Genomic DNA, 69,707 nt, shown 5'->3' on the forward strand with positions numbered 1-69,707 from the left:
AAACCATAGATCGATTTCCTTTCTCTCCTTTTCCAGCCGTGAATTGCGGAAAGCGGAGCGAAACCAACGTTAGCTTATTTTTTTGTTTTGCTGTTGTTACTCCTATCCCCCCTTCTCTTTCTGATTTCGTGTGTGCGGTCGCCGGATTAACCACCCGCCTCTCTTCTCCCCCTCCCCCTGCCTGCCTGCCATCCCATATTAGGGATGGGCCGGCCGACGGTCCGGTGCAACGATTGTGCGGGTCTTTTTTTAATTGCTAAACACCATTTCGCACCGACGGCAAGTTCTCCCACGCACGCACACAAAACTGGCACCCGATCGACGATTAAACTGGCCACCAGCCTGCCTGCCTGCCTGCCTGGGGGGTTGTGGACGTGATTTCGTTACGATTTTACGAGACGTTGAAACGCAACCCGCGAAGGTCCATAAGTCAACTGGTGCACGATCGCCTATCATCTCTGAATCTCGCAGGGGGGAGGTTTGTCGTCTAATGACACCCCAAATCTCCCGTGCAAAAAGGCATAAAACCATTCGAACAGGATACCATTTACGGGTGGGGATGAAGAAAGAAAGTGACCAACGAAACCCGGTGTGCCGCCCGTTCGAAAAAGGCTCTTGGGCGCGTGGGTGTTTCGAAGGTGTTTCGATTATTGACGAGTTCGACAGCGCCTGGTACCAGTTCCAAAACGAGCCAAACTGTCCCCAATTGAGCTGGTGGGATTCAAACCAGGTGTTGATCCTGCACGAAGAGCTGGACACGCTTCTTTTGGGTGGGAAATGCTGACCCACCGATCGATCGGTTTCACCGAGGTGGCACCTTTTATGGCGACGAGATCGAGTCCATTTGTATCCTTCCGCTTCGAGAAAACAAGCTCCAATGACCCATCCATCTAACGGGAATTAATCACACACACACACTTTGGGGGTTTTTTCGTTAGGAGGGGGGGTGAACGATCGTACATTTGATAGCGAAATTTGCCTATCGATCGGCTCCCGTATACGGTGAGCAACATTTAAGATAAAAAGCACCATCCCCCGATCGTTGATCGATGCGCCAGTTTTTTTTTTGTGAAAACCTCGCAATTATGCCACCCGGCAGCTCCTTCATTTTGTCTCATAAAGGCCCGCAACGTCCGTTTGATGGATCAATCTCGACTGGCGAGTGGCCTTTTCCTATTTTAGATCGAGGGTTTGTTTTTTTTTTAATTCCTCCCTCGGCATTTTATGATTTGCTGGCCACTTGGATCGCGCAACCCATTAGCATAAATACCACCGACCTGAGTCCTTGAAACGATGCCAGCCTCCGGTTGATGAACAGCACACACACACACACACACACACACACACACACACACACACATCGTAAGGCACAACAATAAAAATGCACTTGACACTCGTGACTAATAAAACACCCAACCCCAACCCCAGGCCGGTGATCCGATCCAAATATGGACATTTCTTTATCAGCTCAAAGCCTGACAAAAGCAACAACAACAAAAACACACACACACACACACAAATGCCACACAACTGGCACTGGTGGCGCATTAGAGAACCGGCAAGCTTCGCGCGTAAAAAGGCGATCTCCAGCCATCCAGCCAGCAGGGTGGCTACGCGGCTTTATTCTAATGAGGCTTCTCGTCTTTCTCGGTGGTCTCGACTTCCTCCTGTCGACGAGAACCATAAACGAGATGGTGTGCCCACAAATTGCCCGACCCGCTCGAGAGATCGCGGAAATCACCTTCCCTTAAGGGTGGCGCGCTTGGCACCACCTCATCGTGGGCGGATGGTTTGGTTTTGAGACGTGACCATGGCAATGACCGGGTCTCGCGAGAACTCCCAAAAAGCGGGGGTGTCCCTTTTTGGGGGGAGGTCGCCAACGCAATACAGCACCCGCCTACAAAAGGGCTCCCGCCAAAGGCCGGGTTGGGGGGGGCCAAACAAAATCGTCTATCAGCGGTGGTGGCGTCATCGGATTCGGAGGGTTCTTCCCTGCCCTTGACCGTTAACGTCGTTAACACCGGGCGCACGATGGCGCCACACTCGATCGAGGGGAAGGGGGGAGTTGGTGAGGGGGGGGGGGGAGGGTTAAACGACTTTTTATGCCCAAATACGCGCACGAGGCAGTCACACTGCGAGGGAGTCGCGCTGACTGATCGTTATGAGTTTTGTTTTGTGCTGTGCAGGGGGGATGATCATGTTTCTCCACGCGGCGATCGAGGAAGGGAGGGCAAGAGGGGTGAGATAAATTACCCGATCACGAACTGGCGGATATTGGAGAAGCATAAACACCCCTTTTCCTGCCGGTGTTTGGCGCCATTTTGTCGCCATTTTGTGCGGACCTTCCGAGTCCTCTCATGCTGGTGTCACCGTTCAAGTGGGCGTTCAGAAAGGTCCCCTTTCGTGATCGAGTGATCTTCGACGCGGGTTCAAGGTCACACCAATGTGACTCCTCCTCTGTAGGCCACACCATCAACCTTTTGTGGCTCCTGTTCTCTGGGATATCCTGGCAGGTAAGGTTCAGCAGGTAGTGCTGCTCGATCGAATCAATTACCGTCAAATTAGCGTCTCCTTTTCCGATTCGACACCTGCGTTAGGTGAGCGCGGAAAAGCGATCAAAATCACGCGCAAATTATCGCCCAATCGACGCCACACACCGTAATACCGTCAAATCAGGAAAAAAAACCAACCCCCTGAACACCTGATAATTGAATAATTATCTACCCCCCCCGTTGTGGTTTGAGCCCATTAACCCCCGAGAGGACGGTGGATTTTGGTTCCGCAGGCTCGTAAAACCGCAACATGCTGCCTTCCAAATTAGGTAATCGCGGATCTGGTACCACCGCGTGCTCCTGGTAGGAGAAGTGTGTCTTTTTTTTTGTTTGTTTGTCTTTTTCGTGCTACACACGATGCCGGTTTGCGGTGTCCGGTGCTGTGTCGGACAGAAACCCCGCTTCCCCCTTAAAGAGACCTTCACAGAGCTGAGAAGGACCCCAACCGATCGGTCGATGAATCATGTGCCGCCTTTTGGATCCCGAAAGCGACACCACCGCCGTGTCAGTGTCACGGTGTTGTGACAACCACAGCCACAGCCACCAGGCGCCAAGCTAAAGGAGCTTTGGAGAGCACACCTTTTGGAGGTCGTCATCACACGCAAGCAGCGAGGTTCACGTTATGGTGCTGCGCCTGGTAAGACGCGCCGTTCACCTTGCCGGTGGTTTGTGTCACGGACGGTCACAAGCCGTGCGCGTTTGTGGTGGCGATGATTTCGACGAGCGGATGTGAATGAACTCCGATCCGGATCGATTAGCTTTTGCGGGGGGTTTCTACCGTGCCGATGGAGCATTACCAAGCGCGATCCTGGTTACATGATCCTCCTGAGAGTCCACAACACCCAGCAGTCCTTGGTGGACGGCTTCAAAACCTTTACCACGCCGAAGTTCCAACAGAAGGTTCAAGATTCGTCCACGCAGGATGCTGCGATAATTGTAACACGAAAAGGCGTGCCTGAATTCACTCACCAAAATGCACTTAACACAATTTTGGAATGGTGTCCGATCGTGCGATCTAATTACTCGCATGGCCATGATCGAGCGCACGCGCCCTTATGAAGGTCACCTGCAAGGACACTCGTACGCCATGTGGTGGAATGTGTAGCAAAAAAGGGACAGTGTCCTTCACCAACGATCGTCTTTGTTACGGGGCGTGATCGTGCGCGGCCAAGGCTCGCGGGGCCTTTTTAATTCATTCAACATTCCCTTGGGGCCAAGGAAGAAAGAAACGAAAAAAAAAATGCACCATACACGAGATGGCGAAAATGAAGTTAAATGAAAAAAAAAACGGCTCGTGTGCGGCTGCGTTCGATAAATCAATTTGCAGGCCAAATGTGCCAAATGCAGCTCCGAGTAAGCGAGGTCCCCCCCCTCCGGTTACATTGTGAGTTTCCGGTTTGCCTTGTCACCTTGCTGGTTATCGTAAGAGAGAGAGAGAGAGAGATTGAGAGAGAGCAGCATAAACGATTGCATTCGAGTGGCGCTTAGTCGGCTTTGAGGAGGTTTTGGAGTGCATTCTACAAGGAGGTGATGGCGAAATACAGCCTCATTGACCTCTGAGTGTTGACTAGGACGAGTACAACGCCCATACGATTCAAAGTTAATATCATTCACCTATGAGAACATTATTTTAATGCCCTCATGCTCTTGCTAACACCTTTACGAGGCTTGTTATGCTATCTAACGTATGTAACTTCGTCCTATTCACCTTTGGTTATCGGAATGTTTTCGAAGCGGGCCCTGTCCCCTGTCCTTTTTGCGCTGTTATTGTATCGATCCGTTACTCAGAGACAATGTGTTTGTCACTTTTTCCAGTAAAAAAAAACCCCCCAAAAACCTTATCTACTACCAGGGCTACTTTACAACCGATCGTGCTCCTCACAATGTTCAACTTCCTTGTCCATTTTTTTTCGTTGTTATTTTTACGCTACCTTTTCTCCCTCAACCTGGAACCGAATCGCGCAACCCATCAACGCAAAATTCCGTCTGTCATCGTCCTGCGCAATGCGATCGATTAAATCGTCCTCCACACATTGCGTGCAGTTGGGCTTTTTTTTTTGCCCACTCCCCAGGGTTTCTTGTTGATCTCATTTCTTTAAGCCCCCTTTTTTTGCTTTTGCTGCTACCCCTATATTGTTGCGTCTAGACAGGACCACGCGTTCGCACCCAAAGGCGCCAACGAATGACATTGCCGCACGCAACGTTGGTGTGGGTTCGAATTGCAACGAGACTTCCCCTCTACCCCCAAAAGGACGACGCACTTGTTGCCTCGTCGATCGATTGATCACCGCGGGGTGCGATGCGTGTGGGAGAGGATGAGAAATGGTGTTATAAATCCGAGCCTTTCCTCTTCCCGCTCGGTGTGAAGTGAAAATCACCATCCTTGAGCACAAACCCCGTCCACGGTTCCATTGCCCTTTTAGCCATCGAGAGGCCATCCCGATGGGGCCGTGAACTGCCACGAGCGTCCGGTTCCTTTCAAGCCAACCCAACGAAGAAGATGACGAGGCGAGACGTTGAGGGTGGGGGGGAAAAAAACGACCAATCGACAAGAAGAAAACCTTCTCCTCTGTCGGCACCCTAGACTCGCCAGATCCCTGGAATGCCAATTTCTTCGAACCATGCGCACGTGGCCTTCGATGGCGAAGGAATGGCGCCTTAAATCGCTTCCAATTAAGCAAATCAAACGAACTTTAATGTCTCTCCTCCCCCCATCTTTAGATAGATTTATTGACAGTGCTCCATGAGGTGCACCTGATGAGATGATGATGGAATTTTAACAATGCATTACCGCAATTGCACAAATCAAACACCGATAACCGAGCGGAAGTGTGGCCTTCTGCTTTGTTGAACGTTCTTTTTTAATATCATGTCAAACAAACATCGGTTAGCTTCGGCTGATAAGGCGTCTTGCTCTCTCTCTCTCTCTCTTTCTCTTCCCACAGCTTGCAAAGACACCCCAACGTTCGAGCTTATCTTACTTTGATTTATTCGCGAACTGAGCGACGAATATTTGCATACCGTGTGGGTGCTCCAAAACAGGTTAGTGCATCGGACACCGCATTTGTTGAGGCATTCCAACGGCATGCTTCACTTTACCCTGTGTAAAGCGAAAAAAAACCGTCCCTTTGGTGACATAATTCCCTACCCAGTTACTCTCTCTCTTCTGGGTGATAAGTGCTATCGGGAGCGTGTATTCCTAGAAAGCATGCGTTGTTTCATAGTGCTGGCGATAAAACACAACCGGTGACACAAAATTTATCAAACACGCTCAATTGACCACCCCATCTAGGTGGGCCTTATGCCTAAGTGGCAGTTGATTAAATCTGATCACTACGCACCGTCACACACGCAACCGTTCTTGCGACGCAGATAAGATAAAACGTGCTAAATGTGTGCCCCTTTTTATCGGGCAAAAACTTTTTCAAACAGAACCAAAAATCGCATCCCATCGATTGGAACCGAGTAGGCTGCGAATGTTGCTGCAAATGTCGCGCACAGCACTGTCTGAAACCGTCGCTTATGGCTTTTGTTTGTTTGCACAACGCACTATTCCGCGCACACACACACACACGTACGCACGCACATAAATCGCTTTCATCAGCGAATCGAAACCAATATCACAAACCCCTCCATACTTTATGCACTAGCGCTGAGTCAGCATGACAAAAAAAAACTCAAAGAAACGCACCAAACACGCTGCACCTCGACGGCAGACCACAAACGGGCACAAATAGCACCAACCAACGAACCGTCCAATTCCGCGCTCAAACTCAGACTGAACGGCTCGCGATCGTAGCGTACATACGCGATCGCTGTTTTGTGCCGGAAGCAGAAAACTCGTCAAACACGCGGCGAGAACCACTCCTAGGAGTAAAGCGAGATTCTCTTCTCCATGATTCATCCGCAGGCAGGCAAGTGTGTTTAGTGGTTGTACGTCGTGTGTACGCCGCGAAGATACGCTCCCGATGCGCGGATGCGTCATTCGGTAAGGTAAGGGAACCTTTTGGTGGCCCCGGGTGTGACCATCCTTCAGTCGATCACAGCCCCCACGAAGGGGACATTTCTAACCAGCGACTTAGGCTTTAGATAACCGAGCCCCGATAGCTGGCGGGCAAAAAAAAGCCGTTTCCAGAGGCGCCATAGCTTCGGACTGCGGGCGGTTGATCCGACCGAAGAAAATAGGTGAAAAGCGATGAGAACAGGTTTTCCCTCCGTGGAGCCGGTGATTGAAATTGGTCGGCACGTGGGTCATGTGCTGTCGCAAAAGCACCGCCTGTTTGATGGGGGAATCGAAAAGTTACCGTGGTGGAGTGCACGAGCCTTTCTTATCGTGCAATTGAGTCTCTCTTTTCCACGGCAGAAATCGTGCCATGACTCATCAGGGAAGCAGCTTTACCTCCCAAACCCTGGCGACGTTGGATCGCATTCAAATTATCACCCAAACTAATGATGGACGCCCTTCTTTTTAAATTATTTATGGTGTCCTTCGTAATGACAACATTACTCACTGCATTCCTGCATGACTCCGGCCATTAGTCCTGTTCCACATTGTCCTCATCCTTCCGTGTAGAAGTTGTTAATGACCTGACCCTACAGACTAATGGAAGGTTTTTCATTGAACATTATTTGTAACGCTAAACAACTTGACTTTCGTATTAAGCAGCTCACGTGAAAAAATAAGCTTAACTGATAAATAACTAACGAGACTAGCGAGCAAAAGAGACTATGAAAAACTGATAACAGACTAAGCGATATAAAATGAACGCATCTAGTCGCAGCTAATTTAATTCAAGGGGATTCATTTATTTCTCTATGTGCATGAGACAGTTATTCGTTTCTTCATTGTATTTTTTTTTTTACCAAATTATGTTTCATTGACGCTTGCAGCTGCCATCACATCTTCTTGCAAAATTTTACACTTTTACTGAAATGGTATCCATTATTTTATGTCCTTGCTACAAATCGTATTTGACCGTATTTCTTGTTACTGGTTCCGATTAGAATATGTGTTCCACTAACATTCTTGTTTTAGTTTTTATAAGAAAGAACATTGTTTCCACCGTATTATTTGCTTATATTGGCTGAGACTCGAAAGGACTTCTGCCGAGTTTTTTTTTCTTCAAATTTCATCTTTTTTTTTTGCTCGTAAAGACCGCGATAAAAGGTTGCCCACCTTCTTGCCATACTGATACGGATAAGCATCGCCCGTCTAGGATTGCTTTCCGGTACGTTATACGATTTAGTCTAAATTTACTGCCCTTCGAGATTCAAATATGCCCCTTCACTCAACACGTGACGGTACATCGGTACATCACTACCATGTACTCAACTCAAGCTTTCTTGTGCCAGCAACTTCACATACACTTTAGTGGGCTATTCTTTTATGTTGTTTTGTTTGGCACGCAGGATTCGCGTTTGATGTATGTTTTAAATTACCATTTCCAATTACTCACCCGATACAAACGGCTGCTCCGGATACAAATCAGATTCTGCGGAATCTAATCTACCGGCGACGATACGTTAACATCCTTCTCAGCAGCAGCGCCTGGTAAGTTGATTTGATTTGTCAAACGTCTACAAAAAATTTAAGAAATAATAACTCGTCAAGCGTAAAACGTTGACTTTAAGCTTAAACAACCAATCGTTAGCTTTTAGGGATTTTTCGTATTGCTCTGAGTTTTTCACGCCTATAGAGAGGTGAAAATTTCGACCTGTGTCTTTTACGCTTTCAAGGATTACCGCACAGTGGCGAGCGTCATCGTCTTGGCATATAAAAAAGGGACATTCGCTTTCCTTTCCCTTTGTACGTTCGAACTTAACTAAATCTTACTGGTGTACTAATAGACAAAAAGAAAAGCTCTCTCGGTTGAACACACAATTAGTAAACATTGTAATAAATAAATACACATCTATCTATCTGCTGTCCTGCGGCTGCTGTTGCTATTGTAGCTTGCACTTCTCCCTCGAAATGGTAGGTAAACTTAGCGTTAAATCACGGTACACGTTCCACACCTAAACCTAAACTAAACCCAACCGCAGGTGGGACGAACCTAACCGAACCACAGGACACTCGTCCCCAATGAGGCGCCTGCGAACGAAACTCGGCCACGCTGGGCACACTAAATAAGTACTAACGTATGCTACTCTAAAAAAACACAGCACCAAACGGTGGTGAACGAAGCGAACACATTGGTCTACCAACGCCTTCCACCTACGCTGCCGCCGCTCCACTAGCTTAAAGTACGTACTCCTCCAGCAGGACATCAATATTATCAGAAAGTGACACCACAGCACATTCACGATACACACGTTCGCTTCCTTCGCGGGAAGCTTGCTTCGTCCTGGACATTCCCTCGTGTCAGTGGACTCTGTAGAACGGCTCGTTGGCCCTTGCAGCGTATCCGGTGATCGAGCGGTAGCGTAAGGAACCGACACCGTGGCGTGGTGTCGACATCGATCAAAAATTCTACCATCGACAGCAATTATGCTGGCTAGATTACGATTACGTGTAGTGTAGATTATTGTGGTACGAATAAGAGTAGTTAGGAGACTGTCTGTGAAAATCTGCGTACGGTTCCAGTGCATTAAATGTTATATTAGTATCATCGGCCTCATGGCGCGGTTATTATCCATCTGCCGCTGCTGCTGTGACTGCTGCTCCTGCTGCTGCTGCTGCTGCTGGTGATGGCGCCGCTTTGGCAAATGATTATGTTGATAATGGGTGGCGCAGATGTACGCCGGGTGTTGCGATGACAACACACCATCATACAGGACCAATAGTGGCCGGTATGATTCCTCCAACGCTTCCCGCTGAAGCGTATTGCACTGAACGTGTTCCGGGGGCAACAATTGTCACCTGGCATCCGATGCGCAGGGACTCGATAAATTTTTGGCCGCACCACCGGCACCGCTCGACGTGCCCGCACCAGCACCCCCATTCGATCCACGTCCCTGCGCGTGCTGATGGTGATGATGATGATGATGATGATGGTGATGATGATGCCGCTGATGCCGTCCGTGATGGTGATTATTGTGCCGCCGGTTACGATGTCCTCCACCACCACGGTGATCATCACGTCCGGAGCAACACGGATCGGAACAGGCGTCCGGATCCTCGCTAGCATCCGTGCCATTCGTTAGCGTGTTAGCATTGGCAGTTTGCGTGTTACGATGGCGCCCGTTCTGGGTCGAACCCTTCGAGCTTGACGAGCCTTTGGCCGCCTGCTGCTGTTGTGCGTTCGAGCCATGCTTCTTGCTCCCAACCGGGGCGTGATTATGTGGCTTCCCGTCCGGAATCACCGCCCCACCAGGACCATTCGCAATGTCGTTTGTGCTTTTGGAGATCTATCGATGGAATAAAAAAAAACCCTTTAGTGCTACACATCGCCATGAACACGTGCAATCATCATGCTCACCTCGCCGTTAGCGGGTTCCGTCTCAATAGCTATCACGTTGCCCTCGTCGGCGTCCAGATCGATGATGCCACCGCGGCTCTTCTGGTGCATAAACAGTCGGGTCATTTGTGCCTGCAGCGACTTGAGCGCATCCGTCACCCGGAACTTGGGGGCATTCTCGCGTTCCGTCGGTGGACGGCAGCGCATCAGCGGTTCCACCTCGACGTCGATCGGTTCCCGGCAGACGGGACATTGCGCCTGGAACGCTTTCGTCTCCTTGCGCTTCCAGATGGGCAGCTTGTCGAGCTCCTCCTCGTAGTTGCGCTTCGACGCATTGATGTGACACGCCAAGCAGTGGCTGTGCAGGTAGTGGAAGCACACGGTTTTCGTGAATTCGTCCCCCTCGAGGAACCCGTACAGGCAGATGACGCACTGGCCCGACGGCAGGTTGCTCTCCGTCAGCTGCTCCCGGATGATGTCGATCAAATCGAACACGACCGGTTGGCCGATGGATTCGGCCAACTTTGCCTGCACGGCCCGGTCAATTTGCCCGATGATGTTGTCATCCAGACCACGAGGATTCCTCAGCTTCACATTCGGTCGCACATCCGGATAGCCAACCGATGGCATCACCTGCAGCGTGATGCAAACGTACTGCGAATCGACCTCCTCACCGACGGTCGGGAAGACGGTCGTTTCAATCATCTCCGGAAAACCACTTCACGGGTGGGTGGGCATGGACCAAAACCGGATGTCGAGAGAATGGAAAAGAAGAAGAAGAAAAAACAAAACAATCCGTCATATTGTGCAACATCAACCAATCACCCACATACCCGCGCACACACACACACACTGCTTGGTCGAGGACACACACACGCACTCCGCGGATTACGGGGACACAAATCAATAATTCTAGGCTATCAACATCGCGTTTTATCTCGCGACCTACCTGGCAGTTTTCGTGATGTGAACGTCCTCCATCAGAATTGCCTCCAGGGACTCGATCTCGTCAAGCAAGCTGAAAATACACAGCAGCACAGTCGATTAGAAATCCTTTTTGCCAGGCCCCTTTACCTCAGCTGGGTGAAATATATTAGCGGATGAGGTTTAGCGAACCCACCACAACCGATAGCCCGGTTTATTATCGGGCTTTTCAGCGACCGATCCGATATACTTACGCATCCATCCTTGAGCCAACAATTTTGTGTCCGCTTTTCGGGCTGAAACAGGGGGGCCAGGCCACCACAACGAGCCCGTCGATAAGATTTGCAACTCACAGCAGGCAACAAGGCTCTCGAAAACTGCACTCCGCGATGCGCGCCCCCAACACATACACTCGCAGGTCACGAAAGTGCAAGGATCGCGCGGCCGAGCTTCGGCTAGCAAAAAGGGCAATCCTTCGCGAAGGGTAATTCACACTACACTCACACACGGGTGGGAGGCACAATAAACCCTGCTCTCTTGGCAAGCCGAAACTCGAAGGTGTCCTGTTGCAGCCCCAGCCCGTCACCGGGAGTCCTGCAGCCTTTAGGCGCACACGAGAGAGAGAGAAAGAGAGAGACAGAGAAGCCCGAGAGCGAAAAAATCAATTTCGAATACCTCCGCAACACACCCGCGCGCGAACGTGTAGCACTTCAGCGCATAAAACCGGGCGAGCGCGGATCCTTGCGAAAATGTTAAAACAGAAAAAAAAATCTCTCCGGTCGCATTAAATAAAGGACCGTTCCTTCTTTTCTCTTTCGCTAAGCCGAACGTATGTCGTACACGAAAAGAGATTCTTTATCTTTATGGAGGTTTTCCGATGTGAATACGCAAACGTGTGCCACGTGTATGAGAGCCTTTTGATTATTTGTGGCTTAAAAAAGGGTTCATTACACTGCTTTTTCCGAAAAACTGTTCAATTCCTTGCTCACAACACAATACCGACCAAAACAATCGTACACAAACACTGCTCACACGATTTCGCCTTGACGTAACAAACGTCAGCAAAGAAACGTTCAGGTTTTGAGGTTTAAATTCGCCTGCTTCGAATTGCTGGCGCCCGTTAATAGAAAAACGTAATATAATAAAGTACTTTGGATCATTTTCCGCATGATCTATGATGGTTTATACCGGAGATTTAACATACCTGAAGAGAAAGCGACAGTTTTGTTCCTATGTCCTTACACAAGTCCGTTACCAATATGCAATGAAAGCGGTAAGTTTCGCGTGGGGGGCTGCCTTCAATTTAAAACGGAGTAACTGCACGTGGTCTCGCTGTACGGTGAAAAAGAAGCCTGGCATTACGGTTCAACATGTAATCGCAGATAAACGAGAAACGGTTATTCGACATTCTTTATTTTTTACGTTGTCTTTTCTTTCGTACATCCACAGAGCCTTTTAGTAGCTGACGAAGTAACAAAATCATAGAACCTTTCACGACGAACCTCATACGCGCATTATATGAAGGTACATGGTACCACCGCACACGTGTGTTAGCATCTTCTTTCTACTTATTTCCTTGAGCTACAAGAAAGTGAAAGGGAAAACGAACAGGCCGCAGATCGCAAACACTCCGTCCGATAGATAATTTTAAGCTACCAATATATCATTCGTGGGCTACCGTTAAGTTACGGGCCCTTTTAGCCTGTAAAATGCCACGGAGAGTTTGCTGTGCACGGAGTTCGTTTCGTTTTCTGTTTTGCACTTTCGTTTCTGCCATTCGTTATACAGCTATATTGATCCTTACTTCAACAATTTTTAGTTACGGGGCGTTTGTAGGATGGTTCATGATTTTTGCTACGCTTAATTTCGCATCGATACAAACTGTGGTTCAAAAACTTTTGTCCTAGTTTATTACGGAGGAAAACCAGAGGCTAGGTCGCATTTCTCTGCCACACCTTTGGACCAGTTATATATCGTCGGTTTGTAATTCCTACCGTATCTAGTAGTGCGTGTAGGCGGAGTGTGAATTTGTCTAATTGTCCGCCAAATTGTCTACGGGGGTGAATAAAACAACATAAACGGGACACATAACGTTTGTGGAGGACAGTGTAACAAAGAATTTCGAGACATACAATTTAGATGAGCATCAAACCACGTCGATCGCATTATACCGAGGAACAAACCACTCTAGTAACAAACAAATGAACATAGGACACAACATAAAACGAGCAAAGAAACGAACCAAGGATACTAATGATGATTGCACCAAACACGACAAGACAAAACAACATCACATACTATTACTTTCTTTCGATGACCGCGGACCCAACCTGCATCCACCCGCCACCCATCCAAACCAATCACAAATCCATTCCAACCACCTCGCAGATGTCTAACTGTTTAGCCTATCGATCAATTTCAGTGTTCATATGCGTCATAAACAGGAAAGGAATCGCGTTATTACATAGCTAAGAACCTTCATGATTCACATTCATGGCAAGATAGAAAAATCAGCAAAATTGTCGAAACAATTGATGTTCGTTCGCCCACGTGACTCTTTGAAAATCAGTATCAACATGTAACCCAGCTCTGAAGATAGTAAAAAAATGCACTTGAGCAACAAATAACACACGTTCAATCCTATCCCAGCTTATTCTCATCCCTTCCAACCTATGGAGAGGATACACATCCCAGAACATTTCCTAGAAAGATGTGATTAGAGCTACCATAATAGTTAACCGTCCGTCTTCGAAGCACACGCATTTTTCCAACTCCAGTTCCCAAGCACGTTTAACACGTTTCAAATTAGGAGATCTCTAAGCCACTAAATTTAAATGCATTTCCACTAGTAACGTAACAATACAAACTCCTTGGAAATGAGCGTATCTTCTGTTTGTTTTTTTTTTTTTCTTAATTCCTTGCTAATAAAGAATTATTTAATGTTTTATTGGACTTTTTAACTCTGTTGTTCAAATTTATCAAAAACTAAACGGTTAGCACATGCGCTCGCACCGTCATTGAGGCATGTGCACACGCTGCTTTCCATGGCATACTGGGGGGATTTAAGATTGAGTTGCATTGAATCAATCAAAGATGGCTAAGAACTAGACTGCGTCCTGCGTTGCTGCTGCAGACTGCACTGGCCTCAGGGTCACTAATCATCGCTCGGGGAACGACGGAGTGAGATTTCTTACGCTCTCTCTTTCTCTCTCGCACTCTTCACACGAAAAAAGCTACATAAAATGAGTTATATCCGTTTTCAGATGCTACGCGAGCCTCTCGCAGTTCCACAGGACGTTCTAGTGGACCTATACGCGACCTGTTGCACGAGACGACCTCGAACTACCGCACACAGTTGGCTAGCTGCTAGCTCGTAATCCCTAACTAGATTCTCCCCTCCCTTCTTATTTCAGAAAAATATGTCCTTCCCTAGCGAATTAATGGGCGATAGAAAATGATAAACTGATTTTAATACATTCCTGACGTGTGTCAATGTGTGAAGGTGTGTATGAAAATGTGTATGCATTAGATCAGTAAGTTTGCTTTAGTCCATTGTTCGGGAAATTCACCCCATAAATGATGCTACCTTACAAGAAAAAGTAAAATAGAATGCAAACTTTTCCATTCGTGTTGAGCTAAATACCGAGCAGCAAACTTACAGAACTAACATGTTTTGTGTGGGTGTGTGTAGATTATTCGAGATACTAAAAAAAAGTTGTACGTAAAAACAGTGTATCGCTTCATTTGGTTACACTTCCTTGCTGATGTATAAAGGTGTATATCAATTATGATTCCCCTTCCTTAAACTGTGTTCCCTAGATTCCTACCACTAAGAATAAATTTATCTCTTTCGTAAAAGTGTTGCATTTTGTCTCATTTTTATATTATTTTGTCACTCTCACTTAATCGATTGAAAATTAAAACAAATATATAAATTTAGCAGTTATGCTTTTGTCAGATTCGAAAAAAAAGTGCACACTGCAGACCACCATGCGCATCACTACTATTCATTCTCCTTCCTTTTCAGCTTCCTCCTGTCCACTTTCCTTTCCTCTTTTGCATATTCTCCTTCGTATGCTTCCACACTCATTCCTCCTCCTGCATATATTCATTTCTCTTTCTCCTTTCTATTTCCTCTCTTATTCATCTCTTTTTACGCTCAGTGATCATTATCTAATCACGGCCTTCCTTGAAAAAGAAACAAAAAAACACGAAAATTAAGGAGATCAATTGGCAATCAAATTTAGTATGGTAAAAATGCTTTTAAGGATTCGTTGTGTGTGCCACAAATCTAAAGAGTAAACAAAATGAGGAAATCGTCAGGAGAGATGCCTGGGGCTGGTAGGTGAGAGGCGTTTTTTGTTCGTTTTCAAAAATAATATTGGCAAAAAGGTTCTAGAGGCTCGTAAAATAAAACAAACATAATAATATAGATTACTGTCGGTTAGTGGCTGCTTTTCTCTACTTTGCGTTGGATGTATATTAACTGATTTCCAAAAAAACGTATGCTTATTGTTTCGTTCTTCGTCGAAATGCATCGTGCCGTGTTTTTACGCGGGTAGAATACTAAACTAGCAACGAAAAACGAAGGACATTTGCTTCCACGAACTGGAGAACTAATCTGAAAACTATATTACCGGCTCGAGGGTGCATTATTCATTAAACGTGTCGGTCGGTGCTAATAAAAATACGACGATCATCATTCACCTAACAGCATTAGAAGAACGGAGTTAGGCGAATCGTCACCTCGTTCGCAATATAATTCCTCTAATGTGGAACAACACCATTTCGTATGATAAAAATTTTCCCCTTTTTCTTCAGCTAGAGCTTTTTCTTGACGAACAATTTTTCGCGTCGAAACGCACGCTTTTCTGATGCTATATCATTCAAAATAACTATGTGGCGGTTTTGTGATGGAATAAATCGGTTTAAAATGCATGATGAAGCAGGTGGATGCTAATGAATTGAGAAGCTAATCCAGAGAAAAGCAAGCCGCAGAAGCGATGCATCCTGCACTTGATTTCATTCGTCGATGGCGGATTAGCATTGATGTGCATTAAGGCAGAACAGGAAACGTGTACAATGAACACAAACGAGAAATTGTTATCCAAAATCTATTAAGACTATGTGTGCACGTGTACGCGAACATTTCAATACAGAATGGGCTCGTGGACAAAAAGATAACACCACGCCTCATATACACAATTCGGTAGGTAGTTATTTTCTTCTCTCTTCCCATTCTCTATTTTTTTTCTCTAGCACACTTTTGGTCAACATTTAGCAACACACAAAATTCATGTGGATAGTTTTTAGAGGAAAGACGTACACAAACACACATATATGCACCGCAATAGTGCGTTCTCTCGGTCGATCGACTAAGATTGATGCGCACCTCCTGCTGTGCAGTAATATGCTGTAGATTGGAAAGGTTTCATAAAAAATATTCCCCAAAATAGCGAATCACCAACCAAAACAACATCAATACCTCTCTGGCTCCTGCTTTTCCCAAACAGAGCATTTTCGATACTACCGAAAAGATGTTTCTGGCTATTTTCCACAAGCAGGGCACTCCCTCGACTACACAAAACGTCTTTTTACTTGTCGGAAGAACCGCTGGCTGGATGTTTGGAACCCGTCAGAATAAAACTGTTATTCGATTTCCCATAAAATGCGTTGGCCTGGTTTTTCTAGGTTTTTCAATAGGTAAAACTCTATTTTCCAATTGTCATTTTACGTTTAGTTTGTTTTTTTTTGTTTTCAATTTTGTGTAAAGTTGTGTGTGACGCGGTGGCAATGGCGAAAGAAACAGTATCAGTAGTAGTAGTGGTGTTAGTAGTAGCAGAGAGAGTTGGGGGAAAAAATTAAAAGGTTAATCAACTATCGAAAGCCTTTTTCGGGTTACTTTACTTATACTGGAAACGCAAATCTGGGTGGGAATACTGGGACAGACGTAGAAGAGACAAGACAATATAGGGTAGAGAAAAGAGGGAAAACTAAGGAATGGTCACTTCAGGAGAGATCTGAAGCAGTAGCGGCGTTTTGTTGGGTTTTTGTTTGTGTAAGAGGACAGAGATGCTGTGATTTGTTGTTGAAGTAAGGCCCCGAACATTTACACAATAAATTAAAAATAATTATTTTAAGGTTAGTGATTAGTTCAGTCGCTCTCATCCCCCGACTCGTCATCTTCATCCTCCGAATCCTTCTTTTTGCTCTTTTTGGCAACTTTCTTTGCACCTTTCTTTTTCTTGCCGCCGACATCCTTGCTGCCGCCGTTTCGCTCGAAATCTTGCATCTGTTTGTTGTACTCATCCTTCATCTTGGCTGCTTTGTACTCCCATTCCTGTTGGGAAGATGGGTAAAACCGAATAAAATCGGCGGTTAGTGCGTTAGTAACCAGCAATCCCTAGAACATTCATAATATGTAACGCTCGGCAAACAATAAAACGATACTTACGCTCTTGTCCTTCATTCCACGCCACAGCTCTCCGCCCTTCTTGGCGATTTCTGTCACTTTGATTCCAGGGTTTTCCTTCTTGATCTGTTCTCTGGCAGAGTTCAGCCACAGCATGTAGGCGGACAGAGGACGCTTTGGTTTCTCAGCCATTTTTAACGCGGTGTTCTTGGTTGTTGTTAGGTTTTCGTCACAAACAATTTAAAATATTCCTGTACAAACGAGTACAAATCGAACAAAAAAATTTGTTAAATTAATATATTTGACATTGGCATACAATGTAAGGAATTTAAAATATGCAACAGCATGAAACGAGTGAACTGCATGAAAATATAACGCTGTGGCGCTTATTCGGAGGGCGAAAAGCCTACATTCCTTTCACCTTCCCTCCATTACTGAAACAAACAAGCCCATCATGATATATATGCTTTGCGCATTAAACAATTCAAGTACCGCGCGGGTAATCTATCTCTCACAATGACGACAGTGGTCAATGCTACGGGGGACACTGTTTAAAAGCATGAAAATGCTCTCTCCCGATCAATGACCGCATTATTCAAACCGTCCCTAAAAACGCATCGTAACTCCCCTATAGCGCTCGTTGCCACGTGAGAGAGAGCGCACGAGTAGCAAAAGGAAAGCATTTTGACAATAATTCCCACGCAGAAGTTCAAAATCTGTGTAATATCGAAACACACCAAATCAATTCGAAATAGAACGGCCCTTGGGCGAACAAAAAAAAGGCACACCGAGGGCGCCACGCTCTCTCATACGCACGCACTCTCCACACACCAAAATGAGTGCCAACCTCGAGAAGAAAATATTATAAGATGATGACGTTGATGGCATTTATTGCTGATGTGTCCTGTTTGCGCTGCTCCCGCAACCGATTGGCTGTTGCTACTGCTGCTTCTGCTTCTGCTCCTGCACATGCTTTCCATCGTCCCGCGCGCGTCAAACACGCGTGGTGTGTGCGTGTAACGGACGGCTAAAGAGCTGAAACCGTGAAACGGCACTGAAAACCCTCTGACCGAAACCCACCCCCCATCCATATCATCATCATCCCATGCTGCCACTGGCAAAACGAGACACACAACACAAACAGGGACCCCAGCAAGGAACTCGACACAAATGTGGTATGCTCGCTCTCTCGTAGTTCCTCTTTTTCGGGTGCTTGTTTCCCTCTCGTTCGCTCTTGCGTGTCGTTCCCATTCTGCTCATCCATCGATATGTCGTGCACGCTGCCACCCCGCCTGTTCCACCGTTCAACATATTTGGTGGTGATGGGGGGCCTATTTTGCTCATGCTGATAAATGCTACTTTATGCGCTCTTTCTCTTCCCTGCTTCTCTTATTCCTCCAATCTCCCCTTATTCAACATTCCCACGACGAGTGGCTTCTCTCACAGAATGGAACCGACGCAGGTTTTCAAAAAGATGATGCGACGCGCACACGCAGCTGCTGCCGCTGGGTTGCTTACCTTCTTCTTTAACACTGAAGTCCACTGAAGAAAAGGTTCTTACATAGGAGAAACGTGTCCGATTCTTCCGTCCCCTCCCTCGGCCACGACCAAATCAATCCCAAAGCTTCCCTGCACTTCATTTAACTCATACAGAAGAGTCGCGCCATTGGCTCGAGAGTCCAACAAGAGAAGCAAACAGCCCCGCGATCCTGACGTGGGGTGTTTTGTGCTGAGCGCAACCGTACCTTCTTATGAAATATCTGATGAAATCGGAGAACGTCGAGAAATCGTCGGTAAAGCAACGTGCGCGACAGGAAGATAGTAAGGTAAAGTAACACGCCATAGCTCTTGCTGTCTGCTGAGAGCAAACCAACTCCCCCCCCATCCCTACGCTTCCGTTTCATGCGATTTTCTTTCGAGTATCTTATCCGTCCGGTAGCGTCGTCGTGAGCACTTGGCAATCGGTTCTGAATAAGCGTGGAAGGAATATATTCATCTCTTCTTCACCAAAAACACACGCCAATTTGCAAAGACGATAAGTTAATGAACCACATCTCCCCGAATTAGGACAGATATTTTTGAGAACCATTTCGTAACCTTATTCCGGTTATTGTTTGGGGAGAGTCTAATTTTTGTCGTCTTTGTAAAATGTGCTCTAATAATTTATTAGGAAATTATATTCCTCTGTACATGTTTTTAAAAAATCCTACAATGTGTAACAAATTCTTCACAAGCTGAATTCGACCTCTAGTCAACGTTGCGTTTCAAACGAATGCTTACACAAGGCCTACTTTTCACCATCACACCAAGCTAGCAAAGGGTGTAACGCTTCGGAAAAATGCGCGCGCTTTTTAACTGAAGTGACGACAGACGAATACATGGGTAAAGATGCCCAACCGTTGTGGTAAACGGATGTTGTCTCCTTTTTCCAAAGGCTTGCATATCTTCAGACACATAACGGAAAATTTAAAAGAAATGATGCAAAACGCATTTTGAATGGGCTTATTTCATAAGAAAAGAAGGCAAAACAATCTTCCACCATTGCACGCTCGTTTTAAGTGTTGTCTTTTTGGATGGTGTCCTTTTTCGAACAACACGCACAAAATGGAGGACCCGAAAGAGAAGCCTATTTACATCACCCGAATGTTGTGTAACACACAGAAAAGACTACAATTCTTCCACCATTCCACGCACGAGAAAGATTTGGTTTTTTGCAAGCGCACGAGAAAAGATTTAATTTTTAAAAGAAATAACTTGAAACCATCCTCATTCTTCCCTGTGGAGAAGTAACGCGTTACGCACGTTTCGAAGAGGCGTTACTTTCTCGTCGTTCATCAGAAACCCGTGAGTTCGCGGGCTTGCTTGTGTCGATGATGATAGCAGACTCGCGCGTTCAACGTAGGAGCTAGCTTGCTTGTTGGTATTGGAGAAACCGCGCCACAGGTCTCATTCGTCACTCTTGTGCACGCTTGGATTGGGCCGTTAGAAAAATCAAATCGACCTCGTTGATCCGGGCACGAAAAGAAAAAAAACGTGTGAAACGAAGCGCGTTTCTTAGAGCGTCACTTACTAAAAAAACGTCTCTAATTGGTTATCCCTTTCCGGCAAAGATCCTCTCTTGCACAAGCTAAAATAACGAACTTATACATGAAAAGCCGTTAGAAGTTAACCCGCACTTGAAAATGCCGCGCAGATGACGCTTGCTTCAACACAACACTAATTTTAGGAAAAACCGACGCCGATGATTTCCGGCACCACGCGCGCATCCGAGGACCCCGGGGAAATCGGGCTCAGCTTTTTCCTCGAAAAATGTCATTGGAAGGACATCAGTTTGTACCGATTGTTCCATCCCAGTGGTGCCAGAGTTTGCTGAATTCCAACGGCGGCATAAAGCCACTCAAAATCAAGCCAACACAGCGTGCGTGCGCGTCATACAATTTCACCCACAGGGATCCGGCCCCGGTGGAACCGTAGCGGAGCGCGCGTGCACGCACACAGAAATAATCCAAGAACAACGCACACCAAAAGTCGGCGAAATCACACAACAAGGCCCCGATGCCGGTCGATGGACGCACAATTCAAATTTCAACATTAATTTACAGCGTATTTACGTGCCGGCCGTGTTTGGAAGCAACCGTTAAAGGTAGCATAAAGCCTGGTAGAAGGTTAGCACTTACTTTATGTTCACACTTCAGCACTCGAAAGCCACCAGATACTTTCGAGAAAACACAACCAATTCGAACAACTCACTCACTGCAACTGAACGGCGTTGATCGCAGTAAGCGCGTACGAGAGCGCGTTCCAACGCCACCAACGGTCACGAGAACTCACCCTTGGCTGCCAGCCTGGCTTGAGAGCATGCTGAGTGCCAGCCAGCACGTACGCACACAAGCGCACCCCGGGGGTTCAGGTACTGCTGCGCGTTGCCGTTGCTCGCACAAAATCGCTCGCTTACCGGAACACGGGACCCTCTGCGAGGCACGCATACATACGCGTTTGCATCGAAACCGCATGAATCGACGGCGGAGTTGGCCTGTGTCCTGCTCGCAACGCGGCGTCGGTAGCCATTTGCTTTAGCCCCGACAGAAAGAGAGCCTCCACTGTTAGCACAGAGTGGGCAAGCTCAAGCGCTGCTCTGGCAAAAGGGCCCATTAAAGAGCGGGAAAACAACCGACCGGAATTCGCTCGGTGGCCGTTACGCGGGCGCTTCTGATGGCCCCCGTGTGTTGTGTGCCTACGGAGTTACATTTCAATCCGAAAAAAATGGCACAATTTCTGCCACCCAGCCGGGATTGGGAGGCTTTTCGGAGAATTGATTACATGATATATTCCCGGTGCAGCCTCGATCAATGTCGCACGAAAGCCTCCGAAACGCCTGCGTTATTAAAATTGTGGTTCCATGCGCCGCCAAAGCCGTTGCATCGCAGGAAAGAAAAATAAAATGGATTTTTCTCGTGTCCCTCGCTGTTGTATTTATGTGAAAGTAAACGATATAGAACGAATCAATGGTACAGCATAAAATGCCCACCCAACACGATGCTGTTGGACCACAAATTACAGTGAAAAAAATCCAACAGCACAGCATACACACGGGCAAAGCACGCCGCCATTGATAACCGATTTCGAAGGCAAAATTCAAAAAGTCTACCGACGCCTACGGGCGAGCTATACACAGCCAGGTCCTTCTTCAACGCCTGCTTCCTATAGCGATTGGAAGTCGCGCATACAAGCGTGAGAGCCAACAGCGAGCCAGCACCAGCGCCTCTTATCGTATTAGCGGTGAGTTCCGTTCCTTCAATGAAAAAATTCCTCACACAGGCGCGCGCGCGAGGTGAGAACCACGGCCGCCTTTGCTTGGTAGCCGTGTGCTGGGCCCACGGTAAAAGATGGACGAACGTTCGCTTCTAGTACGGCAATATATGGGAAAAATATTTTGGCGCGAAACGAGCCAATTTCGTGAATTTTCCACCGTACACCACGGGGTACCGATGCCAATCGATCGGGGGTGCGAAAATAGGACGATTGTGGAAGAAAGTTCACCCCTCCGGTGCGATCGGTAGAGGAAAATTATTTTTCAAAAATCCACCCATATTTAATGCGACCGACGGTGGAAGCCATAGTCCGGACCGCCTCAGCCATGTTGGCTTTCGATGATTTTTTCTGTTCCGCCAAAGATAGCGGACAGCCGTGAAATGCGTCGCAGCGGGTGCAAAAATACTTCAACTAAACTATCTCATCCACCACCGACCGCGGCCGGACGTAATTTACACGAATTCGGCCCGTTTTGTGAGCCGCCGCGCCGCCATACATTTCCAATATGTCGCCATAGTAGATTTTCTAAGCGAACCCACGCCAGCGAGGCGTTCGGAAATCGGCGATTTTTTACCCGTAAACCACCACAGATTTTTGCGGTCAGCGCGAAAAATACTCTTTGAACATCACCACCATAAGTCGTAGAAGGGGATTTTCGACTCACCGGAAGAAGATCTTGGAGAAATCAGCCGCACAAAATGCCTAATTTATGACCACTTTTTTTCCTATGGACAGGAAGAGCACTTACTTCACCGAACTGTACTGCTAGAAGCACTTCGAAGAATCGAAGACAAAAGGGAAAGCAGCTTTGTCTGCTTCGCCGTGCACCCAAACCTGGCGCGAACGAACTCACTGACACTCGCGCAGCCTACTGCCAAGGTTCACTGGTGTACGTGAGCACTCGTGGCCGAGTGGTCTGGTAAACGTCAGTTTTTTCAAAAACACAGCCGGCATTATTATTATTTACGGCATAATATTATACATGAAACAAATAACAAAACTATCTCGCGGGCTCAAAATTTACCAGCTACGGTAAAGAAATTAATTATGAAAGCAAACGATCGTTGACAGTATTGCATGGTCATTTCCCTGATTTTTAGGCTACTTACTGTGGGTTGTTTCGAAGGAAAGCCTCGTATTTTTCTGCAACCCAAGCCTACGCCGTCAGGGCATCCCCAATTAATTTATGATAAAGCATGCAGCGAGATAGCCGATGTTATTTACGCAAACAATGTTTCAAATGGGTTTTAAACTCATTTCTTATTTACATTTTCTTGCTATGCAGTTTATTTACACAGCATTATTGAGAAGATAATTGAGACATTTAATGCTTTGATATAATCGTTGTAGCACTCATATATTTGGCTGTAAAGTTAAAAAGCTTTATTATGAAAGATTTTATGAAGGGCAATTTAAAAAAAATTTAGAATCTATTCTTGTAGAAAATGAATACATCAATAGGTAGGAATGTATAGTCCATGGTTTGACTAAAGGACGCACAATCAGTTCGTAAAGCAGTATATTTTATCACTATTAATATAATATTAGCTATTTACTGTATAAATTAACTTGCTACGTTTATAGTAATACGTAGTTTCTCCAAATTGTAAACTGATTACCCACGAAGAGTTCGTTGCGGCGATTATCTTGTGCAGCTTCATGTTCAATTTTGGCGCCAAAATCAGAAACCACATACGTGGAAGGAACCTGAAATACGATATTAAGAGGCTACGGCAGGTAGACGTTTGCTGCCTTTTTTCCTTCACCGACTTAAGAGAGTTAAGTTAAACGATCATTTCAATACAAACATTATAATATACATTCCTTTTTCTGAGCATTTTCATATCTTTTGAGTTATGCGCTATCCATGGAAGCGCCATAGACGCTTTGCTCTACTTCCATCCACACGCTTGGCAACATAGAAGGGTAACTCGCGTTGCAGCCGGCCATCATCAGGCGATCTCCGCCAATGCCCGAACCATTTGGAAAAAAACGCCCTACAAAGGCAACCAAAGGCTGTCGCTTGTTGCAATTCGCTTCCCATGGCAGCAGCGAAGGACGCGTTCTAAGACATTTGTTAACTGCAAAGCCTGGTCGAAATCCAGTTCGCAGGCACAAACGCCGGCTCCTTACGAGATTTCTTGCTCCCTTTCATATATGTTACGATGCATCGCTTACATGCATCCCAAGCGGCTCTTGCAAGCCGAAGGGTAGCAACCTAGGCCGGCTGTTACAGTGTGTTTCCTTTTTTTTCTCCTCTACGCACACTTTCTACCGTATCCTTCCCATCGACGGCACCGTTTAGGACTTGGTAATAGCGTCCTTTAGGGGAAGCATAGCCTGCGAGAGGAAATGTACGCAGCACAGCAGCATGGGTCACATGGAAGGTCCGCGTGAGCCTTCCCATAGGATACCATTGCCGCGTTTCACGTTATGCTGGTGGGACACCAGGGAGAGAAACCGTTAGCAAATTCTGCTTTTAACTCAATGCCGGCTTGATACCAGCATCAGCTAATGCATTAAATCGGTTTTTGGATGTTGAAATTATGGTATTTTTTTGCTCTTTTTGTAAATTAATGATTTACATGAAACTACGTTAGGGATAAAAAGTTACAGATAAATTATATAATGTGAATAAAGTTTACATTTATTAGTATCATTTATTTAATAGTGATATACTTCAGATATAAGAGCGATTTATCACTGAATAAAAATATAATTCCTCCTGTAAAACAAACTACCTCTTTTTTGTGTTGTGATTGGGTAAGAAAGGACCCTCGGGATAGTGCGCGGTCTACGCGGTGGTACCATGTGAAGAGAGCGAGGGCGTCGATCACAGGAACAAAAAGGAGAAATTTGTACAACGGCAATGGATTTGATTCTAACAATAAAGGAGTTTCGCTGTTTATTTGCTCGAGATGCGAGCTGTTTTCAACGAATTTAATCACTACCCTCACTCATATCTTCATCATCATCTTCCTCCGATCCGGATTCCGACTCGGATTTTTTCGATTTCTGCAAAAAACATTAATCCAATTAGCATCCAGCAAACCACCGACTGGCTGCAATAGTGCCAGGCATTAACATACCTTCTTTTCCGAATCCTTAGGTGGTTTCGCTTTTTTTGCAGCCTTCTTTTTATCGTCCTCACTGGACGAATCATCGCCTTCAATGAATTCTTTGCTCTTGAACCCGCTGCCTGACATCGCGGTATCGGACTTTCTGGGGGTGGTTTTCTTTTTCCTTTTCTCAGTTTTCTCCTTTTCCCCACCACCACCGGCTGCCTTGTAGGCGGCCATCGCTTCCGTATATTCCTCCTTCGACTTGGTTGCCTTAGCCTCCCATTCCTTCTTGTCCTTCAGCTCCTTCCACAGCTCACCAGCCTTCTTGCTGATTTCAGTGATCGCCACCCCCGGATTGTCCTTGCGAATCTGCTCTCGGTTAGCGTTTAGCCAAAACATAAACGCTGAGGTTGGCCGCTTCGGGCCTCCTGCGTTTTTCGAGTTTGATTTTTTTTGCTTAGATTCACCGTCACCCTTGCTCTTCTTTTTGGGAGTTTTTTCCTTCTTTTCCTTCTTCTTATCGCGTTTCTTCTGTCGCCCTCCGTCCGATCCGCTGCCGTCACTGCCCCCGCTACCATTCTCGTCGTCGGAATCGTCCGAAGATGACTCCACGTTGCTGTCAAACTCCTCGGCCACATCTGACTCCTGCTGGTTCGGGTTGAAGTCCTCGTCGGTTGATTCTTCCGAGTCGCTGCCGTAATCGTCCTCGCCGCGTTCCTTCGCTTCCGCTTTCACGCGCGCCAAGTACGCGTCCGGTTCGCCCTCGTTGTCCGAATCGGCAAAATCGTCCTTGTAGCTCGCCTTCCCGCCGGTGTTCTTCACGTTCAGCTTCTTCGACACGATGAAGTCGAACATCTTCGAATACTCCTCCTTCTCGATGCTGCTGAACGTGTGGACGGTACCGGTTTTTAGTTCGATCTCAAAATCGAAGCTCCTCGTGGAGCCACCGCTGCGAGCAAAGTTCACCGTGGCAATCTCCTCAAACCGTATGTGTATCGGCGGCTTGTGGACGTAGATGAAGCCGCGCTCGAGCGGATACAGATAGCCGGCAGCAGCCTTGAACGAACAACCGATCGCCGGAGTGCCCGTGTGCCCGATGAAGGTACCGGGACCGGTCAGTTTGCGATTGATGATGACTTTCATGATTTTACCCAGCACCTCGTACACCGGTCCGGACAGCTCTTTCGTCAGCTTGTCCTCATACTTTTCCTTCAGCTCTTCTTCTGAGAACGGCAGCTCGATGTTGGTTTCCTCTTCCATATTGAACAGCGTGACCAGGAAGTGGTAACGCGTTTGGCCCTGCTTGATCGGCGGATCCAGCGAGATGACGAAAAACATTTGCCGATTGTCTTTGTGGGGTAGCAAAAACAGGCGTAGGACGGAGGAGGTTGGGATTTTAAAATCGTACGTTTTACCATGCAGCTGGAAGAATGACTGGAACACCTTGATGTCGTACCGACCACGTGGCGTGAGGCAATGAATTTCGCGGAATATAGCAATCGCATCTCCCGACACCGATATGACGGAGGCTTGCTTCATGACATTTTCCTGGAACGCTTCTACCGGATCAATGTCGACCGATTCGGTCGTTGGAATGTGGAATCGCATCTCCATCAGGCTGACAGGGGCTTCGTCGTTTCGGTGGAATTCGACCGTTACTTCGTTTTTGCCCACATTGCACTGCGACACGTGGTTCAGCGGAATCTCGAAGCTTGTTTTGCTCTCCACGTCGAAGCTCAGAACCGCTCCCTTGAACTGCACCGAGCCCCAGTTCCAGCCGCGCATCGACAGCTCCTTCTCGAGCATGTCGAGTTTGTAGTTTTTCTTAACAAACTCCGCTATCTTGGTTTCGTCGCCGGTAAATCCCAGAAACCGATGTAATGATCCATTCTTGAGGAACACACGCAATCCAAAGCTTCCGACGAACCGTTGATAGTTTAGCAGCTCGATGTCGCTCGAGTTGATTTGCTCGACCTTACCGGTTTTGTCGCTTTTGAACACCATCGAAGTGTCCGTCATTTTCAGCTTGCCCGGGCACTAAAAGTAGTGAAAGAAAGCGAAATCAATCATCATGCACGTGCAACAAAGTATGGTGTGAGTTGTTTGGAAAAGCGAAGGAGGATCCGGTCCGCAAGTGCACTTTACCATGGCGCCCCGGACTTCCGAGCTTATTGAAGAATACTCAAGGAAATCTGCCATCTTTTGCGTGGTGGCTGAGCAAATCGCTCCCGGAACCGATTAAGTTGCTCTTTGTGATTACACACGGAGAAAATTGGCTTTGCTTTCACAAATTCACAAGGAATCACCAGAAAATGCGTCGAAGCGGCAAAAAAATTGTTTGGATTGGCGCGGTGCAGACTTTGACATCCTTGATTTTGACAGGCGCGTCAAACAGTGTGCGCACAGTGGTCGATTCGAAATGCTTCGGCTCACGTGGTTGGCAATCGGTATTAAATTTTAAATTATTATTTTTTCTGTTACGCAAATCAAAGTATTATTTTCTAAAACTGAAATATTACTTAGCGTGAAATCTTAAATAAATTTTTGCGAAAGCAAAGTAAACCGATTACATGCTGTTCATTTTTTTGCTATATTAGTTGGCTTTGTTAACCGTTGCAACAACGTGTCTGAAATCTTGTATTGAAATCATTTAATTTTGGTTCATTGTATTTGAAATAGTCAACTATTTTCGGGTTTAAAATCTTAAGGATGTCTCAGATACAGACAGAGCAACGGAAGAAAACGGTTAGCATCCAGGTATGTGGTACTTTGAAATTGTAACATGCACGGCTGATCTAACCAAGCATTTCCAAAGAAAAGGGAACGAAAATGTTCGGTGAAGTTTATCAATCCGTTTGATAGAAAATATAATGCTGCTGTAAAAGCGTACTTCAACTACATGGAACGGCTACACTTGATTCTAAAAGAGAAAGGTATGCTGATAAGCGAGTTTAATCAATCACCATGGCTTTACTTACATTTTCTGGTTTCCATACACACATTTAGAGACAAAAATTTTTAAGATTCTTCATGATCGAACCAGTCCTCTTTGGTTCCAAGAGCTAACTGACAAGCAATGCACATTATGTGACCAATTGTTGGATGCTATCATAGATGACACCGACGAGAGGACATTTCATCGTACGCAAGAAATTCTCAAAAACCTTGGCGTTTATCCTTCATGCCCGAGGAGAGTCCTCCGCACGGCCCTGATCCTTTGTAATCGAAATGATATATCTTTTGTGTGGATTTTGCTGGAACTGCATTTCATACGCCGACCCGCTAAGGAAGTCGCTGGTCGAGAAAAAGATTATTCAATTAACGAGCGTTTGCTTCTATCTGCGATTGCCCATTTGGATATGATGACCACGTTGCGGGGTCTGGAGAAAGTGTTGCCCCCAAAGAAAAAATCTTTAGATTTGAAACCAGAAGACCGAACGAATCGCCCAAAAACGTTGAGCAAGTGCCCGAAATCTCCTTATATGAACCGACAAAAAGTGTTGGTAACGGGGTATACTGTACCGATCCAAGTTCAGCCCCATCGAGATGACTTTTTGGGTCGTTACGAGAAATATCGAGATCCGGAATTTATCATTCGTAATGAAGAATCTCGCTGGTTTTCAAAACGAAACGGATCCCAGCGGAACTTGTTCTCTTCCGAATACTACTTTTACTCTGAGGAACCAGAGGATACAACCTCGACGACTAGCGTAAAATCGAGCACCAGCGCGAGCATTGTTGTGAAAGCTCTCTTGGACGATCATATTAGAAATATGATCACGCAAATCGAATGCTGCGAGCTGCTGTGTCCGAAACACCACGAGGTAGATTCACAAGGCATGAAGTTGCTTCAAATTCTAAAGCGTGACACACCGGCTCAAAGTGTCCTTATGCAAGCTGTGCGTGCGCAATGTGCGCAGTGGACAGAGGAAGAATTACGGGCGGATAGTAAGCGACAAGTTGAATCCTTGCTTAAGCGTCTCATTAACGAAGCCGTAACGATGGCCGTTATTGAACCGGCCAGCGAATGCCCGGAATGCCTTAAGCGCTTCGACATGCAGAAAAAGCTGCTGAAGGGACAAAAGTGCACCTGTGTAGAAACTGATAGCTTGGACACATTGGTTACGGAATCTATGACCAATCTAAACAAACGTTACTTCCGATTTTGCGATAAATCTGTGGCGTTTGAATTTGACTACGATAAAATTCTCGACAACGATACTCGTAGAGAACCATCTTGTCCCATCAAGGGTGCCATTCAGCGCGCACTTGGAGTAGAACAAACCGAAAGCCGGGCAGACGTTGATCGTGCGATCGAGAAGTTTACGAAGATGACTTGGGATCAAGAGATTAAGCATTGGAATGATCAGATGGCACAAGACAACAAAAAGGATACCACGTGCGAAAACACGGACCCTTTGGAAGTAGATTACATTGATACGAAGGATTTGTCCGTTTTGCAAAATCTTTTAAAAGTAAGTGCTGCAAATCTTACCACCTTTTATGAAGTAGATGTTAACCTAAATTCATTCTACACAGCGTGCACTACGTAAGTTAGCAGAACAACCGATGTACTTGTTAGCCACCTTTCCCGACGTAGATAAATTGCCTATTTTAATCGCGTGGATACGAAAACGTTACGACGTGCCAGTGTGCGCTCCAGAGCGAGGAATGAGCTTATTGGAGAGCAAACACTTTTGGAATTGTCTCATACCATACGCCACTCATATGCGTTGGCCTACGAGAAAGGACACTGGGTTACAAGAAGCCGTTACCTGGGATTACAAGACCAGGCTGGAATCGATGGTGAGATGGTTTTTCCCATGAAATTATGGCACTAATATATTTATCCCCTTTTTCAATCGATTAGACTGATAAGCTGATGTACAAATTTTACAGAAAATTCAAAAATGTACAAATACAAGAAGGGCGCCTTTTGTGGACCAGCATGGTTCCTTATCATGCAGGAGCCGATAGGTTTCGCCGAACGTTTTCGGCATACTTTCCGAATTGCGAACCGGATGTTTTGCCTCTAGTGCACCCCTGGCGATCATTTGAATATCGATCGATGACAAAGCTTTAAGGTAGCAATAGCAGATATTAGAATCATCCTATGTGACTAGCTTTAAGGAGGATGTTATTCGGAATTATTCAAACATACTAAATAAAGAAGGTCTAGTTTACGCATGTTTCAGCTTTAGTTTCACACGATTCAAAAAACGATACCCTTTTCTCTGTGGAATATTGATGGCTTTAGACTTAACTAGAGGTTGGCTCTGCCCTTATATACCCATTAGCATTACGATTTAAAGTAGAGTGGCCCTTTTAAAGTACGATAATATATCACATACAAAAGATTTTTACCTTATTGCTGTTTTTCCTATACTCTAAGATTTACCTCCGTAGTAATTTAGTCGTTCGACATCGATTGCTTTCCATTGGTGGCGACGCTTTTTTCTTCTTCATCGCGCTTTCTGCTCACCCAGAGCCAGTTGCGCTGCTGGAAGTAGTCTTCTATGTCGTGCAGAGTACGTCCTTTCGTTTCCGGCAACATGAGGTACAACAGCAAGGTTGCCGCAAAGGACGCGCAACCAAACACCAAAAACAAGCCCTGAGTTTTCAGCAGTTGTTTGGCGTACGGGAAGCCTTTTGCCACGCCAAATAACAGCAAATTAAAGATGGTAAAAAGGTAGCCCGCTATTTGGCCGCGAATTTTCGCTGGCAACAGCTCTCCAATCATGATTCCAGGCATCGTCATGAAGCCGGTGTTTGATCCGATGTACACCAGTATAAGCACGGCGGCAACGTACGTGTCGAGATGCGTTTTTGTTTCACCGATACGAACGTACATGAATGCTGCGATCGCCACGCAACTAAGCCCAGAACCGAGTCCACTGAGAGTGACCATCATGCGCCGGGGCATGATCAATAACAGGAAGCAATAGAGGAATGTAAACGCGAGCCGTACGATCGCTGTCAGGACGGCTGCCTGGATGGAGTTTATGTTACTACCGCCCAGGTCGGAGATTATGTCGACGGCGTAGAAAACCACAAGGTAGGTACCAGAGAGAATTTGCAGCACGTGGAATGCATTAATGATGATAAGCGGTTTGATGATAGACGTTTCGCCGAGCGAACGCCAAAATCGCGACGGATGACCGTTGTTTTGTTGCTGCTCCTCTTCGAACCGCTCGATAAGCTTATTTAGCTCCTGTTTGGCCTGAGTGGGGCAGCCTCGAAGCCAGGTCAGTGCTTTGGATGCTCGTTCGGGATAGTCGTTTCGGGCCAACCATACAGGAGATTCGGGAGCGAAGAATAAGGCCACGAAAGACAATAGCGGAAGTACGGTACCACCCCATGCAACCTCACGCCAGTGATACTGACTGCCTAGGGCGTATACCAGCAGGATACCGAGCGAGTAGGAGACGAACGGTGCACCGATTAGTAGGCCACGCAATCGTGGTTCAGCAATTTCCGCAAGCAAAACCTAAAACAGAACAATCCGACATTAAAACAATTTTTATGGACGTCAGGATCTTCCGGATACCTGTGCCGGTGCCGCAATCAATCCTACAGAGATTCCCGCTACAACACGCCCGAGAAGTAGGAGGAAATGAGATGATGCCGTGGCCAAAAACACCCAGCCGGTGAACAGTGGAACGATAGCTAATAGTAGTGCTGGTCGACGTCCCCATCGATCCATTATTGGACCGGAAGCGAACGAACCAATAGGAGTTGCAAGGCTGTGGACACTTGCTGGAAATTAAGCAATAGTGATTATCTTTAAAATTTGGTCCTTTTACAGCTAATTCTAGCACGTATGCCGTTGAAACCTACCTATCCACGAACCCATCTCAATATCTATGGCTAGTGAATCATTGGTATTGTAGAGTTGAGGTAACAAAACTGCAGAATATCCTATTGGCATTCCGCATGCAGCGGCTAAGAGAAGCACCGCAGAAGTTAGCAGAAGCTGCGAGGAAGTAGTTAACAAAAATATAGCCTTTAGAACAACACACATTAAGAGTAACAGAAGATACAGCAAACAATCTCCATTTGGGTGAAAAGCGTTCTCACCCAATATGATCAATCAGAGACAATCAAGCGCTAGTAGTGGACGCATACCACTTTAGGGGCTCGATTGCGGCAATTAAGGCTGTTCATTTAAGGGATGTTTTCGACTAGTGCATCAAACCGCGAGCATGTTTGGTTGCCTGTTAAAATGCTATCATCACGATGACGATATGATTTCTAACGATATGAGTATTCTTCAGAACGAAGTATGCTAATGGCAGTCGTTTTTATACAAATGATGATTATGGACAGCGTTCACGTGTACCTGCTAAGCAAATCAACGCATGTCTGATTACGATGATCTAATGATAACGAACAGCTGATGCTGGGGGTAACAAAACTAGCAAAACAAGTAAACTATTCCCAAATCGTTGCACTTGGTTTGTTATGACTGCTGGGGAGGCGAAAAAATAATATACAATGTATTTCTTGGTAACCTCATTTCAAGTGGAAAAAGGTAATCATGCATTAAATAATCAAATCTAACGATAATGGGACGCGCGTGTTTTGTTTTTTCCTTCCTGAACAGCATTTTTCTTAGCTATAAACAATTGATTAACGCGATTATTTAAAAAGAAACGCCAGGAAATCGAAATTACTTAGCGTTATTTAGTTGTTTAGATTGATAGCAGAGAGAAACAGCAGATGCAGCTTTATGGTACCGTGAGTAAAATTGGTCTCGCTAGCGGAAGGTTTCTGAGTAATTGTTTGCTTTACGTTATGGTCGACTACCCCACTGGAAAGATAAGTGCGGAAGGCATGGCCCTATAACCCGGCAGATATTTGTTTTTTGAGCCGCATGTTTAACCAGCCAGTTAATTTATCCGGTATTTAGCAGATTTGCAACAACCAACCTGCAACTGTTAGTGTTCTGATAAGCTAAACGTTTGGCTTATGTTATGTAAACCTCAATATAAGCACGAATAAGCGATAATCGTTTATAACAACTATTGGCGAGAGATTTGTTGATTATTTACTTAATTAATTAGGATTTAAGCTATAGCGCTACAAGAAGGTATTTGAATGACAAAAGTTATTTTTCTATATGCATATGTTTTTTGTATACACTAACCTGATGAAACACGCCTTTAGTAGTAGACACCGATACTATTTCAGCCAGCGTTTGCTTTTTCCTCTCCCCATCCTGACAGTATTGGTCACCGCGTTTTTGCATTTCATCGTTATGTTTCACTTTTTCCCTTTCATCGAGAGCTTCACTCGTTTTACACCTATCATGCCGCAACAGCTGGAGACCGGTTTCCGATTCTTGCTCGTTGTCGGATTTCATCGTGTCCGTTGTTAGGCAAAGATCTGTTCCCAAGTATGTATCCTCTGACCATCGTTCGTTAGGCGAATAGCTGGTGGGATAACGAAAGTAAATTAGTAAAAATTCACGGTCTCGATTCGAGCATCTTCTCAGTGTATGGAGGTTTCGTTTTTTCATTGATCTAAGTACACACTGATAAGATATCGATAGGCAACCTTGGCAACCTTGGCCAAGTAGCATGAAATGGACAGTTTTGTGATGAAATATGGGTTTATAGTTTTCGAGTGTTACAAAACGGCTATGTCATTGTGATCCTAGAAAACTCATGTGGCACCTTGGCAGTTTACACAGAGAAACTGGTTTTTTATACCCATTTGACCTAAGTTATCTTGATTGGCAACGTAGGTTAACACCGCAAAAATCTATACAATAACAGGTTCAAGGGCAGTTGTGGAGAAAGTTAGACTTATACTTGAGATATACAGTATGTAGTTCACCTTATTCTACAAAAAATGTTTTTGCATTAATTTTATACTTACCTTTCTGGTACTTTCATTGTGGAATAACTAGTGTGTTTCGAATAATAATTCACATTCCTCACAACAGCGTGAACTACAGTTTTTTTTCGTTATTCTTCTATATATTTGACTGGAAGCACGGTGTTATTTATTTTCGCCAAGTTCGTACAGGCGCGAGTAATAGCTTTACGGAACGCGCCACAGTCCCACGCGATCCTTTCGGAAGTAAACGAATGACTGCAATGCCTTTCGCTGATAGCATACTTTGCGCCGTTACTACTAGGCTGAGGCACGTTACGAATTTGATCAACAACGGAGCCAAGCAACACCAGTTGAAGCCGGTGCACAACACTAATGGAAGTTTGTAAAACGCGTACTCGTTCCACTCGTTGGGAAATTACGAGGCCGGAATTGTGTTGTAGCTTACGCTAATAAGGCATTCTTTTATCTACTATACTTTGCGATTTTTGTCTGTTTTCCGATAACTTACGTAAATAACACGTTTCAGAAACACCAACGGAATGATAATTATTATCAAAATATCATAGCTACAGAAGTTTAGGTTAGAATTACACTTTTTAATGATTGTGGTGCTTCAACGGCCTTTGTTATTACAGAGAAATTTTATCCAAACCACTAATTTTTATCATCAAACGTAGACCATAGTTTGACAGCACGTTTGTTTACGTTGTTTTAAATAGCCGCACTGGAATTGCTTGCCGCTGGAAAGTTAGCCGTCAACATTTCACGTTTAATAGCCGCCGATTTTTACAGCCGCCAGGAGCATAGCGGGTATTCGTCTAACAGGCGTTAGGTCGTTCGTTCTAACAGGCGCCATTTAGCTTAATTGAATAAACGAATAAATTTTATTTTTAAATTTATTCAAATTTGCAATGTACTTATTTAAACAATATGGTGAATCATGATTTTAAGCTCCCATCATTAGCAGTAGAAAAATTCAATCGATAAAATAACTATAAGAATGAATTATTAATTCATCAACAATTCGTTTGTAATGCAATGGAGCTGAACAAACAAATTGTTTTACATCGTCTCTCAAGGTCAGTCGCACTATTACTGGAACATAAATATTGTCCACTGAGATACGGTTGTAACTTCGTCACCTCCGTGCATCTGTCCGCAATCATGCACGTATCGTGTCAAAGTCCATACCGGAACGGTTATCTTAATCATCGCGTTCAAGCATTTTATCTGACAACGTTTCCCCCCCCAACTAATTTCAGTTGTGCGATGACTAAACGAAGTACGGGAGACATGAGGGCATTTCCCATCAGCCGGCATAATCCGGATCGATGCGCGTGCGTTATTCTACCAGCACGGACGGAACCAACACACTGCACTGACTTAAGTGCGGCTGCACTCGCAAACGACTGAACGCCTGCTATCTCTCCTGCCTCGATGAGTCCGCTAGACCCCGGCCTATAGTGATATGTAGAACGATTACGACGTTTCAAACCAAGAACGACCGTTGGTTCGTCTAGCGGAAGGCTTCGAAGATTTAGTCGTTGATTGGACGCGGTGCAGGCGAGAATTGTACGGCCCTCGTTTGGGTTGCGGAGCGAACAACCCGGAAAGAATCGTGCTGTGTGTGGTGTTGTGTCTTTTTCTGGCCAGAGGTTAATCACGTAAAAGGAGTGAAAGATGAGCGATGCAGGCAGTGGAAGTGAAAGTTCTGGTTCTGGAACCGGTGATGGCGGTGCTACCAAACCGGCCGTACAAAATGCCATCAACGATCGTGGTAAGCATGTGCTTTCGTCAAACGCGTGGTCGTTCAACCGCCCGAAAACTTGCATGGTTTCCCCGAGCCGTCGTTATCCTTCTTCTTTATGTAACGGCGTGACGCGTGGAACAAAACAACAAGTGTCCATATTTGGCTTTACCGGCTAGTTAACGCGTATGCAACGCTTAGAAACGTAAATAAAATATGCATTTTTTGTGTGTTTTCGTTCAGCTCAACGAGAATATCGGGAGGAGATAGTGAAGGACATGGCGATAGAGAAAATGAAACGAAAAATGCACGTAAGTAACCGAACCAGCATGCCCGTTCGCATTACACTGCCGTGATTAACACTTCAACATTAAAACATTCCGACAGGACATTGTCACGCGGTTGGGTCGAGATGTCGAACAAAAAATGGATATTGCGGTGGACGATTTGTTCACCGAAGTGAAGCGGTTTAACCTGAAGAACTATGAACTAAAGCAGCTGTTTAATGAACAACCAACCACCGTAGACAACGCTGGCCATCGTAAAGGATCCCTGAAGGATGGGAAACTGCCGGAAAAGCAGTTCATAGCCAGAAACTCTCTCCTAACGGATTTGTTCGAAGTGAAGCACATCAAGACGATCTATCACATTTTCATAGTCATCCTGATTATCCTGTTTCTCAATACCGTCGTGCATGATTTCGTGGACACTGGCAGGTAGGCCATGATACAATCAAACCGATCTCGAATCTGTGCGCTATAATCGATAACTTTTCCCCCAAACAGCATCAACCTTGGCTTTCGACCGATAATGGCGGGATTTGGGAAATTCCACATTGCACTCATGCTGTGGTTTTGCATGCAAATGTGCACCTTCTTTTTGTATCCGTGTTTCCGAACGTGGGCCTCTTTTCGTGGCAGAATCATAGCCGGTAAGCAGGAACATTCATTGGCACAACATTGAAGTAATTACAGTATCTCTCTTGGTTCTTCATTCTAGGATCTACTGTACAAAAGCTCTGGGATGCGGCCGCGTTGGCCCTTTTCTTTTCATACCAGTGTGGATTTGTTGTCGTTGCTATCAAGGGACTGCTGTGGTTCGATCTTCCACCGGCCAGCTCGACGGCTTATCTCATGGAAATGACGCGCTTTCTCATGAAGGCACACGCTTTCATCCGCAGTAACGTCCCAAGGGCATTGGAGCGCGATAAAAAAGACGCCGATTCCAAACCAGCATCTCCAGACGCGTACCGACCTTTACCGTCATTTGGAAAGTATGCTTATTTCCTGTTCGCCCCAACACTAGTCTACCGGGATGAATATCCTCGCACGAAGCAAATCCGATGGCGTATAGTGGCACGTCACGCCCTCGAGGTGATTGGGGTGGTGTTCTACATCAGTTTCATCTTGGAACGGTTTCTAGCGCCGTTATTTGAAAAGTTTGGCCATGCCAAAATCAGCTCAGGCAGTTTTGTGTTGTCCTTGTTTGGGAGCATCATGCCAGGATCGTTATCCTTCCTCTGTGCGTTCTACTGTCTGTTGCACGCGTGGATGAACGGAGCGGCTGAGCTGTTGCGATTTGCGGATCGTATGTTTTACCGTGACTGGTGGAATGAATCAACGTTTGCCGGATACATACGCTCGTGGAACGTGGTGGTACATGATTGGTTGTACACGTACGTCTACAAGGACTGTGTTGAGAACGTGTTCCGTAACTGCCGGCCCCTGGCAACGGTGGCCGTGTTTACGGTGTCGTCCGTTTTCCACGAGGTCATTCTGGCATTCAGCTTCCGCTTTTTCTATCCCGTAATGTTTGTGCAATTTGAGTTTATGGGTTTGTTGTTGATGTTTTTGACTAAGCGAATGAGCAAGGATGTTGGAAATGTGCTGCTATGGCTGATGCTTTCGATCGGCAATGGTATACATCTCAGTTTATACAACATGGAATACTACGCTCGACGAAACTGTCCCGATATAGGGGAGTCCGTCGTGGACTACCTAGTGCCGGTATCGTGGTCCTGCAATGGCATTTCGCATAATCCTAACTGGACCATCACGGCACCCTGGAGCATTCCATGAGTGAACTGGACGATAAGACTGACCGATGAAGCTGATAGCAAGATCGACATGTGACTTATGTAACGAATCTACTTGTTTCTCGTTTTAATGATTGTATGAATAGTGTTTGTTGTAAAAATATATATACTGAGTAGCAGTTTAAATACATTAAATGGTAATTTGTGATTGAATTTAGTATGTCGAACAAGTAATCTACCTAATTATATATTACCTTCGAGAACATGTTACGCAATTGCGATAGATGGGTTTCAACTATCGATAAAGGATATGTACAAGGACTCAAACTGTTTTGTATTGCAGCTTCCGCCTAATATTATGCAAGAAATAAACAGCGGCTGAAATGCATCGGCGGCTGTTTCCTTCGTGAGATCTCTAACAAACCGCCGGTTCGGTTCTGGCGGCTTATTGGAAAAATGTAAACAAACCCACTGTCAAACTAGGATTTACGCCTGGTGCAAAAAATCGGTACGTTTAGTTTGGATTAATATTCTCATAAACTGTGTTTATTTACAAACTAGTAAAATGGACCGGTGATATGTGTTACCGGTCATGTGGCTTACGATCTACTACCGCGTGTGTTAGTAGCAGAAAAAAGAATGACAAAGAAAAAACCCTCGCCGTGAGTAATGACGAATGGATTGTTGTTCTTGTGGGAAGAACGAAGGTAATGAATGAATTGTTTAATGACTGTTAATCTATGACACGATTAGGCAAAATCGCATCTGGGAAAAGGAACGTCGTGAGCGACTCAACAAAACATTCGAAGATCTTCAGCGACTTCTGCCCGACAATGAGCCAACGTCGACGCTTAGTAAAGTGGAAATTCTCCAGCGGGCAATCGAGCTCATTGGTAAACTACAAAAAAAGATTAAGGATCTTGTGGAAGTGTGTAACGATCCCTTGAAAGGTAAGTCAGCACCGTCGAATGAGAGCAACCAGCTTATTTCGTCCTTCCATCGCAATTTCAGAGCATGTAAAGGAGCAGGAACACCGCCTGAAGCGTTTATTGGCAAGGAATGAGGAGCTCGCAGATTTATTGCGGAAAGCCAAAATAAACATCCCGCCCTGCAAGTATACGATAGTGGAAGAGGAGCTCCAGCGAGAAAATGAGGAAAAAGAGAACGGCAATAGACACAAGAAGGCGGAACCGAAGCAACGTCGCTCGGGGGCTTCTCCTAAAAAACAACCTGTGATACAAAAGAAACCTCCGCCCGGTGAGGCGGTGTCGGAGGGGCTAGCTATAAGTGCCGGAAACAGTATTTCAACAACTAACTCCACTGAGTGCGGCGTTGTTAGTAGTTCCTACTCCAGCAACATACAATCTACGCCTTGCCCATCTGCCCTAAGGCACATAAATGGTACCGGTGGTGGGAATAATGGTGAGCTGGGAGTACTTTTTCACTGATTAAGCGCAGGTGAAATAATAAAAATAATTTCTTTTATTTTTAGTAAATGTCACACCAGCTCTCCTTCCAACACCGATAATGACCACGAGCGTGTTGATATCGAATAACGGAAATCTAGTGCAGGTGCCGATCGTCGCACCGCCCTCGTCCCTTTTAATCGTTGGTAACGAGGATGTTCGAGCGAAAATTAATTTAAAAAATCCTCCACTCGATGGAGCCCCGTCGAGGTTTAGGGGTAGGCGGGGAAAGTTCGCAATAAAATCGATTGACCTCATCCCAGGCCGGATAGTGAACGGTAAAATTCCGATTCCACCGCTGAGGCGTAGTATGAATGAAGCTTCCAAAATACCTAGATTGAAGCGGAAAAAATCGCTCGAAAAGTTCAAGAAACCACGGAGAGCTAGTTTGGAAGCTAAAAAGCAAAAGAATGACGGCCCACCAAACGCTAAATATGCGAAACTTGAGACAGTTGAAAAGCATAGTAATGAGAGCCAATTGAACAGTAATCAACCGCAACCGAAAGGACATGAAGGACCGTTCGTTACGGAAGCGAATCACCCGTGTGCGGGATCGGACAATACTAATAACGTTCCAAAAGAGCGACAAACCAATGTCGTTCCGATCGTTAACGAGCAACACGAAACGCATATGGATATAAACCTGAATCATACGGATCTATCGGAGGACATCTTCGCCAATCTGCAAGTCCCTGACGAAAACAATACTCATGGGAATAATGACGATGGCACGTTATCTCCAACAGCGGCGTATCTTATGAACTTCCCGCTTGTGGCTGGTGGAGGCAAAGCAGCAGCAAATCATGTAGAAGCTGGCGAAACGGATGAATGTCACGATGGGACCACTACCGACCAGCACATTTCGAAAACGGATCCTTCAGTTAATCTACAAACGATCGGAGGCACGGATAGCGGTAACATGTTGTTGGACAATTTCTCTTCCTTCTTCAATTACGGTCACATTGATGCGATGGGAGGAACAAATGCGTCTTCAGTGTTACCAGACATTTCAAGTTTGCCCCCTTTGCCGGCATCAACAACAAGCGCGGCGATGGTGCCCACAACGACAATCACAACGGTCGCTTCGTCAGCGAAGGATAATGGTGGTTTTTCAAATTTTCCAACCATTTATCAGTCCATCGACAATATGCTCGAGCATCGCCCTGCTCCAATAAATCGTCCGGTGATCGGATCAGGCAACAGATCTCTCGCACCGGAACCAGATTTCTCCGACTGTGGAACGTTCACCTTCACGCTAACGTCCAGCACCTGCACCGCACCTACGACGGTACAGTCCACTATCGCTGCAAATCATTACTACGGTGGTACATGTGGTCCTCTTAACCCTGTGAAATCCGTCGTAGTGGATGATTTCAGCACGCCATTGAAACCATCAATTGAGTTTACTTTTTCGCTAACCAGTACAACGGCTTCACAACCAAGAACGGTTCAGTCGCAGTACACCAACAGCACGATTCTAGCGACCACGATGACCACGCCGTCTTACGACACGTACGGATATTATCATAAAAATGTGTCCAAACCTAGCAACTATTGCGCATCGTTCAATGTGCTCGATCCGCTGCTAGCCACGGAAAAACCAGCGACCAGCTTCACTTTCAGCTTGACTTCATCCACGAAAACGGAACCATCTTACGCGCAGTCGTCCCTGGTGACAGTGTCTACAAATACGACGCAAACCTGCGAGGCGGCACCGAAGTTGGCCACCAAACACCATCAACCAACTCAACCGTTGGTGGGTTGCGTTCAACCTAAGCAAGAGTCGGTTCAAAAAACGGTAAAAGCAACGTACAAGCCTGCCGGTGCTAGTACATCATACGATACGCTCCCGAATGCGTTACCACAGCAGAATCAATTACAATCCCATCAGCAAACTTCGTCCTCTGTGGCGTCGTCGACGAATCAGCATCCATCGAAGTACGACGTGTCCTGGATGGCTGCTGGAACGCACAATGGACATTCGGTATCCTCGTCGCAAAGCAACCAGCAGCAGCAACAGCAGCAGCAAATGTACGATCTGGTTCAACCGCAAATCATTCCCTCTCTCGATTTCCCTCCGGCAACGGGTTACGCTTCGTCAAACAACTACAAGTCGGACATATTCTTCGCTCATCCACCGGGAGAAGATCACAACCTGACGTGGTCCTCTCCCAGCAAGCTGTCGAACATACTGAACGATAGCTCATCACCGTACTTCCCTCCCGTGACGTTACCTAACCTAAACGGAGATTTGGCGCTGAATACTTCCGGCAGCGGAAGTGCACTTGGTGCTGGGGGCAACAACACCACGAACAGAAGCAGTACGACGGTTGCAAGTTGCAAGATCGCTTCAAATCATTCCAAGAAGAACCCAAGCGGAACCTCCATTGCCCAGAGTGGTGCTGGTGCGGTTCAGAACGAATCAACAACCGGTAGCAGTTTCCTTTCCGTCAGCCAGCTCGTGAACGAACCGTCTAAATCCGTCTCCTGTAACAGCAACATTGCTGCTGGAAGTGGCGGTAACAGTTCCTGTCAGCAGAAACCAGTGAACAACAACTATTCCGCTGAGGCACTGATAAGCAACACGCACAATTCCCAATCGGCCCATTCGTCTGTAGGATACGATAACGGACGAAAGGATAAATTGTTTGATTATGGAAGTGCGCCATTGGACGGTGTAGCTCCGTGTACGTCGAGCGCCTTAACGTTCAACTTCGACACGTACGGCAGCTCGTGCGGGATGGATTACAATAAGGGATACAATTTTGGAAACCAGCAAAATGGGTACGTTTCCTCGTTCGGAGAAACAGGATACACCGTCCCGTTGGGGGCGTCTAGTTGCGTTGGGTCCAACACAGCCGGATCTTCTGGGCTGCCGTACTACGGAAAAACGGCTTCTTCACAAGCGTACTACAACCAACCGAGTTCGGGAGGCATGCTGGCAGAAACGAGTTCCACAACTGTGGCAAATTCAACCCATCCACAACCGGCTGCGGGTTGTGCTCCTGTAGCACAAGATTTTACGCCCTACTATCTGTCATCTTTTGCCGAGAAGTGTCTTCCTGGCAAACAGTATCATCCCGCATCGCAAATTACTTCCTCGGAACAGTCCGTTTTGAAGCCCAGAAAAGGCCACAAATCAAACCCAGTTGTGCCCGTTGTGGACTACGTTTTTCCACCCCCGGTAACTTCAGCCACCGTTGCAACGGGAACGCTAAATGCCTCCTCGAATTACAGCTATACGACGATAGGTAATGTTCCAAACACACCAACGCTCGGTACCACCGGATCGACGACTCAGATAGATCCTTTAGCGTATGGCAACTATCATCCACATTCCCATCATCATCATCATCATAACCTGGAGCAGCCACAGCAACGAGTGTCCAACCAGCAGTATGGAGAGGTGGCATCGGAATCCTTCAACACGCATTCTTCAGGAACGACTCCTCGGAAAGCGACCACCTCGTCGTCTAGCTATAATTACGTACAATATTCTTCATCAGCGGCAGGATTCAACTCGGCCAAGACGGAAAAACCCCTCACACAAACCGTCCACCATCATAGCGGTCACCATCATCAACAGTCGGGGTATACTCCAGCTGCCGGGAATAATTCCCATCATTTAGATCTTTCCTCGTGCATCAATACAGCTCCTGCGGCTGGTTTCGCAAACCTAGAACCTGCATCGGTTCCTCAAAGTTCCGTTATCCACGCACAGACGCCAGTGTCTCATAATGCACACCACTATCGAGAACTTCAGTCCCATCAGCAAGGACATCATAATCATCATCACCACCAGTACCAGCAGCCGCACTCTCAGCACCCACAGCACTCGGATGCGTTGCAATCCTCGAACTCAGCGATAGCTACAACGGCTGGAAATGGTTCTGCATCGAATTCCGCCACCGGAAGCAGTGGAACGATAACGAACTTCAACCTGAGCACGATTTGTCCCGAGATCAACGAAAAAACGGGTCGCTCGAGAGATGGTCCGGCAGCTGCGGGACCACCAACAGTTGCTCCTAGTAGTGTCGCTTCGATCATGACCCATTGGTGAAGATATCCTTTAGACTAGGTTCGTGAAAAGTCGCTAGAAAAGTTCACCTGTGTGTGGTGGATGTGTTAAGGAAACTGTGCCGATGGATGGGTTCATCGAATAGGTAGATTAATTCTAAAGCAAAATACCCAAAAGAAGGTTGTGGTATCCTTGGCAAGTATCTTGAGCGTCGGTCACAGCATCGGTTGCGTTATGTACAATCCCCTTGGGGATGGCTTTTTTTGTAAGAAAAAAAAATACATGTACGTAAGAACGCAAATGTTTATGTTAAAATTGACGTAATAAAGGTTGGAAAGTTTTCGAAAACTAATTACAAAACAGAAGTGATCATTCGTATCCATTTTATCAATTGTAAGCGCTGCACTAGGTCAGCCAGACATCAGTCCCACCGTGGTGCGAGTGCATGAACACTGCAACGGTAAAACGGAACCGACACCCAGCGATGCGGAAAGAAACAGGATAACGCAGTCCTGCGCGAATGGCCAAAACGATAAAGGCCCATCTGGTTCGGGGGGTCGCGCAACCGGTTAACATTAACCGATAATTATTGATGCGAGGCAAGCAGTTGCCGAAAGGTCCTGCGCGCACGCTCGCGCAAAATACCTTCTGACAAGGACAAGGACACGGCCCGTCGGTGGGAAGGGTGCAGGATTCGATTGACCGGCCCGTTCCAGTCGATTGGCTAGCGCCTCTGACGTGGTGATGGATCGGTAACGGTGGCGACAGCATAATAGGGTCGCCCTAACCCCACTTTTTTACCGTGCGATGGTGAGTCCACCAAGCTGTTCAAATATGTGACTGTCGAAAAAGTGGTCCACGTACGACTCGAGCGTCTGGTCTGTCTACCGGATTCGAGTGTGTATGTGTGTGTGTGTGTGTGTGAAATCGGTTGCAGGATAACATTTGATAAACGTCTCACTGCAATGCCGAATGTTGTGTGAGTGTTCCTTGCGCAAGGCTCCCAGCAGGAAGTGCTGCAAAACTCCATTTTCTGCAGTCGTCCTCGTCGTTTGTGAACCGATTCGATGGGCAACGATTCAATTAGTTATCGTCAACCGCATATGCATAAATCCGTGGCTGCCCACCGCCCATGGACGGGGTGACAAAAGAGCAACAAAAAAGAAGTCCTTTCGACGTCCCGTGCCGCAAACGGTGGTGACATCGAAGCATGCCTGGGAATAGTCGCATGGTGACCCGTCGGATCGGTGGCCTATCGCTGCTAGACACGCGACAGCTGGCCGCCACACCGGGGCGAATGGATGCAGAGTTTTACTGTTTGAAAAAGCGTCAATTAATGTAATTAAGTTTTGGGGAGGCCTCGCTCGGAACGGAATTAGCATACGTGTTCGGGAGGACCTGCCTGCTTTTGAGCCACACATTCACATATGGCGAGCGCCTGCGGGCGGTGTGCGCTTTAGCGTACCAATTGATTTCTCTCCACCCGGTTTCACCATCGAACCGTGTTGTTTAGGCGGGTCCTGGGAGCAATCAAGCGCACCAAGACGCGGGAGACGCGCATGAGACCCGACAGTTAACGTGTGAGATTACTTCGCGTAATTAGTTCCCGCACGGGGGGCACGTGGTCATGCTTGTTGCTTCGCGCAGCCGGTTACTACCGTGTTGGGAGTCTCGGGCACGGAACCAGTTGGTAGTTTATTAGCTTCGCACCGGAGTACCGCGAGCTTTCATCAATCATTCCGCTTTAATTGGAAGTAAAAGGCGGCGATATTAGGCATCTTTAATACGCGCTGAATTCCGCTTTAAAATGCCTACTAGATGGGGGCGTTATTGCATTTGCTGAGTTATTGCAGTCAATTGCAATCGTGTGCAGCATTATTGTGTCAATGATGCCAAATGATCGTTGCACTTGATAAATTGATGTAAAAAAAATTACAAAAGCTTCATCAATTTCGTGTGATACAGTTATGGCAATAACTAGACTCTATTTTTACTCGTTATACCAGAAGCTCTGTTATTGTGAAAACTTTAAAGAAATGGTCTGAGAAGGAAAGCCCGGAAGGGGGAGCAAACGACCAGCAAATGGTACGGCAATTTATATCCTTCCGGCATCACTCAGTGCTGCTGCCACGGAACGCCGGTATCATAGTATTTTTGTGTCGCACTAAAGTTGCCCTGCGAATTCGTGCCGGTTTTTGTCCGCACACGAGAACGCTGGAATGCAGAATTTTCGACCCGTGGAGGAGCGATCCTGCACACTACCCCAGTGTCCTGCTGGTTGCTCCGTTATTGCGAGTCCTGCACCGTCCTTTTGGAATGTTTTTACGAAGCATGTAGACTATAATATTTTTGGGTAGCTCACCAAAAACCATGTTTTCTGAAAGAGGCCTTCAAAATGGCGCTGAAAACTGATGGCAAGGATGTTGAGGAGTTATGACCACAGAGTCCTTTGGGCGATATTTTTGTAGCGAAAAGATTCCTTTTCTTAGCTTTGCTCGAATGATGATGTCAGCAACGAGGTTTGATTATTTGACACTGAAGAAAAGCGTCATGAAAATTGTCCAATTGGTTCCGCCAGATTTTCCCCACTATCACCACAAACCTTGGGTGTTTTGCTGTGCCACACGGCATGTTTCTGTGGTGCATTCGCACGAGTCCATCACCAGCGGCCATCATGACCCAGTCACAAAGTCGCCACACCAAACAACACACCTCCTTCTTTTTGCTAATGCCGCGGTCGCACATGCGATGCCATTCCAGGGATATTTCTCCCGCATGTCGTTGGCGTCGTCGTCGTCGTCCAAAAAGTCGAAAAACTCCCACTAGCAGAAGTAAACGTCAGTAGCAAGACCCAAACGAGGGAACTGGGTGTGTATGTTCGCCGAGGGTTTGAGGTGACTGGGATCCGATTAATATCCGGAGGATGTCTACCGGCGGCAATCGGAGAACCACCCATACATCGGGTGACTCGTGGCCAAAATAACGTCCCAGACCTCTCAGACACCAGGCACCGCGCGGGAAATTTATAGTACTCGCAGCGGAAAAACCCACCCGTGGCCGTGGAAAAGCGATGGAAAGACGGCGACGGCGGCAGAATTATTTCATTCCCTAGCGCCCGATGGAAAGGGCGGATTTATTGTACGGGAAATGGAATAACTTTCGTCACCGCGTGTGCACCCCCCCCCCACCCACCCCCACCCATCCCAGACTGCAGTTCCGCGCGAAACCGAAAATTCGTCCGAAACTGCAATTCCAACGTTGAAGTAATGGAAACTGCTTGACAGTGGCATTGTGGTGCCGTCAAACGAGCGTGCCTGAAGCCTTTCACTAACTGCCATTTCCCTTTCCGGGGATTCCGGACCGTCCTGAGGCAAACTGGGAAGTCTCGGTTGCAGCGTGCTCTCTCTCTCTCTCTCTCTCTTTCTCACTCCTCGGCGGACTGGCTTCTTTAACGATTGCAGCAGCAAAAACGCAAACGTACCGGGGCTCGGGTATCAATAAATTTTGGGAACCTTTCAACACCGCGCGGCCAGAAATCCATCGCTACCGGGGAGAGGCCCCATTTGTTAGTATTTTCTAGCGTTTAAATGTGTCTCTTCTACCATACTCCCATCCCCAGCACAGGATGCAACTGCAACCCTTTGTGGTGCATCGGTTGGGCAACATAAATCATAAGCAACATAATAAATCGAGCCCGGAGAAGGCCGGGATCGCGTTGCAAACGGAGAAAAACGTGTGATCACATTCGTGTTGATTGATAGTGGGCAATGTCTCCGCAACGAAACCCGTCGATTAGATGATTTATGATGGCGCCAGTCGGCCACCGTGTGTGTGTGTGGAATGAGTTAAAATATTTCAATAACCACAAGCACTCGAAAGAGCTTCCTGAAGGAAGTAGAATTAGCAGAGTTAAACGCTAATTGTTTGCGTAAAATATATGCTTTTCCGGCAGTGAATAGAATAGCGAGTAACAATTCCGAACGATAATGAGTGTGAGTAACTATTCGAAGGATATTTCACCATTGTACAAAATGTACGTCCTCCTATCGGCGTGGGTTTGGTCGAACGGAAAAAGGGCGCTTTTCCGGCGTGATTTGTCCTAGCGCTGCATAAAATGAACCGAATGTCACCGCGCTTTTCCAGCCCAAAAACGACACGTCGGTCGTATTTTCTCCATTTCGAGTCCCCCTGGCGTGAGGGAATGCTGAGCGCTTTTCAGCCCCGACATGGGACGGGATTTCGTTTTGCATTTTCCACTGACGGTTCCAGCAAAAGGCCTAACCATTGTCTTTGGGGCCTACATTTCTTGCCTTGTCCATCGAACCGAATGAACGGAGCGCGCCTTCGAAAGAAATGTGTCGAAAGAAAATACCCCCAAAATGTCGTTCGCCTTTGGCAGAATTCGACGACGACGACGACGACGGGCACCGAAAGGACGACATCCAATCGAGGGGCTGATTAAAACATGAGAAACGATGAAGAAGCCAAAAACAACGCTATTAACGTTAACGTACCGAAAAAGAACGAGCCCAAGGAGGCGGAAGTGACAGCCGTCTTTTTTCGCACCTTCAGCCGGGCCGACACCAACTGTCTCCGGTTCCTGGGGAGTGGGTTAGGATCGAGCTACCGAGGCCATAAGTTTCGGGCTCGGGTGGATCCGCGTTTTTTGGGTCACATTGGTTCGATGTTTACCTTGCGAATGACGTCTGCCCAGTTTTTTTTCGCAATTATTAAAATTGCTGTTATCGATGATGAGCCCCAGGCGGGGCAGCTCGTTGGCGTTTCGATTCGCGGTTCCATTTTCCCGTCGTTTTTTGCGCCGCGAGCGATAGACAAGATGACGTTTAATTAGTTGGGCATTCGAAACCCCCGAAGTCTCGGTTCGACCGGTGAAAACACCAGACACCCAGCGGAACCGAACTCATTTCAATTGATGTATTGAGATTGGAGCAACAGGAAACGGCAACACAACGAGGGATGATTTCTGTCAGCCCACTCCCTGCAAACGATGAAAGCCTAAACCCACCCCTTTTCGGGAGAATGTGCGTTTTTTGTGGCCTCACAAAAAAGCCTTACGTTTTATATTAGTTGCTTATAGCGCATCATGATGTCCTGTTTTTTTCCTGTGCTTTAAATGCCCTCTCAAGATCGCACTTAAGATTTTAAATTAATCAACACTGCTATCAACATCCACCCCAGCCAAGGGTGAGTTGTGGGGGGGATGTTTTAAAACCTCCACGGGTCACCGATGCCACCTCGGCAAATAGCCTCGTTTTGCTCGTGGGCCCCATTTCATTCGAATGATTAGACATGCCCCAAGACGATGATGATCCCGCACGGCCGAGGTTATCATCCGCGCATCCCAGGCGTGCTTTGGATTTGTTTTATTAGCCGGAACCTCGCTTGTTTACTGTTGCTCCGTAGCTGAGGGATGCGCGTTGATAAGCTCGATCCGTCCACGTCGTCCTGGATTGGGGTCCGCACGTGCTTATCAGGGAGAGGAATCATCGCGCTAGACCTGTCTGAAATGAAACGAGCTAATAAGTCCTTCAAACGCGTGCACAATTACGTCTCGCTTCGCTAAAGGGTGATGCATTGCCGGACTGTGGAACGTTACACAATGCAATGGCGGGCTGTATGTGTGCCCGATTGCCGATGTTGCCCCGTTGCAGGATCAAAACATGCCGCAAGGCTCGCCAACCGCCATGATGGCGCCTTCGCACGTGGACGTACAATCAAATCAGCCTGGGGGGGATTGTTTAGAAATGGCGAGGCCTGCTACGGGATTTATTCCACATCCTCTCGACGTGATTATGGTCGCGCATGGCAACGAACGGTAGAGGTTATTGCGAACTTTTCGTCTTTTTTCTTCGTCAAAGCGCTTCCTGCTCAATCGCTCTCTCGTCTTTGTTTCCGCGGTGGGTGATTCAGGGGAGGGTCGTCCTTAGACTAGGACACGGAAGGAGAGCTCTGGTTGGACAGCGAATGACAAAGGGCATCGGGATTTTCTGCGCAGCATCCAAGATGGCGAATGGAGCGCCATTTTGATTCATGATTGAACGATGCTCTGGAATGTCAGGATTTTTTCCCATTTTTTTATAAATCTGCTAAAATCATACAAACCCCCTTACTATCGAATAGTCCACTGCTAAAGACGGTATGAATCTGAAGGCATTAATAACCACACCTTAATGAATTCCGCTCGACTGGTGCTTGCGACATTGCCAACGGAACCGATTTCACCTTCAGAATCGAGCCCAAAAGTCCAAAGGTGCCTTCTTCCGGGTGCCTGACGTGTCGGGTCAGAAGCCAGTCACAACGCCGGAGGTTAAGTACTTTAGGTTACCTTCGATGAAATTGAAAATTCGAACTGCATTCGTGAACCTTCCCTAACCTCACCACATCCGGCCGTTGGGGCGCCGCCGACCGAGATATGCAGCGCGCCAGCAGTTCCTGATTGCATATTAAATCGGTGGACTGTTTTTCATTCTTTTCTTCCTTTTCCACATTCTTCAGACTGCCACCTCCATTCCCGGAGGGTTGGGTTTGTGTTTCTGGGTTTGTCAACAAGGAGTGTGCCGCTTTTGGAACGAAGTTTCGAATTTCCATCACCTTTTCCCGCATTGAGACACACCTATTCCCTGGCCGCCGGCTTGTTCCTTTCGGGACCGATTCAGTTCCCGTCTGCAGGGGGAAAAACGATTCGATTCGGTGCGTGGAAAAAAGGAACTGGCCGTCAGACGCACAGTTGGCGCATCTTTGGTTAGATTTCACAGGCCAGCGTTTATAAAACATTCGTTTCTGCGCTTCTCCACGAGAAGAGCGATAAAATAAAATTTATTGAACAGATTAGCTTTATGGGCCTAATCCAATCAGACAATTAACAGCCAATCTTCCTCAGCATGCTAATAAACCAACCGCGACACGAAGGTGTTTGAGCCGCTTCTCGGCTGCAAAATGTCTCTCCGCCCGAAAGCCGCCCGGTCTCTATTTCTGTCTGGCTGATTTGAATCGATTTTAAAATGTATGAAGCAGCGCCAGTACCACCAAGTGCGTGGTTTGGGGCGAGCAAATGAAGAAATATAAAGCAAACCTGCGACACCAACCGCATAAGGGTAAGGCATAACAATGAAGCAAATGGCCCTCAGACGGTGAGACGGTTTGGATTTGCTGCCGGTTTTGGCGTGCACTATGGAGCGAATGGGCTGTACTTTCTGTTTGATAAATTTGATAAAATGTTCTTTAAAACATGCATTTCCCAGTGATGTTATCATAATGGATAAATAAACTATAATAAACAGACGAGGAAATTTTGTCACAAACAATTCTTGAATAGTTTTTCTTCCAGGAAAAAATCAACTGATTGGGGTAGCCAAACCAAATATATAGCAAACGAATCAATAAATACCCGTTAATCGTTTGAATAATTAGCATCCAAAAACAAGCAAAAAATCATCCCAAAAATATCTCTTCCCTTGGCCCATAGTACGCGCAAAAGGGACCGCTCGCCACTAGGCAAACATTCGCCCATTTTCCGTCGGCCACAAAACCGGCGCACCGGGCGGAAAACGATGACAAATGTAAAGATATGCGCCAACCGTGGCCGCTCCTACCAAACCCCCCTCCAACGGGGCCCTTTCACCGGTTCGTCCAGGCAGGGCACTCGGGAGGTCGGGTCATGTCACATCCACGGCTTGGTTGTCCTGCTGCATGGCCACTTTCGTGTAGTAAACTGTGCGGAATGTCCCCAACACCGTAGGATACTGGTGCGCGAGAGAGAGAGAGAGAAAGAGAGAGCAAAAAGGAGATGGAGATGTTATAAATAAATTCAGTGCCCTTCCTCGGTTCCTGGCCCTGCGGTCTCCACACTCACTAGCCGTCGTTGGCGTCTTCGTCGACATCCCTCGCTACACCTTTACGGAAAACCCGCGTCCGAATGGTATCGTGTTCAGAAATTCGCTAGACGGATATCGGTAGGTAAGTCTTCCTCGCATACGTCCACGTCACGATATCCTGATGGTCCGTGGTGTTCCTTTGCGGCACACTTTTCTTCCGATGGCATATTGCACTCTTTCTAATTGTCCCCAAAGAATATACGCTGGATACTGGAATTTTGGTGAATTTCGATTTAGAAGACCTGCTTAATTTTTTTTGTTCTATTAGCTCAAAAATTCCAGCACATCCCCTAGTAGCTTCCCGGGTGTACCAATGCAACGAAATTGAATTAGTACGCAGTAGGACACGAACAAACAAAAAAAAAACTCCCGCTCAGATAAAGCTGCTTTAGCTGGTCGCAACAGCGCGCTGGGCCCGTTTTCCAATTTAGCTTAGGAAAACTAATCTCAACGCAAACGCCTGGCCACACTGGCCAACGGAAAAACCCGCACCAAAAACTCGAACCGGGAGGTTGCTCAAATCAGCTTTCGCCTGTCTCACCACCACCGCCGGACACTGTAGCTTGGTTCCTGGGTTTCCCTCGAAGCCTTACGAAAGCCCTACGTACATACACTCACACGCCGACCATCGTCCTCTCGTGGGGCAAGAGAATCCATACTTGGTCCGGACACAACGGTGGCGCGCACGGGTTTCGACAATCTGTCGCCGGTCGCCGGAAACGGTCGGGATTTCGGGAGCTGCAGCAAAACCCGCGTCCTCCTAACGGACGCCTTTAGATGTGTTTGACCGTTGTCAAGTGGCAGAAAGAGAGAGAGAAGGCAGCTAGGGACACAAATTTAAATCTTGTCTCTGCTGCCGCTAAGGCACAGTGAGACTAGGAGCTGGAAGCGAAGCAGAAAGACCTACTGGAACGATGAGAAATCAATATTCATACGCCACGCAAAGATTAGAATGTGGTCTGCCGTTTTGGATTTGAATAAATTCTCGTTGAAAAATGGGCCTAAGTCTTTTATCAGCGTGAATTACCTCAGAAGAGTAGGAATTGCGTATAACTTATCTTGCCGCTACTTTCTCTTATCTTTGGTTCGCTTCAAAACCAAGAAAGAATAGTGGACGTTGTCGCTTTAATGTCGATCAGAATGAAAGTCAAAAACCTCATTTAAAAACGAAGAGTCCCAAATGAGAGTAAATCAGACACTCGGTGATAAGAAAGATGACACATCGAACGAACCGAAGGCATCAACGTAGCATTATGGTGGATTATCGTCACTGACCTCTTACCCATTTCCCAGCCGTTAATCTTCATTACCATAGCTTCATTGGCGAGAGCGATAAGCGGAAAACGTCTCCCACAAGTGTCGTTTTTCCAGCAGCCCACTGATGGCATGAAACCAACGCCAAGACCGAACCGAATGTATGAGAGACGCTTTTCTAATGTAAACGTGCGAAGAAACAACGCAACGATAAGATACGCCGGAAACGGGCCCCTTTTTCTTCCGTCGGGAACAACCAAGAGAGGACGACGGAAACTACAGCTAATCCATCGCCGACCAGAACAGCGGCTTAGGTGGTGCTGATAAGCACGATCGGATCTTCCACCGATAACCGGGTGGCCACCCTTGTAGCCGGAAAGATAAGAAAACGTGTTGCTTCTTCGGAATCGGGTGGAAAACGGGTTTACAATCGCACGCAAACCGACTTCCGATAACAGGGGGACCACCGCCCAACATAAATGCCCATCCATTGATTGGGGTTTCGAGCAAGTTGCTCATTAGTTTATCAACTTCCTGACCCGCGTACATTCGGCCAAAACAACAGAAAAATCGATAGTTCTTTATGTGCTGATAGTGTCGCTTCTTCGCGAACAACCGAGGCACACAATTTGAGGTGACAAGCGGCTGAAAATGCATCACGCAAATCAGCTGCAACGTGGGAAACATGAAACAGGAGCCGTTTCAGAAGCATACACGTGTTTAATTTTAGCTTCCTGCGTCCGGGAAAACGTGCCACGACAATTCCGCCGGCTGTTCTGCCTGGCGCTACTGTCCCCATCGTCTGAGGTGTGTTTGTTTTACTTTATGACCTCAAACACCCCCACAAAGACGCCCTTTTCTCTTCTCCCTCGAAGGGCCAGCCACATCAGCCAAAGTGCGTTTTGGGTGGACGGAACTGCGCTCGACCGGAAAAGTCAAAGGAACACGACCGAAAAAGCGTGTAAAGGTGAATGGGAAAAGCGACTAAAAACCTCGCGTTTCCCGAAATAACAAAAAAAAAACAGTGTGTGTCCATAAAATCGAACCATGCCGGTGTGGAAAATCGATTCTATTTTCTACGCCCCGCACGCCGCCCCTTTTCTCGCCGCCTGTCATCGGATTTTGGGTTCGGGAAAATTGCTCTAATGAGCGCGAGCTGCCGTGGCCACGTGGCGGAAGTATTCGGTGACCGGGTGTTTGGCGGATGCTGTGTTGAGGAGCCGAGAGAAAAACCATTCGAACCATTTAGCGGCAACCAACAAAGTGCATCGACGCATCGATGCGTTGCATTTCGGAGTGCATTTCGCTTTAATGAGCGCACTTTACGCGGGGTTGGGCAGTGATTTGGGAGTTCGCTCCTTAAAACCCACACAACCGAAATGGGGGAAGGGGGGGGGGGGGCGTTGAGAATGCAAAGACTGGCCCGACTAATTGCATCCTTCATCTGTTCCCTGTTCGTGGATATGCAGTTGGATATGTGTGTTCGAAGGTGATGGAAAATTGCCGTTTTTTAAGCACTATTCCGCCGAGGGTGGTTTTTGCACGCCAAACGGGTCTTTTCTTGGCTGAAAGGAACCTTCACGATCACGCCACAAACAGAGACGTAGATCGGGTGCATTACGGAACGGAACAGGTGCAGCATTTCGCAGTATGCAAATTAAGTTCCACACATCTCGCTGGCGTCCTTCGGAACCCGGTTTGAGAACTAGAATCCGTACGCGTGGCAAAATAAATTCTAGTTCAGCGATTGGTGTGAAATATTTGCGTATGTTGTCGCTACGAGTTCGATACGGTGTTGGAGAAGAGCGAATTAAAAAGCGCCAGCAATGTTTAGGAATTTTGCAGGTCCCATCTCTGAAACCTGCTCGATATTCTGCTACTGTGGCGTTGTTTAGGGGGATTTTTTTTCTCTTCTTTTTGAAAGCAGCTCGTATAGCTTTCTCCACGCACGATGCAGTTCGATGCGCGATAATGGGGTAAAAAAAACTCTGGCAATAAACAAGCTCATACCGGGACGAACAAAAGCGCGTGCAATTTTATCGGTGTTAATGGAATTACGGTCGAAAGCAAACAACAGCAAACTAAAAGAAGAATTTAAAAAAAAAACCATGCGTTATGTTACGATCGCACCTGCAGCCATCAATCGAACGGGCGACCCTTTTTTTGTTTCTTTCAATTGCGGCAAAAACAAAAGTTAAACAGCCACATGTTGCAGAATAAATGATTAATGGAAAAAGAGTCACATTCGCGCGAAATTATCAGCATATGCGGTACTCAAGCGGGCTGGAGCGAACGAAGCGAAGTTATTATGGATATTATTCATACCAGAGTAAACGTTTACAAGCGCCGTTTTTTTTATTATTATTACGCGAGCAATGTATTGTTCATCAGATCAGAGAGGGAGTGTGTGGCGTAATGGTGTTTCTTGAAATAATACGCTTTTATTAAACTTGCATTAAACAAACATTTATTTTTTCTCCGCTTTGGGAGCAAATTTGAAACCACGTGGAGAAGGCTGCTACTGTGACAAGCTAATCGCACCCGGGACGGCGCGGAACCCTGCACAAAATGGAGAATTCGAACGTTCGGAACGGTTTTTTGGCTGGCCAAGAATAGAAAAATCTCGCACCGCGGGACGGAAATGGTTTTCCCCGGGCCCGGGCATGTTCGTTGTGTTGTGTGCATTTTTGTCATCGTGCTTTTCTTTTTTTCTTTCCACTCCCTCCATTTTCCCATTGAATTTGCCTCCTAGCACACGCCCAGAGAAGCTGGCCACACAAAACTTTCCCTGGAATGAATAGATCATCTGTCTGGCGGAGTTTTCGCGTGGAATTCCGTCGCGCTCGAATGCCGATACTTTGCGCACGGCGACGACGTCCGAATGGGGCGAACAGACATATCCCTGGCTAGACCGTTCATCATCCTGCTGTGTGTGTTCTCTCTCTCTCTCTCTCTCTTTTGGGGGGGAATTTCTTCGCTAATTCTTGTCGCTTTGCACCGGGTGCCATCGCTCGGCGAACCTTCTGTGTGACGGTTACGCGGAAGATGCGTTGCGAACTAAAACTTAATTCATTGCACTATAAATAGTAATGGCGAGTACAAAAACAACGGGCAAGTACAGCTCCACACGCTAGACGAGATTTGTGGAGATGCTTGGGTGTCAGAAGATGCCGAAGAACAACGGCAAAAAATGCATCCATCGGCACAGTAACGTACCGATTTTAGCTGATTGCAACTGACGTGTGTTGGTGTTAAAAAAATCTTTGAATTCTAGATCTCCAGAATTTAGGACCTGATGATCACAAGGCTCCTTTACAGTAGTAGTCCAGTCTCCAGGATCTCATCAGAATCCCTCCGATTAGTGCTTCCAAAAGTTGAACGATGTTTTGTCACAATTGTGGTCGGCTCTGTATTTTCCCGGGGTTTTCTTAGTCTCTCGTCTCTCGCAGCATCGTCGAGCCCTTGTCATGGCAACTGCGAATCGAAGCAACAACCCATCCCAGCAACCCTAGATCACTTTCCATTTGTACCACACACGCCACGCGGTGAGGAATTGGGTATTATATCGTGTTTTTACCCTTGAGTCACAAGCGTACGGCATCGTTCTAATGTGGTACCCGGGTTGTCACACGCACTCGCGTTGATTTAAACGCTTCGGCGTTTTATTTTCCGCTATATTTATAAACCCATTTAAATTTGGTCCTCTCTCTCTCTCTCTCTCTACCGGCGCGCAGACCGCAGACAATAGGCCAGAATAGGGCGGACCGACCACGTTTTCGTATTGAAATGCATGCTTTATTTTTTATTTTGCTCCTCTAGTGTTATTTTATTTATTTTCCCAGCTCATGGGTACATCTCTTTGAAACAAAACATTCGGCAGACTCCCTTGCGAGTGTTTTTCCACTGATCGATGGGCGGAGAATGTCGCGGTTTTCCACGGTATACCTACCCGTGCGGTGTGTTTTCACTGTCCAGCAGTTAATCTTCTTTCAATGCCTTAATGAAGTGGGCAAAAATACAATCGCAATCGCAGTGCTTCAATAAAACAAGTAATTTATTTAAACAAAACGTGCTCCAAGTTCACCTCCAGACGCGCGTTTAGTAACGATTTCCACCGTTTCCAAGGACATCATAGGACCTGCTCGGGAAGAGAAACGCAAACCCTACGCGGCCCTTTCGCATGTACGTTACACTCGTTACACATGCCAACACACGCACGCTTCCAGTGCTAAGGAAAACCCAACGGAACCGGCCAAGGGAACAGGTGCTTGTGCTGCCTGGGTCGCATGCAGATTACCGCCATTGCATGCACTCGAAGCTCACTGCAAGTGCAAAACCCGCCGATGCAGTGTGTAATTACGTGCACCAACGAAGGGCCAATCGCGAAAACTCACCCCACCCCATCCCCATCATCCCCGTCTCGTGACAGTTGACCCCATCGCAAGCGCGCAAGGGGATGATAAATTATAGCCTGGCCACAACCCGTGGTCCGCGATCGGAATATATGGGAACTGTGGAGGTTTCTTTATTAAAATGCAGATGCATTACCCGCGCGATGGTGGTTTTGCACTTTCGTCAAACAAACGCAACCGGCGGCGGGTACGCCATCCGGGAGCGACAGGGATTAATAGCGCAAAACGAAAAAGCCACTGGAAAGAAAGAAAATACCTGCCCGTAGCGATAGGGACGCGAGAGAGCTGCTGGTCCTATTCGCGTTGGTTTAGCGAGAATTTCTTGGTTTTAATTAACCAGACGTGTGTGTCGATTTATCGACTTGCTGTGAGGTTTGCTTGCTTTGGACTTAACATTGGAACAAATCCATTGAACGCTTGACGCAAACAGCGAATAACGTATACAATAACCACGAGCTCCTTAGCAAATTGCGTTTAATGCTTTAAGGTTGAGCATACACGAACAGTTCACAGTGAGGCTCGTACATTTCCATCATAAGTCTTACGTCAAAAAATCCGTCAATTGGCAACGCCCAATAGACTTTGACCCCTTAGACTTCCTTACCGCTATCAGAAATGTGTGCAATTTTTTCCGAACAAACAGTGATAAGAATTGCGCATAGCAAAAAAAAAAAGACTCCTTGAACTACGGCCTGCGACCCCAGCGAGAATGGGAAGATGAATGTTGTGCATTAAGAATATTCTAAGGGTAGTATGACATGAGCAGTCCCTCTAGGAACCACGGCAATGAATCACAATATTTTATTTCTTCCGTTGTTTATTCTTCGTCATTATCGCTTCGAGCATGTGCAGTGAATCATGCCTCGCTTCTTGAGAAGTTTTACCGCGACCATGTGATTCGGAGCTTGCGCGTGTCTTCTTCAAACGCAAAAAGGGTCTTGAAGGCTTTGGGTCTTTATGTCGCTAATTAAAACCCTCTGACAGCTCGCATACGACGTGCCGTTTATGATTGGAAGCCATTTTGCTTGCTGCTAGTTAAACTTCTTTATTTGTGCAACTTCATTTCAACGCAACGATCGCCCGGGATCGCGCACGAAATAGACGACCGTTCGTCAGTGCCGCCGTGGCGAATCGAGCAACAACGCCCCAACAAAACGTGGTCCACCAAATCGGGGTGGTTTTTCTTCCAAAATTCGACAACTTCTTCAACCACCACCCAAGGAGCGGAACGCCGAGGCCAAGACACACAGACCGTGCCCTCACAGACGGCAAAGACGACGACGAGGATGATGATGATGATGATGGCCACACAACCGCACACCACACACATGGGGTCTCCTCTCGCAATCTGTTCAAATAGATTCCATTCCCCACTCCGGGAGGCAGGCGCACACGATCGGCCCCCTGGAGCGGGGCCTGAGCGAGGAGCAAATGAAGAATAAAACACCCCGAAAAATAAAAAAAAAACATGTGTTTACCACGAGGCTTTTCTTCTTGCTGCAGTACCACATCACACACTCGCGAGCAAGTCGTCATCTTTTTTCTCCGTTGGTACGTCCGTGCGCGATCGACGCCACACGATCGATGGGTGCTTTCATTCGGAACAAATCCATCGGCAGGATGTCACGCAGGCGCGTGGAAGGGCGAGGGATGAAAGCAAACAAAGCTGGGACACCAACAACAAGTGGGTATTATGCTCTCATAAATTTATCATGCAACGTGGAACCCACCGAAATCGACACGGCGTACGAAAGCAGTTATGAGAAACTCCGCACACGTTGGAACAAGTGTTGGGATTGTACGCGAGTGAGAGGGTATTTTTTTTTTGTATTTTTTTTGGCCACACGTCTGGGGTGTAATCTGGGGGAATATATCGAGGCTCTGTAACCAATTTTTGTACCATTTCACCCAAGATATCCAAGATAAGATCAATCGATAGACCCACAAGCTGAGTACATAAACCGCTAAAAGTGCGTTATGTTAGTTTTATTCGACAAAAACCGATGCTTAATTTAATGCATCACGACGTTATTTCATGACCCTCTTTTGGGTTGTTTTAATCACTCAACATTAAAACAAAACCCCTCCACCTAATGGACCGTGAACGACGTGAATGCCTCGAAATGACACATTCTGAGCTGTACGATATCATCTAAACGATTGGAACACGTGGCGATCTCCTCGTGGTTGTCGATCAGACCTCACAGAAAAGCAGCAACACTTGTCCCGTGTGGGTGTCTAAGGTCTTTCATAGCACCCAACACACACTCCTAGTAGAGTTAGAAGAAGGCGCCGTTGCACCCTCGCGGATGGTTGGAAAAATGACCAAAACGTAGCCGGAAAGCCCGCAAACACCGGAAAGTTGAGACCCCCTCCCCTCTCTCTCGATGATGAGAGGACGGAAGAGTAACAAAAAAAAATGAAACGAACAACCCTCTCTCGCATCTCTCGACCACCCCGGTGGTGTAGGGTGCTTTCTGTCCGGCAAATTGCTTCCCGGGGCTAGCAGAGCGCGTGCTCAAGCCGCCGGAACGAAACCGGTACAGTGTGATAAGGCACCATCATATATATATATATATAGCGTGGTTTTTTTGCTGCCCGCCCCATTCATGTGTTTTTTCCATTTTTTTTTCTACGCCCAATCGGCCACCCAACGCACGGGGGGTGAGAGAGTGTTTGAATCGCGCAAAAACCACCCTCCGTTATTTCCATCCGAAGCCGCCCCGGAAAACGGGGAGGCTGTTTCACAATTTCAGCCCTCTCGGAAGGGTTGAAAAGAGACCTCCTTTTGGTTCGGATGCGTGTGTAACAAGGGCTAAAATCACCACCGATTACAACAGGGTGCCCATTTCTTCTTCAACCCCAGGGCGGCTCTTTCTCGCTCTCTCACACAGGGCTTTCTCTTTCACTTTCTTGCCACCATCGCAAACAATTGCACGATCATCTTACGCGATCGCGAGTTCCTTATGTTTCTGCGTAACAGTAAACACACAATCACACACACACACGCACCCATACACGCGCCCCGTCATCATGATCCGCCGGGTGTTCTATATAAAAACTTTTTCCCTAACATTTATGGGCGCCATAAAACAATAAATCTAAACCGAACCCACCCTGCGACGGTCATTTCTTTTTTCTTTTCTGTTCACCATCACGCGGGCACACCATCTTTCGCCACCGGACACCACCGAGACACGGGTGGTGTGTGTGTTTGTGCGTTTTCGGACACAATCATCTGCTGCTTGAGGGGAATTAGCAACAGCTTGTTAGGGTGTCAGCGGAAATGGTTACAAACCGACGGCACGAGGCGCTATCTTTGGTACAAAGTGTATAAAAACTGCATTCCCGAGGTAGTCGTCCTTTTTTAATCGGAAAAAGGGACAACATAAGGTTTGCACGATCGACCGAAAGCACCTCGATTGTACTTCTTCGCTTTTCAATCCTGGTTTTTGGAGGGACTTTCTGATGACTTCTTGTCACCGATCCTTCACCGAGGCGCTTCTAAAGGTTGGTCGAGCCTTTGTGGGGTTATTTCTGGGATTTCCTACAACCAAATTACAAACCCCGCAATAAGGGTTTAGCTCCTCTATTCCTTGCAGAATAGAGCGTGGCTTTTGAAGCCGAGAAAGTGAAGATCTTATCTTCCTCCTGCTCCTGATCGCAATCACTTGATCCATGTATCGAAATTATCACCACCAGGGTATGGGAATATGCCCATTGGCTGCTCGGTTTTCTGCGATTTCCAACCAAACAGGAATGGATCCGATCGCAGGTGCGCGCACTCGTCGGAATTAGATTATAAACCGATTAGCCATCGATTAGATAGCGAGGAAAATAATGCTTATCTAATCGCCAACGCTTTGACTGCAAGCTACATGGCGAGAGGGCCTTTGATTTTTGGTTAATAGGAATTAATTTCTGAAGTAAATGGTTTCGACGTTTTATCGGGGTAATTATGATTGGACCGCCTCGCCGACTGGAAAGGGGGGTCCGAAATTGGTAATCCTCTGTAAGATAGTTGACGTGTTTAATGTTAGTGACTGTTTCTTCTTCCGTGACATGTTGGAGTAAAGATTTAACAGCAATACTAAACTTTTAAACGAATTTTGACGGTAAATTTCTCTGCTCATGTTCTTATGGGCAAACTTGAACAAATTCCACCATAACCACACAAACGTTGGCTACAGCAGCGTGAAGATAATCTGCAGCAAAAAATGGAGCCAGAAAAAAAGTACAAAATTTCAGCATTATACAGCTAATAGCATCATGAAGCCAATCGGTCCTTGCGAAACGCGTTATGGGGGGGCACACAGAAAAAAAAACCCCCCTTCACACCCAAAAGGCACACACAGAGGGTTGCGCGATAAGCGCGCGCGTTTGCCCCAAAACGTGACGTGTTGTGTGTGCGTTGGTCTGTTTTTCCTGCACACACCACCATCAGAGGGCTGGCTGGCTAGCCCACAACAGCCCGTATATAATCCCATTTCCCGGGGCTCGGTTGGGGTTTTGCGAAAATTCCTCCTTTTCTTCTTTCCCAGCGCAAACACACACACACACACGCGCGCGGGTCTGTCGCCGCCGCCGCCGGATGGAAACATATTTTCGTTTAGACACACCCTTTCTCAGCGCCTGCTCTGCTTTCCCGGCAATTTTCCCAAACCGCCTCCTTGGACCACGCGGGCAGTGTGTGTTTTGTGTTACTTTGCGGGCCCCGTAGCGAATACACACACCTTTGGGGACGCCGCGACTCGGCACATACAAGCCGAGAGAGCCTGTGGTTTGCTTGGGGACACCACACGCATGTGGATGTGGCGTAGAACATTTCATTTTCCATTCCCTTCCGATGGTTTCTCGCGCCAAACGACAGCCCCACGTGGGAGCGCGCGCGGAAAGAATTTTTGTCAGGGGAAGAAATTTAGAGGAAAGTGAGAGAAAAAAAAACCACCACGCACGCTAGTGGCATTTACATGTTGGGCACACACAGCCGCACATATGTGTGCACATACACACACCCTCAGCGGACTGTGGTACAAAAACCGGGGAAAAAAAGGGCAACAAACCAGCGCAGGTTAAGGATATTCTTTGATGAGCAAACATATGGTTTGTGGTTCGTTCGGATGAAGAAAAGTGGGATGAGAGAGAGAGTGTGAGAGAGAGGCATGAAAGGCAGACAGAAAGAGAGGGCAAAACTCCGAAACCGCCCCTCCGCGTATTAGACCCGCAGAGAGAGGAAAAAGTGAGGAACAAAAAAAAGCTCACGTGGAAAAACTTCCTTTTTCCTGCCGCAGGGCGGGCTGCACAAACACAGTGGCGTCCTCGGTGGTTCTTCAGCGTCACCGTTCCCCAGTGCCACCACACGCGTCCGTTTTTCACATCCTTTCAGCGCATTCGCTGATAATGTCAGAAGTAGCATGGCATGCTATAATCATCATATGGCATTTTTCTTCTTCAAACAGTGTCACACGACGCTCCGAGGCGAGGTCCCTGGGTGTGCGTGTTTGTTTGTGTGACGACCGTGTGCAAGCAGACTTTGGTGGTTTATGCTACAAACATTTTTTTATATTATTTTTTTTTTACCAGTCAGTCCCATGCACGAACGTTGTTTGAAAAACGTGTTCTTGGGATCATTTTCTGAGCTGACATTGGAGCCGTTGGCTTAGCTGCTCTCTGGCTTGTACTAGAGTCTCTGATCATCCTTAAATAAGCTCTATCTATCATGCAGAGTGTGTGAAGAAGATTCATCGCTTCCAAACACCATACTCCGTTATCTTTAGAAGACTTCAGACCTCACACACTTTAGAGTTTCTCTTACTGATTATTTGCTGCATGATTCATGTTTTCCTGCTATTGTTTTATTTTATTTTACTTTGACAGAACATTCCAACATCATCTTAAATGCTGTACAGATGGAATAGCCTTCCCCAGGAGGAATTGTTGCAAAACAAATCAATCCTGACAGACGGTCTCGTCGTGACCCACGAGCAGACCCTCAAGAAAATCGCGAATGAGGAACGTAATCGCGGAAGTTGGAGCAAATGAGACAAATGCCGCCACCTCTTTTTTCCTGTTCGCGAGCTCATTTTCCGGGGCCCCGAATTGCGCAAACCGCTCATTTGCCACTCGGCACCGATTTCAACGAATAAATTATCAAATAACCTAAACGTTTGGGGCAGGATACGCCGCAAAGAAGAAGCAGCAGCAGCAACACGCGAAGATGGATATTGTCACATTTTTAACACTTGACGGATTTTCGGGGGCTCTCGCGACGTCCTCCTTGACAGACAAGGGAAGAAGAACGGGCGAGCTGCAGCTGCTAAATGAAGCGGAAAAGATCACTCCTAGGTAACGAGCGCCATCGTTTGAGGTGGGTTTTTTTTTGTAGCGAGAAGTGAGACACGTTAGTGGAAAGAAGGCAGACACAAGGGCATTTTTTATTGGCTTAGGCCTCTGCGAGAGATGAATTGAAACAAAAGGATAGCGAAACTCTTTCACAGGTCCAACGGAATGTGCAACGAAAAGTCAAGTAGCCAGCGAGATCTGGGGCCGGTTGTATGACTGCGAAAGTTAACTCTGCTACACTTCGAACCCTTCACACAACAACATCTCTTCCTCCTCCACTTGGATGTGTGTGTCCTGAACCAAAATCCGTTCAAGAGACGCGCTTAAATTAACGAAAAATACTCAACAGAACCGAAACCACCGCAACTAAACTAACGCAAACGCGAGAAGAACAAGAGACAGGTTTCTTTTTCCTAAACCCAAAAAACGAAAAAAACACACTTTGCGACGGAAGCGCGCGAGTTGAGTAACTCTCGAGAAGAAGGAGAAAAAAAATGCACAAATCTCCCCAAATCGAGGGAGGTTTTCTTAGAATCGTTTGTTTCGAGTTTCACCCGTTGTTATGTCCGGCTCGTTTGGTGAGGGAGGGTTAAGGAGGAGGAGGAGCCCCCTTTCGATCGTTGTTGCCCAAACTGAGGAAGAAGAAAAGAAAACCCTCCTGCCTGAGAGAAGAAAAATGTAACCGAAAAATTGTCACCGTGCGCGCTTTTTTTTCCCAAACGGTGGATTTATTTTCCTCAACACAAGACTCGTCCGCTTCGACAATCCGCGGGAGAGACACACAGCAATATCGTTGCCGCCAAGAAGACACAACGAGAAACTAATATTGCTTTCAGCGTGATTAGCAATATTTCGAGACAATAAAAAAGACCAACCGAAACGACACTAAGATCGCGGCGCTTTTCTTTTCCCATCTGGGCGGTCATTGGCAAGTAAATTCCTTCACTAAACAGCACGCAAGGACACACACACGCACACAAAAACGGTTAATCGATGTCCGAGCGGGCATTCTTAACGACAGGGATCGCGCTGCTATGATAATACGTCCGCCTGACTGATCTCCTCGCAGCTTCATAGAGCGTCGTGTCACGGGGATTAAAACAATCTTGCAACCGAAGACGACTAATTACAGCAGGATGGAGAAGAAGGGGAACTGAGCGGGTGTTCCCGAGTGGTAAGAAAAATTATCACCGGCAATTAAATCCTTCTCTTTCGAAAGGGGGGAAGAAAAAGACTCCTACCCAACCGAACACCTCGCCGTCGATCAGAGGACAAGGCACATAACTCTCTTTGCAAACTCCTCGCGTTAAGGCGATCTATTTTTTCACACGCGGATTCAAAAAAAAAAGGGGGTTTCTCTCACAAGGTTTGTGTAGGGGTTTTCTTTTTAACTAGCCCCACCTTTGGGTTTTGGTTCTTGCTTCGTCCCGCTGAAGAACGGACTTTATATTTAGTTCTCTCGGGTGCGCACGTACGTTGAGAAATTGCTGCTGGTCACAGAGGCGACTTTTGCCAGCAGCAGAAGAGATGATTTTCGACTCCCTCGGACATATAAACAATACCCCCTCACACACATCCACCCGTCGTGAGATGAAGATCAGCTTTCTACGCCGAGCGATCGGAGATGGAAGAAATGAAGTTCAGAAACCTTGTCATAGGCCTTGATGGACTCGGCTACGGCTATCTGGTTCAGACAGGAATATGACTCGGTGATTGTGAGAATAAGAAGTCATGACCGCTTTTAGTGGAAAATTCCGCGATGGGAGGATCCAATTTCACTTCACTTGTCCGGGTGAAAATCCGCCAAAGGTATGCGCTAATTGATAGCCACGTGCATGTGTGGGTAAGGGAGATATGCTTTCACTTCAATGGGCATTTTCTAAAACAAAAAATTCAAATACTCAACTCAACTCAACTCAACCGTTCAGGCAGAGGATCTTACTGGATGTTCTTACTACGCTCTCTACCCATTGGAAAATTAGTTATGCAACAGAAAATTGCATTCATCAAACAATTAAGAGCTTTTGTGCACATTTTAAAAATGCATATGGCTTCAAGTTTCGTTTTTCCTGTCGTAATTAACACCTGCCCATAGGCAGAGAAGAGACCTTTACTAGTCCGGCGAAGGAAAAAACGCAAAAAATTCCAAACTCTTCCAAGGACACTTCAACACGTGCGCATCCCTCCGCATCAGCATCGTGTGTGTGTCGAGTAGTTTGTTTTTTCCGTTAAGCGCGATGAAAAAAGCGCTTTAAAAATTGCACCGATGCATGCGAAAGGCCGAGAAGCAGCAGGTTGTGTATCTGCTGTTTGCTAAAGGTGTGTGCTGTTATGGGCCTCTCCCTGGTGTGGCGGGATGCATCATCATCATCATCATCATCATCAACCAGCAACGGGGCCAGCCAACAACAGTTAGTCCGTTTCTCGCAAATGGTTTGCACCGGCGTGTCGTGGAGAGGACCTCGAGCGCAATTCTTGAGCACACAAAACTGGTTTGCTTCGTTTAGTATCGCTGGTAGAGGAACACAAGCCCCGACGATCATGCGACATCACCTCGAGGCCTGTGTTTTCTGGCATTCCACACGCTCAGACTGACCACCAGCAGAGGACAGCTCAAACAACTAGCGAAAAGAAAACGAAGAAGATTCAACGTTAAGTTGTTTGAATAAAGTAAAGCCACACACACACACGCGGGTGGTAGGGGATGAGTTTATCCCAACTTAGCAGTAGCTTCTGAGGCCACATGTTCAGCTGGAAATCATCCGCTTCCGAAACCCAGGATTGTTTAACACAAAATTCAAGGCAAAAATGATCCTGTGTTTGACACAGCTCCACAATAAACTGTCTCTCAGCTATCATAAAGGCGTTGTTTCTCGTCCATCGGATACGCTCTCTCCCCCAAGTAAACCCTTTCTTCTTTTGCCCAAAAATCCAATTCTTCCGGGCATCTTCTTGCTCTTCTTCATGCGACAACAACCGCTTCATACGCGTTGTCGTCGTATGCATATTATCGACCTTTTTTCGAACAAGCGACGTCGCTCGCCCCAAAATGCGCGGATAAGTGATCCACGGGGGGGGTCTGGGTGTATGTTTTCAAAAGCACAAAATATGCTCAATCTCCCCGTCGATCGTTTAAGCCCTTCCCCGCCGGCCGGTTCGCCATCATATGCGTGCACCCCGAAAAACCATATCAATTTAACCAATTATGCTCAGCATGCGCGCGCGCACCCATACACCCTTGCGAAGGTTCTTGGAGATGGCCGAGACACACCACCGTCGGGCACTATTATTTGATCAACAACCTACTGAGGTTTTAGGCAGGCATAAGAAGAAAACACACCACACCCGGGGTGGAGAAGAAGTACAATTTTTTTTGTTCGTTCGCAATTTGATCCTTCGCGAGAGAGTGTGTAATGGAGCCCTGAATGAGGTAACACCGAAGCTGGAATCTATAGGTGTGGATACGGATCGATGGGGTTCGTGGAATGATCGAAAATATCAACTACCTCCAAAACACGTGGAGTGCGTGTCGTAGATGTCAAAATCTTTGACAGCAGCCTCGTGCACATTTGGGGAGCGATGGTTACTCACGGTTTTTTTTTCGCCTCAAAGCCGGTACACATCAAAGATGGCGGTCGCAGGATGCGCTGATCGGTTTCCGTATACTTGCCTCGTGTTTTGTGGGGAACAGAACTCAAGATGATGCAAACGATTCGTAACCGCTTTCACAACACAAAATAGCGTTGAAATTGGGCTCGGACGACATCTTTACCTGACAGTATTAGAAATATCCGATAACATATCTAATGCTGCCCGGTAAGATGTGAACAGAAACCCCAGGGGATGATGAAGACGACGCACACACACACACACACACACCGACCGGTGTCCGGGGAAAGTGGTGTTGCTCAGGAGTCTAAGCAGGCGTGTTTGTTGTCCATTTTTCTTCGCCGATTGGTGTTCCATTGCAAACTTGTCGAAGAAGCCGACGTGGAATGTGGAAAACTTCCATCTTTGTTTATCCCCCGGTGTTTCGCGCGCTAAAGTCGTCCAGAAATCGAACAATACTAGCAACAGCAGCAGCAGCAGCAATCGGTTGGGAAGTATCGATTACGAAAAGGACCGTAACGGAGACGGAGTTTGTCGACTATCGCGACAGTTGGATCCCTTGAACCATCAACAGGCTGGCCTTTTGGGTGGATGAATAGGGAGGTGGTTTTAATCGCACTTGGTCATGGTTTCCAGGGAAAATTCACTAAAGTGGAAGTTGCTGCTGCTACTATTGCTATGACAGAAGCTTTCATGTTCGCTTGCAGATGTCAACTAAAAGGAGATCCACGTCTCTAAACGCAACCAGTCTCAAGAAGGTGTACATCTCCCCGGGGAGGCAGCAATTTTTTTTCTCATCAGTAACTTCATCACTTCTCGAAATCGATCGATTTTGACGCACAAACACACAAGCCGACGAACACTCACGTTTAAGATGGCAACGATGTCGATGTCGGTCGGTTGGAGGAGTTTCGAAGAATTGTAGAATCAAAAGCTTTTTGGCACACTCGATTGATCACACACAAACCGACGACGACGCACGCGGCCCTTACCGATTATGAAAGGTTCCATTTTGCGCCCAGGCGGTACAGAAATAATAATAAAAATGAATAACTTACGATATGGCGGCAGTTTGTCGTTTCCGTCGATGGCGGCGTAGTTCAGGAAACCATAAACGGAATTTCAGCGAAAAACACGCGGTTTTAATGTTTGATGCTCGCCTTCCGGTTTGAGGTTAGGAAACGGCGCGTGTTCCCAGAAGGGCTATTTTCACTTGAAACTGTCTTTTTTTATACGAAACATTGAGTTTTTTTAAACGACCACAAAAATTCTTACAGAAAGGACACTAGGAGTTCGCGTTGGCTTTGGTGGGTTTTTATCCACAACAGAACAATAACGGATCGCAATGGCGGTGTGTGAGATGAGCGCACCCAACAACACGAGGCTCGAACTTCCGGCGTTTTATTTGATCACTTTCGCACATTTGGACACACACATTTGGACTGCTCCTTACCAAGTCCACCACGCCGGCGGCAGGCGAAAACAGGACAGCAGAGTTCGCAAATTCATCTTCCATCTCGAGGTGTGTGCCGTTCGCGTTTTACCGTTTTGTTGCCGAGAACAATTGCATTCGTCGCTACAAAATGGACACCACCCCCACCGGGACCAGTCACGGAAGCGGTTCCTTTGGATAAGGGCGCCCACCGGCCGCGAAAAGGAAAGTGCTGCCGCATCCCGGGTTTGTGTGTGTGTCCTTCCCGTCGGTTCCCCACAAACGGTTCAATTCAATTGGCTTTCACAGAAATTAATATCAATTCCCGAGTGTCCCGCCACCATCGGCGGATAGTGTGGCGTGGTTTGCGAATAAAAAGGTGGCTCTTTCTCTCTCTCTTTCTTTTCGGAGACGCCAGACACTAAACATCGATTGTAAAAGGCGGAAACTTCAGTTGACAGTTCTCGCGTCAAAATGTCGCCATTTCTCGTGGGTTGTGCAAACAAACAAAAAAAGATGGACACCCGCAAAAGGAACGGTGTTGTCCATTTTTGTGTGCTGGCGACTAATTCGCTGCGTTGGCAGCCAGAGTTCGGTTTTGTTGGCGATAACACGCGGGAAAGACGCGTGCCAGAGTGAGAAAGAGCGTTCCGGAACGCGTGTGCGCAAGTGAAGCAGAACTGATGGCATTTTTCGCCCCAAAAAGGAACGACACCCACGGGGGGTGCGTGTGTGGCTGGAAAAGGTAAAAAAACACACACACTGCAACATTGTTGCACCATTGCGCCACTAAACGAGAAGTGTTTTTCACTGGAATTCCGCCGACACACGCGTGCTAAAACCACAAGACGGATAGAGAGACACCAACCGTTCGACGAGCGTGACACCAAGCGACTGTCCGGTCCTGCGACAGTCCGGTTGTTAGGCGGATCCTCGGAACGCGAAATCTCGGCACAATCACCGCCGCGTGGCGAGAAGAACCCCGGGCTCCTTCTCGAAGAGCGCGATGGCGGACAAACCCACCGGACAGCCGCGTGCGCGCGCGACCAGCTTTCGAAATCGAATGAGTAAGTCCGAGCCGGTTGGCTCCCGGGGTAAGCTTCCGCACACACGAACGCGCGAGCGTGTGTGCGCGCGCGCGCGCGCCTGACATCTCCCGTTTCGTTGGTGTGTGCTGCTCTCACCAAAAACGTTGCCAGGGCCACGAAGCCGGCCGCGCGCGACCACGTTCTCGATTTCTGATCGCTTCCTCCAGCTCTGACAGTGTCCCTCTCTCTTGTGGGAGAGGAATGGTGGTGATGGGGTGAGAGGGGGAGCCTTTTTTGGGCGTGCCGGGGGTCGGTTGGGTGGGAGGTGATGTTCTGCATCATCTGTTTCTTCTAATTTTTTTCTTTTGTGTTTCGCCTCCCTTTTTTGGGGCCGCCAATTGGTGGGGCGTTTCGAGAGGATTTGGAAAAACAACGGAAGCCCTTTGGGGAGACAATGTGCGGAAGTTTT

The 69,707-nt window shown here is 46.9% G+C and overlaps 7 protein-coding genes across 9 annotated transcripts; 3 read left to right on the forward strand and 4 right to left on the reverse strand.

Annotated features, from left to right (window-relative positions):
• Window positions 1-9,407: 9,407 nt before the first annotated feature.
• Window positions 9,408-11,135, reverse strand: LOC128720238 (E3 ubiquitin-protein ligase RNF25). Its single transcript, XM_053813897.1, has 4 exons — window positions 11,128-11,135; window positions 10,899-10,967; window positions 9,971-10,667; window positions 9,408-9,899 (listed from the first exon to the last, which is right to left on the reverse strand). Exons 1-4 carry the CDS (start codon window positions 11,133-11,135, stop codon window positions 9,408-9,410), a joined length of 1,266 nt encoding a protein of 421 aa, XP_053669872.1.
• A 3,932-nt stretch (window positions 11,136-15,067) lies between these two features.
• LOC128721567 (mobility group protein 1A-like) lies at window positions 15,068-22,874 on the reverse strand. 3 transcript variants are annotated; one of them, XM_053815333.1, is made up of 3 exons: window positions 22,762-22,874; window positions 17,328-17,536; window positions 15,068-17,213 (listed from the first exon to the last, which is right to left on the reverse strand). In XM_053815333.1, the coding sequence occupies exons 2-3, from the start codon at window positions 17,475-17,477 to the stop codon at window positions 17,028-17,030; spliced, it is 336 nt and encodes a 111-aa protein (XP_053671308.1). In that variant the 5' UTR covers window positions 17,478-17,536; window positions 22,762-22,874; the 3' UTR covers window positions 15,068-17,027. The 3 variants fall into 3 exon arrangements, with proteins under 3 accessions (XP_053671308.1, XP_053671310.1, XP_053671309.1); XM_053815335.1 differs by having other exon boundaries at window positions 17,328-17,492; window positions 22,762-22,822; XM_053815334.1 differs by lacking the exon at window positions 22,762-22,874 and adding an exon at window positions 20,963-21,040.
• A 1,863-nt stretch (window positions 22,875-24,737) lies between these two features.
• Window positions 24,738-27,358, reverse strand: LOC128721293 (FACT complex subunit Ssrp1). Its single transcript, XM_053815032.1, has 3 exons — window positions 27,305-27,358; window positions 25,187-27,196; window positions 24,738-25,112 (listed from the first exon to the last, which is right to left on the reverse strand). The coding sequence occupies exons 1-3, from the start codon at window positions 27,356-27,358 to the stop codon at window positions 25,038-25,040; spliced, it is 2,139 nt and encodes a 712-aa protein (XP_053671007.1). The 3' UTR covers window positions 24,738-25,037.
• Window positions 27,359-27,868: 510 nt separating this feature from the next.
• On the forward strand, window positions 27,869-30,242 carry LOC128721294 (uncharacterized). The gene is made up of 5 exons (XM_053815033.1): window positions 27,869-27,916; window positions 27,975-28,092; window positions 28,166-29,634; window positions 29,699-29,965; window positions 30,030-30,242. Exons 1-5 carry the CDS (start codon window positions 27,869-27,871, stop codon window positions 30,240-30,242), a joined length of 2,115 nt encoding a protein of 704 aa, XP_053671008.1.
• A 129-nt stretch (window positions 30,243-30,371) lies between these two features.
• On the reverse strand, window positions 30,372-34,137 carry LOC128721295 (facilitated trehalose transporter Tret1). Its single transcript, XM_053815034.1, has 5 exons — window positions 34,040-34,137; window positions 33,306-33,591; window positions 31,997-32,132; window positions 31,707-31,915; window positions 30,372-31,646 (listed from the first exon to the last, which is right to left on the reverse strand). Exons 1-5 carry the CDS (start codon window positions 34,054-34,056, stop codon window positions 30,570-30,572), a joined length of 1,725 nt encoding a protein of 574 aa, XP_053671009.1. The 5' UTR covers window positions 34,057-34,137; the 3' UTR covers window positions 30,372-30,569.
• A 1,521-nt stretch (window positions 34,138-35,658) lies between these two features.
• LOC128731451 (sterol O-acyltransferase 1) lies at window positions 35,659-37,971 on the forward strand. The gene is made up of 5 exons (XM_053824574.1): window positions 35,659-35,777; window positions 35,991-36,058; window positions 36,135-36,463; window positions 36,533-36,678; window positions 36,747-37,971. Exons 1-5 carry the CDS (start codon window positions 35,681-35,683, stop codon window positions 37,823-37,825), a joined length of 1,719 nt encoding a protein of 572 aa, XP_053680549.1. The 5' UTR covers window positions 35,659-35,680; the 3' UTR covers window positions 37,826-37,971.
• Window positions 37,972-38,421: 450 nt separating this feature from the next.
• LOC128732122 (uncharacterized) lies at window positions 38,422-43,513 on the forward strand. Its single transcript, XM_053825289.1, has 4 exons — window positions 38,422-38,444; window positions 38,536-38,732; window positions 38,794-39,204; window positions 39,275-43,513. Exons 1-4 carry the CDS (start codon window positions 38,422-38,424, stop codon window positions 43,306-43,308), a joined length of 4,665 nt encoding a protein of 1,554 aa, XP_053681264.1. The 3' UTR covers window positions 43,309-43,513.
• The last annotated feature ends 26,194 nt before the right edge of the window (window positions 43,514-69,707 follow it).

The sequence above is a fragment of the Anopheles nili genome, chromosome 2 (assembly GCF_943737925.1).
Source record: "Anopheles nili chromosome 2, idAnoNiliSN_F5_01, whole genome shotgun sequence".
NCBI lineage: Eukaryota > Metazoa > Arthropoda > Insecta > Diptera > Culicidae > Anopheles > Anopheles nili.

Bases quoted from the DNA above. Each gene is read 5' to 3' on its own strand.
- LOC128720238 (XM_053813897.1), bottom strand. The intron at 10,668-10,898 runs GTAGGTCGCGAG...CCACCCGTGAAG, and splicing joins CACATCACGAAAACTGCCAG to TGGTTTTCCGGAGATGATTG. The intron at 9,900-9,970 runs GTGAGCATGATG...TTCCATCGATAG, and splicing joins CGGAACCCGCTAACGGCGAG to ATCTCCAAAAGCACAAACGA.
- LOC128721567 (XM_053815333.1), bottom strand. From the start codon at position 17,477: ATGGCTGAGAAACCAAAGCGTCCTCTGTCCGCCTACATGCTGTGGCTG. The intron at 17,214-17,327 runs GTAAGTATCGTT...TCTTCCCAACAG, and splicing joins GTGGAATGAAGGACAAGAGC to GAATGGGAGTACAAAGCAGC.
- LOC128721293 (XM_053815032.1), bottom strand. From the start codon at position 27,358: ATGGCAGATTTCCTTGAGTATTCTTCAATAAGCTCGGAAGTCCGGGGC. The intron at 27,197-27,304 runs GTAAAGTGCACT...CACTACTTTTAG, and splicing joins CGGAAGTCCGGGGCGCCATG to TGCCCGGGCAAGCTGAAAAT. The intron at 25,113-25,186 runs GTATGTTAATGC...TGTTTTTTGCAG, and splicing joins CTAAGGATTCGGAAAAGAAG to AAATCGAAAAAATCCGAGTC.
- LOC128721294 (XM_053815033.1), top strand. From the start codon at position 27,869: ATGTCTCAGATACAGACAGAGCAACGGAAGAAAACGGTTAGCATCCAG. The intron at 27,917-27,974 runs GTATGTGGTACT...GCATTTCCAAAG, and splicing joins AGAAAACGGTTAGCATCCAG to AAAAGGGAACGAAAATGTTC. The intron at 29,635-29,698 runs GTAAGTGCTGCA...CATTCTACACAG, and splicing joins TTTTGCAAAATCTTTTAAAA to CGTGCACTACGTAAGTTAGC.
- LOC128721295 (XM_053815034.1), bottom strand. The intron at 32,133-33,305 runs GTTAGTGTATAC...ACTTCCTCGCAG, and splicing joins CTAAAGGCGTGTTTCATCAG to CTTCTGCTAACTTCTGCGGT. The intron at 31,916-31,996 runs GTAGGTTTCAAC...CTTAATTTCCAG, and splicing joins TGAGATGGGTTCGTGGATAG to CAAGTGTCCACAGCCTTGCA.
- LOC128731451 (XM_053824574.1), top strand. From the start codon at position 35,681: ATGAGCGATGCAGGCAGTGGAAGTGAAAGTTCTGGTTCTGGAACCGGT. The intron at 36,059-36,134 runs GTAAGTAACCGA...ACATTCCGACAG, and splicing joins AAATGAAACGAAAAATGCAC to GACATTGTCACGCGGTTGGG. The intron at 36,464-36,532 runs GTAGGCCATGAT...TCCCCCAAACAG, and splicing joins GATTTCGTGGACACTGGCAG to CATCAACCTTGGCTTTCGAC.
- LOC128732122 (XM_053825289.1), top strand. From the start codon at position 38,422: ATGACAAAGAAAAAACCCTCGCC. The intron at 38,733-38,793 runs GTAAGTCAGCAC...TCGCAATTTCAG, and splicing joins GTGTAACGATCCCTTGAAAG to AGCATGTAAAGGAGCAGGAA. The intron at 39,205-39,274 runs GTGAGCTGGGAG...TTTTATTTTTAG, and splicing joins TACCGGTGGTGGGAATAATG to TAAATGTCACACCAGCTCTC.